This window comes from Vigna unguiculata, chromosome 9 (genome assembly GCF_004118075.2).
Source record: "Vigna unguiculata cultivar IT97K-499-35 chromosome 9, ASM411807v1, whole genome shotgun sequence".
NCBI lineage: Eukaryota > Viridiplantae > Streptophyta > Magnoliopsida > Fabales > Fabaceae > Vigna > Vigna unguiculata.
The window spans coordinates 13,582,257-13,654,345 of NC_040287.1; the positions used below are offsets into that span (position 1 = coordinate 13,582,257).

A 72,089-nucleotide genomic window follows, 5' to 3' on the forward strand; every position below is an offset into this window, starting at 1 on the left:
GGGTCTTGTTGCAATTGTTGTAGCACAAGATTGGTTGAGAAGTTGAATTTGACTTTGTTACCCCATCCCAAACCTTACAAACTTCATTGGCTTAATGAAGATGGGGATCTCAAAGTTGAACATCAAGTAAAAGTCAAGTTCTCCATTGGGAAATTTAAAGATAAAGTTTTATGTGATGTAATCCCAATGGAAGCTTGCCATATTCTCTTGGGGAGGCCTTGACAATTTGATCATAAAACCTTACACAATGGCCACACCAATGAGATCACCCTCCAAAATCATTCAAAAACTTTTGTGTTGCATCCCCTCACTCCTAGCCAAGTTGCTAGTGATCAAGTTCAAATGCGAGCTAGGAGAGAGGAAGAGAGTTCCAAGAACTCTAATGCTTCTAAAGATTCTAAGGACAAGACAAAGGTAGAGGAAGTTTCTTCTTCTAAGGATGTTGCTCATGAAGTTCTTTTAACTCATAAAACTCTTTTGCACACTCTTCATAATGAGCAACCTCCCTTCCTCTTACTTTGTCAAGCAATCCTTACTTGTCTTGAACATCCTTCTCTTAAGGATCTACCTCCTTCCATTCGTGCTCTCCTTCATGAATTTAAAGATATTTTTCCAAAGGATGGCCCTCATGGTCTCCCACCTTTTAGAGGGATTGAGCACCAAATTGATTTTGTCCCAGGGGCAAGTCTTCCTAATAGACCCGCCTATAGGACAAATCCAATTGAGACCAAGGAGATAGAAACTCAAGTGAATGAGTTGCTAGACAAGGGATGGGTTCAAAAAATTTTAAGTCCTTGTGCTGTGCCTGTGTTATTGGTGCCCAAGAAAGATGGAAAGTGGCGTATGTGTTGTGATTGTAGGGCTATCAACAACATCACCATAAAATATAGGCATCCAATCCCAAGACTAGATGATATGTTGGATGAATTACATGGAGCACAAATATTTTCAAAAATAGACCTCAAAAGTGGTTATCACCAAATTCGTATTCAAAAAGGTGATGAGTGGAAAACTGCTTTCAAAACAAAATTTGGTCTATATGAATGGTTAGTCATGCCCTTTGGCCTAACCAATGCTCCTAGTACATTCATGCGCCTAATGAATCATGTCTTGCGAGATTGTATCGGCAAGTTTGTTGTTGTCTATTTTGATGACATATTGGTGTATAGTACAAGCTCTAAGCTTCATGTGGGTCATCTTAGAGTTGTGTTATCTCTTCTCCGAGACCACCAACTCTATGCTAACATTGACAAGTGCACTTTCTGTGTAGAGAGTGTCATCTTTTTGGGATTTGTGGTCAATAAGAGTGGGGTGCATGTTGACCCTGCAAAAATCAAGGCCATCCAAGAATGGCCTGTGCCAATGAATGTTGGGGACATTAGAAGTTTTCATGGATTAGCAAGTTTTTATAGAAGATTTGTCCCCAACTTCTCCACCATTGCTTCACCCCTCAATGAACTTGTTAAGAAAGACATGTCTTTTGAGTGTGGTGAAAGACAACAAAAGGCTTTTGATGATATCAAGACTAGGCTCACCCAAGCTCCCATTCTTGCTCTTCCAAACTTTGAGAAAACTTTTGAGCTAGAATGTGATGCTTCTGGGGTGGGAATAGGTGCGGTTTTGTTACAAGAAGGCCATCCAATTGCCTATTTTAGTGAAAAACTAAATGGTCCTTCTCGTAACTATTCCACCTATGACAAAGAGCTATATGCTCTTGTGCGAGCTCTTCATACTTGGGAACACTATCTTGTGACAAAAGAGTTTATTATCCATAGTGATCATGAAACTCTCAAGTATTTGAAGAGCCAACACAAATTGAATAAAAGGCATGCAAAGTGGGTTGAGTACTTGGAACAATTCCCTTATGTTATCAAGTACAAGAAAGGGAAAGCTAATGTGGTGGCTGATGCACTATCAAGGAGATATACTCTCTTAGCCAAGCTTGGGTCCCAAATTCTTGGATTTGACAACATATGTGAATTGTATATTCATGATCCCTTCCTTGCTACCATTTATCATGATTGTCTCACTAAGTCCCAAGGCGGCTTTTATCTCTCAAATGGATATCTTTTCAAAGAAGGCCGCCTATGTATTCCTCTAGGTTCTCATAGAAAACTTTTGATCAAAGAAATGCATGAGGGGGGACTTATGGGTCACTTTGGGGTCGCCAAAACTTTGGCCATGCTTAAAGAGAAATTCTTTTGGCCCCATATGAAAAGGGAAATACAAAACCATTGCGCTAGTTATTTGAATTGTTTGCATGCTAAGTCTAGCGCAATGCCTGTAGGGATGTATACTCCTTTGCCTGTTGCTTCCACCCCTTGGGAGGATATAAGTATGGATTTTGTCCTAGGGCTTCCAAGGACTTCTAGGGGTGTTGACTCTATATTTGTGGTAGTGGACCGTTTTTCTAAAATGGCACATTTTATACCATGCCACAAAGTAGATGATGCTAGCAACATAGCAAGGTTGTTCTTTAGAGAAGTGGTTCGCCTCCATGGTTTACCCAAAACAATTGTGTCTGATAGGGATGCTAAATTCCTAAGCCATTTTTGGAGGACCTTGTGGTCTAGGCTAGGAACAAAACTTTCTTTCTCTACCTCTTGTTACCCACAAACTGATGGGCAAACCGAGGTAGTCAATAGATCCCTTTCCACATTGCTTAGGGTTTTGCTTAAGGGGAATCATAAATCTTGGGATGAGTATCTTCCCCACATTGAATTTGCTTACAATAGAGTGGTCCATAGCACCACCAAACTCTCACCCTTTGAGGTAGTTTATGGTTTTAACCCTCTCACACCATTGGACTTATTACCTCTTCCAACTTCTTTTGATTTTGTTCATAAAGAAGGGGTTTCTAAGTCCAAGTTCATAAAAGATTTTCATGAGAAGGTTAAACACCAAATTCAAGCCCAAGTTGAAAAGATTGCTCATTCTAAAAACAAGGGCAAGAGAGTTTGGTCTTTTAATGAAGGAGATTTAGTTTGGTTGCACTTAAGGAAGGAAAGATTTCCTAATATAAGAAAATCCAAACTTAGTCCCCGAGGTGATGGTCCATTCCAAATCATCAAGAAGATCAATAATAATGCTTATCAATTGGATCTTCCTCCGGAATATGGTGTGCATCCTACTTTCAACATTACTGATTTGGTTCCTTTTGTAGGTATTTTTGATGAAGAGGGTGACCACCAAGATTTGAGGGCAAATCCTCTTCAAGGGGGAGGGGATGATGTGACCCAACAAGCCCAAGCTCAAGTGCATCAACAAGCCCAAGCCCACATCAAGGCCCAATCACTAGAAGCATGATGAGAAAGATTCACATGGGCCTCTCACAAGATGATCAAGTCAATCATGGGCTTTTTACATTATTCACATGGTCTAAAGAAATCTCTAAAATATGAGATTATGCATGAAGGAAGTAGTATAGATTTAAATTGGGCCATTGTTTAGGCCTTGTTTTTCTAGAATAATAAGTCAAACATTGTGTAGTAAAATTGATAAAATTGGGCTTGACTAAGCCTAACAGGAGATTTGGCCATGAGCTACCAAAGGTCAAAGGTAGACTAAGTGGAAGTCAACATTCCTTCCTACACCTCATGGATCATGCATCCCATGGAGCCAAGTCCACACTCCACCCATGTGCCTCCTTCATCCAAGGGCTAAGAGAGTGTCTTCTTTTCCAAGCCTTCATCCAAAGGCTAGGAAGATGCCTCCTTCTCCAAGCCACCATCCAAGGGTGATGATTAAAGCTTCTCCTCCAAGCTTAATTTAAGGGCCAAGAATTAGTCTAGCTTTTAGGCTCACATATAAAAGCCAAAAGTAGACCATTTGTACATTTTAACTCTTGAAATTTCTAATAGAATGTTTGTGTTGAGATCACTCCACTCTTCTATTATTTTGAGAGCACACATGGCTAATCTTCTCCTTCATCTCCTCTAGCCACCTTCCATACCATAGCTTCACTTCTACTCTTCATCTTCACCAAAAACCTCCATTGCCTAGAGCTCTTCTTGCTCTTATCTTCATTTCTGCTGCATTTCATCTTCTTTTTGGTGTCTTCCATGGATCTCCTTCCTCTCCTACACCAAGGACGTCCATCACATTTGGCCCAATTTCCCTTTTTGGTCCAAAATTACTTCTAAAGCCCAATTTCCTCTAAGGCCCAATACATGGCCCAAAGAAAACCCTATTCTACTAGGCCCAAAATACAAAGCCCAAAAATAAACCCTATTCTAATATTTACAAGCAAAGTGTCCTAGGCTAGGTCTTCACATCTTCCTTGGCCCATGTGAAGTTCATCTTGGGCCTTGCATGCACATTTAAGGCCCATTCCTCTTGTATTCTCCTAGCCATGGCTTTTATTGTTGGTCCCTTGGTTAGAGGCATCTCATCATCCCTTCCCTCTTGAGAAGGATTTGTCCTCAAATCTGAAATTTCTGCCTCATCATTTGTACCACTCAAATATTGGGCTGATTTCAAATATTGGGCTGATTCTCTTTACACGTCCAACTAGCTTAAGCAAGCTGCTGGATACAATGAATCCACACTAAGAACATTAGTAGGCTGCTGGCAGATATTGTAGTCTAGGCCCAAATACACTACATAATAAAGCCCATTTATTAGACTGAAATTAAATCATTCAAAAATATGTATTTATTTAATGACAAAGAAAAAAACTAAATTGGCCAGGCCATTGGCCCAAGCTGAAAAGCCCTGTAGGATGATATTCATCATCCCCTCCCTCTTGAAGAGGATATGTCCTCAGATCTAGAGGATTCTTTAAGGCCCACAACTTTGAAAGCTTGATTCCTCCAAGATCAAAAACACATCTACAAAAATCATCAAATAAATTTTCATTAAAATTATGGACATCATGTAGACTATGTTTTCCGAAGACACATGACAATGGGATTTTATGTTTGGAAATATTTTCAATGAAACCCACTTCACTAAAACATTGATTTTCACTTTGACCTAATTGAGTCCAAAAAGGTAATTCTAAGTTAGAGATTGACTTTTGCAAATCTTTTGAGGAATATGGAATGATTGGTGAAGATGGAAAAACAATTTTAGGGGGAGTTAAGACAAAAGTATTAATGACTAATAAAGAAGAGTTGAAAGATGGAATTACTCCCTTGAAGTCTATGCAAGGAGCCGTAGGATGTTGTATCTCTACTTCCCTAAGCATTATTTCTTTCCTCTCAATCTCTTCCTCTTTTCTTTTAAACTCTGCCTCTTGTCTTACTCTCTTTTCCTCTTCATATTCTATTCTCTTTTGTTCCTCCTTTTGTTTTCTCAACTTTTCCTCTTCTTCTCTCAATTTTTGCTCAAATTTTTCTCTTTCTTTTTGCTCTCTTTTCTGAATTCTTATTTTTTCTTTTTCTTCCAACTCCCTCATCTCTCTTAAGAGTATTGTGAGTTTTTCCTCCTTCCTTCTTGCTATCTCAATTTTCTTTTTCTCTATCTCACGATCAAAATCAAAGGAAGGTGGTATGAATGTTCTTCTTATGCATGCTCTCAACTCACTCCAATTTTGGATGGGAGATTTTCTTCCTTTTTCCACTCTAAACTCCCTATAATCCCACCACTCTCTTGCATGTCCTACAAAACTTGAAATGCACAAAGTAAGAAAGTAGTATTTACTATGTCTATGATGGAATGATTGCACCAAATCATCTATTTCCCTCTCCCAAGATGTGTATGATAATGCACTTATGTCCTCACCAAAGAAAGGGAATGTACTCTCATCTGTATGATGCATTTTATCTTCACTATGACTACTTAAATGCAATCCATTGTACAAATGATAACTCATTTTGGAAAACACTTTTGAAACACTTATCTAAACAACTTTTCACAAAGAAACTTTAGGAATTTTAAAGAGAATATAAAGGAAAAGATTTCTAGAGATGTTCCCAGGAAAGGGAGGTGAGTCTCATGGACATGCTTAGAAACCAAACCTTTCCTAGCCAGAAATCTCTAAATTTCTTTCACAAAAATTCTCAATAAAATTTTCCAACAAGACAGATCTTAATTGTGAAAAACAACTTCCAAAGTGTGTGAAATCTTATGACCAAAGAAAGGTCAACTAAGTGTTTAAAGATTTGCACCTAGATATCACGGTGACCTAAAACATAGAAGCAATCACACAAATTACACAAAACCTGGACATTTAAAACATAAAGGCAGAAAACATAAAAACTGAAAACATAAACTAGACGAAAATCCTAAGTGAAAATTCAAGTGGCCTTTGGAACCCCTTGAACCTCACACTACACCTTAAACTATTACAATTAAATGCTAAGGATGGACTTGCTCTAAAGCATTTTCCCACCTAAGCCAAATAAAAGGAGAAAACTGAAAGAAAGAAAATTCAACAAAATCTGTGACATCAAAACAGCAAAAACCAAAATAAAACTATGGTATGCCAAGCTATGTCTCTCAAGCTCTCGGTCCAGCCTCCAAAGTGTGTCTCCCTCAAGTGTTTGCTTTGAATTTTCTCCTTTGTGAACTTCACTTGTAGCTTGGAGTTCCACTTTGGTTTCCACCTCCTAGGATGCTACCTTGAGTATTTGGTTACCTCCAAAGAAATCTTCTACCAAGAATGTAACACCAAACCAAAGAAGCCAATAAGGAAAAACAAGAAAAGATTAAATGAAAGAAGAGCTAAACTCAAGTGGAATATAGTTGAAACATACTCAAAGATTTAACAAAGAAAGACAAACTAGAAATAAGGCAAAGAAAGAAGTTAAGCACTCAAATGAATTACCTAAAGAATGACACTAGAATGGATTAAAAACAACCAAAAACAAGCTAGAAATCTGCACAGAATTTGAATTTTCAGCCACTGCCAGTCCAAAAACGTGAAATTCAGCCTCTACTTTAGGGATTTATCATTTTTTCATTTCTCAACATTTTTCAATGATTTTTGTTTTCTTTTTTTCGTCTATGTTTTAGCTACAAGAGGCAAAAATCAGATCTAGATTTTCAATAGCCAATTTGTTGTGATAAAACAAATACAGAAAGTGTGCAGACAGACAACACTGGAACAACAGAAAAATGCTCTCAAACTCAAGTGATGGTTGTGATTCTAGTGTACTTCTTTTGCCACTTTCTTTTGATCTTTTCTTTTGATTATTTTTGGCACTTGCTTGTACTCTTTTTGTGCTCTTTTTCTTTCTCTTTTTATAGTTCTTACAGCAGCTAGTTTCCACCACAAATTAGAATCACCACCACACTATGCTTGATCATTTGCATTTTAATAGAAACAAAAGAGAAGGAAACTTAAAGGAATCAAAAGAAGATTGTGAAACTCAAGGAAACACAATGGAAATTAAATCTAAAGAACTTGCCAAGAACTAATTAACAAGTATGAACTCAAATGCAAAAATTAAAAGCACACAAAGCACACTAGAAACGAAAATGAAACTTAGGTGATTAAGCAAGCACAAGGAAAATTTCCACTGGACATTAAGATAACAAAGGTTATCTAGATGTGAAGGTTCATTTCCAAGGCGCCAAGGGAGAAGAGAAGGTGTATTTATGAACCAAAAATAGCAGCAAAACAGTACCAATACAATAGCAAAATGGAAAGCTAAACAAAGGATTTTAAGACATAATTGAACTACACATTACTCTAAACAAAACATATGGATGAGAAAATTAAAATGACTCAAATAGATGAAATAGAAAATGAACAAGACTCAAATGAAAATGTAAAAGGCACACAAATTCACCATGGTTGAGTTCTTAGGCACAATGGCCGAATGGTTCCAAAGGAGCAATGATAAGAACCATATAACCAATGAGGTGAAAAGAAGAAAAACAACAAGAATATCAAAGAAGTAATGAACAACACAGAAATTGAAAGAAAAACCACAAGAAAGATGAACTTATCTCTTGACGTCAAGCTTAATCAACCAAGGCTCTAGATACCACATGATGAGTCCATCTTCAAAGGTAAGGAAGCCAAGGAGAAGCCATGCAGAATTGATGAAGCTTCCATGGAGAAGGATGAAGGTGCGGAAGTTAGAAGATGAGAGGAGAAGTGGTGCGACAATGGTGTTTGGAGAAGCTCTCAAGTGAGGTTGGGCCAACACTCAAGGAAGGGGGCTAGAGGAAACCAAGAAGGAGAACTCTAGCCTAAGTTGATTCACAAAAAGAGAGGAGTCTGGAGTCATCTCAACAAAGTTTCTCTACTATATTCATGAATGAAAATACAAGGGTCCTAAGCTCTCTATTTATAGGCTAAAATAAGACCAAGGAGTCTCCATAAAGTGGAGGGAAAGAAGGAGTCTAGAAAGTTGAATTTTGGAGCCAAAAAGGAGCATGTGGGAGGTGTGACTTGCCACCTAAGCAAGTCACACTTGTCTTGCCATGGGAAGCTAACTCTCATCCTTGGAGAGCAAGTTTGAGAAGCTTCTAGGCTTTTCTAGAGTAGACACATTACTCTTGGCCCATTAGGCCAAATTCCCCTTTTTGGTCCAAAATTACTTCTAAAGCCCAATTTTCTCTAAGGCCCAATACATGGCCCAAAGAAAACCCTATTCTACTAGGTGCAAAATACAAAGCCTAAAAATAAATCCTATTCTAATATTTACAAGCAAAGTGTCCTAGGCTAGGTCTTCACATCTTCCTTGGCCCATGTGAAGTTCATCTTGGGCCTTGCATGCGCATTTAAGGCCCATTCCTCTTGTATTCTCCTAGCCATGGCTCTTGTTGTTGGTCCCTTGGTTAGAGGCATCTCATCAACATTGGCTTGTCGCTCTTCATGGAAAAAAACATATTGATCCTAATGAAGAGAATATGAGTGATCTTAATATTGTTGTCGCCCACCCATTTAGAAGAACGACAACCGTTGATGAAATCCATCTAGTTGATGATGTACATGCAATTCGAGAAGATCACGATGAAGGAATATACATATGACCAATCGACATTGGTGAGCCTAGTGGTCGTTTTGGGGATGTCTTCAAAAGTTATTTAGGAATGTTGGCACGAGAGAGAATATCAATCCTTACGCCATTTTTTGATCATGTCACTGAAGTTGATCAGGAAATGATATGGCAAGATTTATTGGTAACTAATATTAATGTTATTAATGTTATACTTTGATTTTGTTGATAATATGATAAATATTGTTGATGACATTTTCTATAGTGCAGCTAACATTTGATATTCCAAATGTGGCGACGCTTAAACAAAAATGTTTGTCATCGGTGGCTGAGAAATTTCGTGGTTTTAAGACCAAGTTGACGTCTAGGGGTGTCTTTGGACATAAAAAAAATGAAAATTCATTGTTGAAATACACTTGGATTGATGAAGACACATGGCGTCAGTTTCTTGAGCTTTAGACATCTGAGGGATGGTAGGTATGTTTATTTGAAATCATCAATAACACAATTGATAATTATGTAAAATTTTAACTAATTCGTAAAGTGGGTTTTATATGTTACAGGTAAAGAGAAAAAAGGCTCAAAGCATAAGTGCTCAAAATAAAAACCTGCACATATTATCTCGTGGTGGGTATAGAAAACTTGAAGAGAAGATATTGACAAAAAAGAAAAAATCTAGGCCCCCACCTTCTGAGGGTGAAGATACTGAGCCTCCTCCACCACCATCACGTCATCAAAAGTGGAAGTTTGCCCGTTTACGTTCATCGGGCAACTACACTTCTGAATCTGCACGAGAAATCTCTGAGAAAATTGTAAGATACAATTCTTATCTAAATAGCTCGTTCATGTTTTATATTGTATTTTTTTATATAAATTTTTTTGTTACATTGTAGGATTCGTTGGTTGAGCAGACCTCCCAAGGAGGATTCATTCCAGAAGGTCGTCATGACATACTTGCTGCTGCAATTGGACGACCTGAGCACCCTGGACGTGTGCGTGGTGTTGGATCAGGAGTCGGCATATGCCAATTTTTTGGTTCCTCCTCTCTTCAGTCTTCATGCAGTCATGGTGCTGATTATGAACAAAGAATGAAGGAAATGATCACGACGCAGGTGAAAGAAGAACTTATGTGCCAATTTGAGCATTATGGCATTCGTTTGCTAGTGGATCATCCGCCAGAACTAGACCCATTTGTGCCTCCCATGGGTAAATTTGTTTTCTATAAGTTATGAATTGAATAAATGATATTTAATAAAGTAATTGAATAACATTAATAAATCGTTTACTCTAACAAGTAGAAGCGGAAAGGGGAGTTGTTCAGCTCCACCCGGGGATGACATGGATGACACTCATCCATGTTAGCTATATATTTAGGATGGTACAAAGAAGACACTAGTGGCTCGTGGAAAAGTATTTGAGGCAGCCACGGTTCTTCATGGCATAGAGTTATCAGAGGATGAGGTTAAGGTCACGGTAGAAGAGGTTCTCATGTCGTTTGCTTTAGTTCCTGTGCCAACAGATGCAGTGTATACTGTGGCACAAGCATTCCAGTGTTTCCTCACCTGGCCTAGAGATTTGGTTGTTACTGACCCCCCGGTACAGACTCTTAAACCCACAAATATACTACATTTTTAAGTTTACATGTTTATTATATTCAAACTTAAATTATATTCCATTTTAACTGAAATTGCATCAATATAGGAAAAACCTCAATCAAAGAAGATTATTCTCTCTTTGGATGATCCTCTTGGTGCATTGCTCCAACTTGCAGAAATCATAGCTGATAACCCGATGCAGGTTCCTTGGGACGCTAACATTTTTGGGAGAGATCTTGACATCCCACTTTACTTGCATTCCCAAGATGTCTTGGAGCTTGCACGAGGACAAGAGGAACTGAATATTACCATTATTCAGTTATGGATGTTGTAAGTCTTTCAATCATTATATATAGTTATATGATATATTTATCTATTTACTTATATCAAATCAATTTTATGTTTAGGTATTTGTCTGGTGTCACTGAAACTATGGGACTGAATGATGTATATGGGTTTGTAGACCCCCAACTCACTCATGAAGGCAACAAGTTTGATGACATCCAATCATATGTGACTGGATGCTTTCAACGCGAAAAAGAAATTTATTTTGTCCCTTATATTGCTGGGTAAGTCATTTTTGTTAACTTATGAATATAACCTATCATTTTAATGCATAACAATAAATTTATTTTCTTCTCATACATCATTGGCAATTACTTGTGGTTTCCCTAAGGGAGAACCTTGCTATGTGGTTTTGCTCTTTGCACCGCCCTCCCCCTAACCATCTTAGACAAGTGATAGATTGGTAAGAAACCTAATCTCAATCTTATGAAAATGACATGTTATATAAAAGTATCCTAACTTATTCCCTTTATCATAGTTCAATTATTGGACATAACATGTTGTTAGGGAGATCAACGACTAAGGCAAAATGTCTTGCATGGTGTTCCCTCCAGGTTTGATATTTCTATCCATATATTTATAATTGTTTGATTTGATTTTCTTCATTAATTGATTTTAATGTTGTTGATATAATGTAGTGTAATAGGCAAACCGGCTCATATGAGTGCGGTTACTGTATAATGCAATGGATGACAACAATTGTGCGTGCTCGTATTACAACTAATTGAGAAACAATAATATATTTTTGAATTAAAACAATTACTTTGCAATATTCTAAAGTTTGGTATACTAAAGTTGTCTTTCTATATACTAACTTAATGTCTTATTTTGCAGACATTCAAGAGTCCTTTGCCAATTCCCGCGAAGTTCATAAAGTTTGGTAGGATAGCATGTGCAAAATTCATAATTCAAATGTACAATAATATTGATTAGGATATATGTATTTGGATTGTGTATATTTCAATTATCTTTTAAATGTTTTTGGATTGTGGATGTTTGAGAAAATATTCTTTTATGGTTGTACTGCTGTGTGAAAAAAATATGCAGGTTTAAATGTGGGAATCAATATAAAACATAAAATTTATTTAAAAAAAAAGCAGTGGAATATGCCTCGGTTGCTACCAAGACTGAGGCAAAAAGGTCACATATGGCCTCAGTTCTTACCATAACCGAGGCCAAATAGTCTACAAAAATTTTAATTAAAAAAAATATTTTTAACCTATGGCTTCGGTCCTATCTGACCCGAGGCAGAAAATGGGGTATATGGCACCAGTTTTTAAACAACCGAGGCATAAAAGGGGTATATGGCTTTAGGTGATAACTGAGGCCAAAAGGGGTACCTTTTGGCCTCGCCCCAATATGCCTCGGTTCCAGACCCGAGGCAAAATGAGGAAAATAACCGGGACAGAAAGCCCTTACTGCACTGGTGTTTATTCTTTTGTGTTGATATTTGTCTGTAAGAACTGAAGTAAGTTTTTATTTATTTATTTTCAAAATTGAATGTTAACTTTTTGTTTATGACCACATTCATTGGTTTGCTACTTCTCTCAATGACGCCCTTCAATCTTTATGTTCCCAGTTTGTTTAAAAAATGTCACGACATGTATACTTACAATGATTATTTCCCTTACTTCTAAGAAATATATTTTTCAACGATAAGTAAGTATGTATATTTTAAGATTTTTTTATAGAAATACAGGAATTTAGTTATGTTGATCGAATTTTCATTATTGCTTTCACGTAGAACTAGGTCCCGCATGGTACGTGGAAGGCCTAAAAGGGAACACTCATGTGGTCATGTACAATATGGATGTCAAGAAGCCCAAACTAATCGAAGGTTGGCTTCATCTTAGGATTTTCTATAACTTCAAAGGTAACCATGATATTTTGTTCTGATATGTAGGAAATTAGTTTTTTCAGATAACTCTTTTTAAAGGTATTTCAACGGACGTCACTATGGAAAGATATTTGGCCAGAGTAGCCGCACTTGATAGAAAAGTGATCTTTAGGGCAAAATTGACAAAGTGTCAAAACAAAGCAAGTCATCTGCTAAAATTATTTAATTGCTATATATGAATGTGACTGAATAAAAATATGAATTGTTCTGATTGTGAAATATATTTCTTTAGGACTTACTTGCAACTTTTGCTAAATATGTTCAGCAACGTAGATTCACCAGTTTGATACTTCATGGATCTCGTAATAGTATCAAATGCAAGCTACTCATAAGAAATTCAACAAAGAAGTCGATCGAGATAGGCAAAGGCTAGAAAGAGTTTTGTCATTTGAATGAATTGAAGGATGGTGACATTGTTTTGTTTGAAGCTGAGAAACAAATCTGAGATATGAATATTGAAGTAACTATTAATAAGTCATTTCAATTTTAATCTTTAGCATGTACTTTTTTGTGAATTCCCACATGTGGATCATCCATGTTTTGAAGTATAAGGGTAAGCTAGAGTAAAAGATACAAGCAAGCATACAAGCAAGCAAAAGGGTAAGCTAGAGTAAAAGATTCTTATATCATAACACTCAACATGCAATTTCAAAGTCAAGCATAAATATCAGTCATCCACAAATGTGAAAATAAACCATTTAAAACTCCAAGACTAGACTATCCGGATACATATGATGAGGCACCACCACGAAACCTTCGTGGGATTACGTCCTAGTAGTGAGGCACCACCACAAGGCCTTCGTGGAATTACGTCCTTACATGAGGCACCACCAGAAGCCTTCATAGAATTACGTCCTGGCCTTAAGGCATCACCACGAAACCTTCGTGAAATTACATCCTTACATAAGGCCCCAACCTGAACTCTCTCCACGAGATTCATGGGATTACGTCCATCTAATGAGACACCACCATGAACTCCCCCTAGGAGGGTCCATGGGATTACGTCCATTAGATGATGCACCATTATGAGCTCCCACTACAAGAGTCATGTTATTACGTCCTACTCATACCTTGTACATGTTTCACCAACCAATCATGAAGTTTTCATAAATACCAATATCATGTCGATATATATATATATATATATATATATATATATATATATATATATATATATATATATATATATATATATATATATATATATATATATATATATATATATATAAACAACCAACCATACAAACTCATACTTCCCAAATCATACACAAATATAGCAACATCTCGTTCTCATCTTCACCTCATACAATAATCATGACATCATCCATCAAACTTTTATAGTAAAGCAGTTAAGTCAGGCGAGCAAGCAATCACATCAGTGAACCTTTCACACTACAGCACAAAACCTGCCTTAGTCTCGCTCAAGCTAGAAGACCTCTCTCAGGTGAGAGAGGTCCTCTCGCTCAGGCGATCCCCTTCTCGCCTAGGCGAGGGCTAGAGTAGTGGAACAATGGCTTCTGCGATTTCTTGCTCAGGCGAGGGGGTCTCGCTCAAAACGAGACTCGTCGCATGAGCGACAATTCAAGCAGATGATCCTGGGCGACCCTCTATTAGTCTCGCCTAGGCGAGACATGCTTGCTTGGTTGAGAAAACCAATGCTCACCACTGTTCACTCGTGCAAAATGCATAAACAACACCAAAATCACATTCTAACCGATACCAAGCAATCAAATCGCGAGCACACCTCAAGAATATGACTTAAACTCGGAAAAAATATGAAAAACATAAATAACTGTAAACCCTAGCTTTCCTTACCTGGAAGAAGGCTATCAAAGACTCGTACACCCAACCAACTGGGCACAACAAATCTAGGAGCAGATTTGGGAGCTGGAATAAAGTGAAACGGAGAGGAAACAAGGTTATCATGACGAACTTTTGCTGGCTCACGGAAGCAAGCTGGGAAAGAACGAAGATGAGCTAAAAGAACTTACATGGAATAGTGGAATAGGAAAAAGGACGAGTAGTTAGCTTGAGGATGAGGGGAAGTCAAAGCCCTAGCCAAACTTTGTAACGAAGAGAGAGTGTTTAAGAGTGAGCTGTTTGCCAAGTACAAGTAGAATGGGAGCCGAAAGGGCAGCTTAGAGTCCTAAAGCCTCCAAGTGAGCTGATCTTAGGCTTACTTAAAAGGCCAAGCCCTAAACCTTTAAGGTAGTAAGAAAAAGGGGCTTTACAACAACAAAGTATATTTACCAATCTATTACTTTAACATAACACACATATTTTTTATTGTTTTAAGAGTACACATTTTTAATTTGTAATGAAAAAATTACTTTATGAAATAATCAATTGAAATTGTATTATGCAATGAATATGATCAATACAATTCATGAATTTATTCAATCAAACTATGAAAAGCAAACAAACTTAATAATTGACGCAACCTAAATCGCGACGGGATGACGAACTAAAAATAAATAGTTTTGGAAAAAGAGTTTAGAAGTCGCCACCATAGTTTATTCTGGAAAACTATGGAAAACCATAAAAATCAAATAAAGTCTGTGAAAATCAAATTTAGGGTCCGAGAGTTGGTTACGCGTAGGGAAGGTATTAGCACCCTACAACGCCCGCACAAAGGTGGTACCTTTAATTAAATTTGCAAAAGAGATGTGTTTATTTTAAATATTTATTTTTCCCACGAATAAGAAAATATTGAACAAAAATTATTTTTTTGAGTGAAAGGGACCCGACAAGGACTAAAACCTTCGTCCTACGTATTCTCATTACAAATGAGAAATCAGGGCTACGTAGTTCTTTATAAAATTATTTGAAAATGATTTGGAAAACCTTTTATTTTTGGAAAGTGAACCTGACAAGGACTTGTCCTGCTCCTACGTATCTCCATTCACAATGGAGAATCAAGGATCACGTAGTTCTTGACAAAACTTGATTAGAATATTTAATTTTTAAAGTTGTCTTTTGACATTTTTAAAAAATAAGTGTCATGCGACGCGTGCAGCCGGGTTGACACCAAAATCCTTTTTTATACTTTGTATTTATGAAAGGGAGTGTCGTGCGACGCAAGCGGTCGATTAGACACCAAAATATTTTTATAATTTTTATATTTTGAAAAGAAGTGTCGTGTGACGCGAGCGGTCGATCAGACATTGAAATTATTCTTCTAACTTTTGTATTTTAAAAAGAAGTATCGTGCGATGCGAATGGTCGATTAGACATCAAAACTATTTTTATATTTTTTGTATTTTAAAAGGAGTGTCGTGCGATGCGAACGGTCGATTAGACACTAAAAGATAAAATAAAGAAAATAATTTTAAATTTTTATTTATTCTTATTTTTCATCATTTTGAAAACTATTTTAATTTTTATTTCAATTTAAAAAAAAACTTTTATTATTTTACAAAATTATGTGATTTAAATGTGAGATTTAATTAGAAAAAAGGTAAAATTGGAAATAGAAAATGAGAGTGCATAAGTGAGTATGTGGGTGCAATGAGAAAAACTACACACATGGGAATGGGGTGCATATAGAGAAACGCGTGGTGCACAAAGTAAAGGCATCCTAGCCTAAAAAAGGAAAATAAAGGAGTGACGTGTGTGCTTAGTGAAAACGCAAATACAAGAGATAAAATAAAACTAAATATTAGGGGTGTGGATTTATTACATTGGGGGAGTGCATGAAGTAAAACAAAAAACAAATAACCCAATTATTATGCAAATCAGGAAAGGTATGGAAATGAAGTTATGAGGGTGCACGAAGTGATATTGTCTCAGCAGCAAAACCCTAGTCCATTATCTCCATCTTCATTAACATACCAAACTTAATTTTCTCCAATTTCAATCCCACACTCACAGTACACACTAACAACATCACTGTCGTCTCCACTGTTCACCGTGAAGTCGCCGCCGACGGCCCTAGTCGCCCTCAACAGCCTTGCCAGCGCCATTTTAGTTTTGCCTCTGCATGAAATATCACTAAACGGTAACCCTTATGTTTAATGTATCCATCTCGAGTCACCATAACCATTGTCGGAGCCATTGTTCCATCAAAGATACCGTCGTCAGGTTGTCACTGATGCCTCTTCATTCCTCATTTCGTTCGCACGAATCAATCATTAGGAGATAGCACCAAATCCTGTCACGAATCCTCTGCCAGTCAAAGCGGCCAAGGATGCCATTCCCGCGCCAATCAGAGTTGTTTTCGCTTCTGCTTCGAATATGAATTTTTCGACAAGAATCCCGAATGCCGCCACACTTACTCTCCCTTCTCGAAGCCTTTCAATCCTTTTCCCCTTTCTTCACCGTGACTTATTGATTTTCTTCTACATTCTTTGTTTTGATTTTTTTTTAGGTTAAAATACCTTTTTGGTCCTAATTTTCATCAAGTTTTTTCAAATAAGTCTTAATTTTGGTTTTGTGTTCAAATAGGTCCCAATTTTCGTCAATTTTGTTCAATTGAGTATTTTTTGCTAACACCGTTTAAATCATTAATGGCCATGAACAGTAACTGCTACATGTTACTTCGTGGTTTTTGAATTTTTTTATTTTAATTTCTTTTTTTAATTTTTTTAAAATTTTTTAAATTTTTTAAATGTACACGTGTCAACCCAAGAGTGAGTCACGTGTCACTTTGTGGTTTTTAAAATTTTTTTTGATTTTTTTTTTAAATTTTTTAATTTTTTTTAAATTTTTTTCAAACGTCCACATGTCAACCCACTAGCGTGCCACGTGTCAAAGTCAATGTTCTAAATTCAATTTGATCCCTATATTTGTTATTTTTGTTCAATTAGGTCCCAATTTTTGTTAACATTAACTAATTTGGTCCCTCTCCAAATTAAAACCAAATTTAATTTTTATATTAAAATTCACATTTTTTATTAAATATTTTTATATAATATATTAAAATTCACATCATTATAACTTTGATATAAAAATTAAATTTGGTCATATCTTCGATAGGGACCAAATTAATTAATGTTAACAAAAATTGGGACCTAATTGAACAAAAATAACAAATATAGGGACCAAATTGAATATAGGATATTGACTTTGACACGTGACACACTATTGGGTTGACACGTGAACATTTAAAAAAAATTCAAAAATAAATAAAATTAAAAAATAAATAAAACCACGAAGCGACACGTGACACGCTCTTGGGTTGACACGTGTACATTTAAAAAATATTAAAAAAATAAAAATAAAAATAAAAAAATTCAAAAAAACCACGAAGTGACACGTGGCAGTCATGGCCGTTAATGATTTAAACGGTGTTAGCAAAAAAATGACCCAATTGAACAAAATTGACGAAAATTGGGACCTATTTGAACATAAAACCAAAATTAGGACTTATTTGAAAAAACTTGACGAAAATTGGGACAAAAAAAAGTATTTTAACCTTTTTTGTATCTGTACGAAGAATAATTTGGATGAAAGCGCATGAAAATAGCTGTAGAGAATGGTTGATGATGGCTTAAAATATTAGAGAAAAAGATGATAGAGCTTGCACGAATGTAATTCAGTAATGAAAAAATAATCTCTTCCAAAAATCTCTTTTTAAAAAACTTTCTAGCTCTTCGGTGTAAAGAGCATTTGGGGAGTTGAGACCACACGAACTCTGGGCGGCAGTTGGAGGAAGTTGAACACAGTGGTTGGAAAAAGTTGAAACTTGAGTAACCGTTGTTTTCAAAAACTGTTTTTTGTGTTTTTTAATTTTTAATTTTTATTTTTTAGAATTTAATTAATAAATAAAATAAAATAAAATAAAAACGAAAAATAATTAAAGAATAATTTCTTAATTTTTTATTTCTGATTTTTTTATTTTAATTAAACAAAACAAATAATTAATAATTAATAATAATTTTTTTAATCTAAAAAAAAATCTTATTTTACTTAAATTAAACATAAATTAAAGAAACATTTTTTAATCCTGTTTATTATAAAAAAAATTAAAGAAAATTTATTTTTATTTTTTTAAAAACAATTTTATTTAGCGGATGAAATTGAGTGTTAAAAATAATATATATGTAAATAAACAAAAGCATTGAATAAAAAATATTTATAATCTTTTATTTGAAATGTTCATTTATTTGTCTATTATTTTAAAGTAACGATTTAATAAAGTCAAATCCTCAAAAGATGTTAAAGAACTGTCTACTTTCAAGGCTTACTATTATTGAAGCATACTGCAACTAAAACAAAGACCATGCACGAAAAATCTGCAGTGGAGCAGTCAATAATATCTACAAAGCATGATTTGGGAGGTAGATAGGTCAATTTTCAATTAACAATAACGTTATTCAACAAGTGATATGCTATGTTAACGTTTTTTTATTTTCATGTAAAGGATTCTTTTGTTCTTCTGCACATAGAAGTTATTAGTCTACTAAAGAAATTAAGGGTATAATGCATGTAGTTCTTCAACTCTCACCTGTGTAAAAAAGCCTTTTCATACTAGTTAAGAAAAAAAATATTATATCAGTTATGGAATCGGTATAGATACAAACGGTATAAAAAGTCTTAACTTTCTATATCACTTCTATGACAGGTATAAAAAAATCAATTTTTATACCACTTTTTAAAACCAGTATAGAAAGTCCACTTGGGATGGGAAAATTTTGTAATAAAAAGTTTTTTATTATATCAGTTATACTTCTAACCGGTATAAAAAATTTTAACTTTTTAACTGATTGTGGCCTTAACCGATATAAAAAATGATTTTTTGTTTTTTTATGAAAAATTCGTTTATGCTTCTTACCACATACAAAGCAGATCTGCATGTATGTTGACACCATTTTAGTTTCAATGTTTCTATTTCTTTGTTCAATGTGTATCCTTTAAGGTATTACATTACATTATTATTTATATTCAATTCACTTTTCAGTTTTAATTACCTTTATGCTATTTTTGTATTAGTAGTTTAAAACACTTTTTGTTTGTGAACGCAACTTGGATGCTAAACAAAGTCACCACAAATTAAAATGAAACATATTTGGATATCCAAATACACCACAAATTGAACTAGAACTTATTTTCACAAATTTGTAATGTTGTCAAAGAACAATGGTATCTCTCAACAAATAGCATTTTTCTTCAATACACAATTGTATTCAACTTTGAAGATGGATGTGAATGATTCCAAAGCTGAGAAAAAAAAAAGGAAGAGCATCCTTTCAAATAAAACTGCAACTAATATTACCAAGTTCACAAGGAATCAAATCTTTCTTCTATTACATTTTTTGTAAGTAATGAAATGGTAGGTTAAGTCTAGAAAAGGAAAGTGGGTTGAATTGGCTGTATAAATTTTTTCGAAAGCTTAAAACCCCTTTTCTTTGAATCAATTAGACCACAAAATAAGAATACTAGAGTTGCAGGACAATACACTTTCAACTGATTAAAAATAAAAATAATAGGTTAATTTGTCCATACACTATGAATCAACATACTAAAATATGAAATCAATCGGCTAAAATTATGAAAAATTATGCAAAAATGCTTAATTCACGAATCTCACTGAAATAACATGCTTTCTTAAACAATATTCGTTCTAATCAATATATCTAACTAGATTATACTACCAGATAACACAAAAACTCACGCACACTTAACAAAGATTTATTTGCTTGGTTTTCTTGAGATTTAAAGGTGAACAAGATGAGAGAAAGAGAATTGCACAATTGTTTTTTTATACTGGTTCACTCAATCAGAGAATTTCACTATTATCAAAAGTTTTACAAAAATCACACCTAGATTACACTTTTGAACAATAGAAACACCAATACTTTTGAATGACACAAATTTCAACCACACCACTGTAAGAAACACACGTACAGATCTGGAATCATACCAGGAACACAACTAGAGACACAAGAACTACATAACTGGATGGTGGCTCTCCCTAGCCAACCAACTCGAGTTTTCCAAGCTTCTACCAAGCCAAAATGCCTCCAAGATCAACTAAGATCTTCTATCTACCACTTACAGCTGTGTGATTGAGAGAGAGAGAGAGAGAGTTTCCAAAGATAAATGATTATTTTCCGTGCTAAAAAACTCAAAAATCGTGACCTAACTCTCTGAGAACCAACTTATATAGTTTGGTCTTAAGTGAATTCAACAGGTTGATTTGTCTATATAATCTGTTGATTTCACTTGACTTAAGTGAAATACGTCGATTGAAAATAATTCAACTGATTGAATAGATTCATACCAAAAACTATATACAATAAGCCCTTCAACTAGTTAAAACCTATACTAACGTATATAAAAGGACACACTAAGACTAAAAAGACATCTAACCTATGTCATATAGACTACAAATAAAGTACAAGTAAATATCATATTCTACACTTTATTTCCATATTTAACACAATAGAAACATGATCATCAAATGGATCTTCATCAATCTACATCTACCACATGTGATCTCATGCATTTTGCTTTATCAAATCCTTGCACCAAGGTTGCTTATTCTAACAATCTCTCCCTAATTTGATAAAGCAACCATCATCGAGTTGAATTGATGAGCTAAGATCCATTGAGAAACCTGAAAAAGATTTTGCATACAAGATTCCAATATACAAATCCACATACAAGCAAAAATGCACAAGCATGCATACATATCACATATGCATATGCTCACCTATCACTAATGTGATTTAAGGTTCAATGCCTGACATATCCATTTTTTACTCATTTAACTCAATTTTACTCATTTTTCTCCCCGTATAGAATTCTGGAGATTTTCAGCAATTCCTACACCTGCAGATCCCTCGAACTCATTACTCATTTCATTTTCCCTGTCAAATTTTCACTCACTTCAATTTATTCCGCTTACAATTAATTAATTATACAAATTAACCCCATTCCATACACCTTTTCCACTGAAGTTCAACTATCTATTAACCTTATAACATCAAAACCCTAATTTCCAATGTGTCTATACAATTTCCTCAAATGAAATCCCAATCACAATGTAATTATCCAATTTTTGACATCCAAAATCAATCCACATATGCAATTCCCTTTTTTCCCCGATCAAAATCAGTCCAGACACCCTAAAACAACAAAGAAATCAAATCATTGTGCTCACGTTGCCTGACGGGTATTCATCACTACCAGGCCCTTCATCCAAAAACCCAGAAAACTAGGTGGCAGACGTGTGACACCTGACGGGTAGTTCTTACCATCATGCGGTTCCTCGTAGGAACCTAGAAATACACTGAAATTTGCATGCGTCGCCTAATGGCTAAGAATAGCCCGCTAGGCGGTTTCTAGAAAATTTCCATAAACACGAATTTTCATAGAATGGAAAGAGTATATGCATCCAGTTAATCATACATTTCATACAATTAAGCGATACGAATTAAAATGAACGGTTCATGCTCGCCTAACATGGTACTCCTTGCTTCCAATTGCAAAAGCTTGGAACCTTGGTGATAACAAACAATCCACTCCTTTTCCACACGTTAATAAGCTCCTAACTTCCACCCTTGGCTCTCCAAAAACTCCTCCTCAAGTGTACAGAGACTGCTCTTATCTTTTCTCTCTAGTGTCTCTCCTCTCTCCTCCCTTAACTCACTTAATTAATCCTAATTACTACAAAAACGAAAATGACATTAAAATTATGTTTAATTGTCATTCGATGGCTATTCCTTGGTGGTTTTCCAGCCCCCTTGGCTACTCCTTTTGACGGCTAGGGTTCCTTACCTTTCTCATTCATGCCAAAAATGCTTTAGCAAAAAAAAAAAAGCTTAGTTTGTGTATACTAAGCTTCGAACACACACCCATGCAATTACCAAGTCAACACATAACCATTCAACCAATTCATGTTTTGTGATAATTTCTATAAATCTAGGATTTTATTATCACTCATCATAAGCAATTATATTACCAAAATAATGCACAATTGGCATAGATAGGACTTGAACACAAGTCCTTTCAACATGACCAAATACTCTCAACCACTTAAGCTAATAATTTTCCACATCATACAAGCTAACATTAATTGTCATAAAGGCTCCCACTACCTCCATTTATTAATTAATTAATTATTTAATTAATTAAATTTCGCGGGTCTTACATACTTGACTTGAAAAAACAAAGAACTTTGGTGGTGCGTATCTTTCAATAAGACATATTTATAGCTTCAGATCCATTATGGATTTGAGGAATCAATTTGAAAAGGAAAATCACCATATATGTTATGTACTTTGCTATCTGACAAATAAAATATACTGTCAATTATTATAGAAAGTTGCTCGTATGATTTTGAAGACAATTGTTTTAGAAATTAAAATATTTAGTCCCAAGTATAGTTTTGACCATTTCTATGTACCAAGGAAATAAAAAAAATAAAATTAGTTGACAAAGCTAGATGTATTTTAGATGCCTCGTGGTGAACGTATAATTGTACCATTTGATAGACAGTTACGAGCCTAAGGAGAAGCAGCTTCTTTAACGTCTCTATGGGAAATTACTTAATTAAATAAATAAATAAATAAAGAATTGAAATTCAATCGTCATAGTTGTTATTATACCCAAACGCGGGAAAATTTAAAATATTATTCAACGTCCCAAAAACTATTTAATAGTAGTAGTAAACTTATTACAATTTTCCAAAATCCGATACAATAGTAAAAACATAGAAAAAATCCCTAGATCATAGTCTCCCAAGCGAGCCCCTCTCTCTGTCTCTAAACGTCAGCAGCATCACCTGTAGCATCATCTCATCCCGTGTAAAGAATAACACGATCATCGTCAAACACAAACAGAAAGAGTGAGCTTATAAATGAAAATAACATATAGTGTAATAGAGTAAAAGCAATACACCCATCTTATTCATCCTTGATAGTTCTTGGCCAAGACCTTATCCCCAAGGCTTTTCAAACTTCATTTCACACAATTAGTTAGTCTTGGACTCAGGATTTATAATGCTCACACAAACCTGCCCACTCGTGGTCCTGCCTCTACGAACCTCGTCGCTCTTAGTCCTGCTCTATGGACCTGCCCGCCTGTAGTCCAACACACGTGATCCACCAGCTACGTACCTCCCCGCACACAACATCCCTCAAGTGTGAGCACAGAACATACAAACCTACCTTGCTCGTATCCTCACACGAGAGTATTAGGATATGAAACTTCCCACTCATATCGTCAAGTGTTCACCACCATCAATGAACCTACCCGCTCATGGCACAACATCTCCCGATCCAAGTCCGCATCATTGCGTCCAAACAACATACATAAGTCAAACCTTCAACACAATCGCTTGCCGCGGTGTAAACGCCGCCAGGCAAAACCTGTGCATACTACCTGGCGGGACATCCTCGTCACCAAGCGTTGCTCGTTGCAGGAACCTCCCTACTGCTCTTATCGTCTGACGGCCACACCCGTGCTGCTAGGCGTTATACCAGTAGCGCACCAGTTCTAGTTTTAACACCCAAAAATGTATTATACTTAGTCCAATTCATCCCAATACCATGTCATATATCCGTAGTTATTACCTAACCCCTGACACATGAACACCTCTCTTGCATTTCCATCTTATGTCATACAACACATATTTATCAAATTATACCCAAACTGGCCAAACTAACATCACCAAGTCATCACCACTTACCAAATCCAAGGCACCAACTCTGATCACAACCCATATTGACCATTCCATGCATTTAAGCAACATGTACGTATCCCACCTTAAGGGATCTAAATTCTCAACATTTCCTAAATGATATTCTAACTCTATCGCACCTCATCTCCACGGTTAGACCACTAATGCAGAATCAACATTCCTCACCAATTTACTTCTAATAAGCCACAATATCCCACTTCCCACATTGTCTCGATCACAAGGAATTCTAATGCCCTATTCTCTTCCAGTTTTATTTTTCCTAATATTTGTTTCCATCCATTCACAAGAGTCTCCCTCGCGACCAGCCAATTCCAACCACAGACCTTGCCTCTGCTCTCGTATCAGATCCTGGTTCAGAAACTCCCTTTTCTACACTTACGATTACCACAAATTTTCCCTAATTCGATCCAAGTTCCATTTCATCAGTACACAATAACCCCTCACAATTTTATTAACTAAAACCTCGATCCTATTGTACTTTACGCACCATGAAATTATCACTCATATCTCCATACCCTAAAAACCAGAACTTTATGGAGTTCCTTGATTTGAACGTAATTCAGCTTTTTACATCCACAAGTTATAATTCACAGGCACTATAACACTAGCAAGAAAATTTTGCAATGACGTATACATAGGAGTATTTTGGAGATCAGTACATCACAAATTGCTGAATAACGTAATAAAATAGTGACCACTACCATGCATCGCCTGACAGTTCTATTTCACCGTCACGCAATTCAAGGACGAACCCAGAAAGCTGGGCAAAAACGATGCGTTGCCTGGCGGTAGGGGATGAGCCGCCAGGCAGTTTCTAGGTAAAAGCCCAGAAATCTATGAAAAACAGCATAAATGGAAAGGAATTTCATGTAGTTTCGTTTATACATGGCACAATATATTATATTCAAATAAAACCAACGTAAACAACTCCCCATACATGAAATCCTTGCTCCCAAGTGGTCTTCCCAAGCCTTTCTTTCAAGAAGTCCAAGAACCTCCCTCTCCTGTACCAAAATTCTCAGCTTCCACTCTTCCACAAGCACGTTTTGTCTTTGAAACCTCCCCCTTCAGCACCACAAAAATGCAGTCCTAATTCCACTTTTAATTCTCTTCTCTCTCAAAGTTAATGTCTCCCTTAATCACCCTTTACTACTAAAACGAAAAATTAATTAAAATTTGCTTAATGGTTATTTAATAACCATTATCAAAATGTTTCTCAACCCATTAGGCTACCTCTCTTGGCAGCTAGGGTTCCTTTGCCTTTATATCTACATGCCAAATAAAATTTTGGCAAAAAAAAAAGTTAATTTCATTCTTAGCAAAGTTTGAACCCACAACCACTAAATCACAAAATACGTGTACAACCAATTCAACCAATCATGTTTCATGATAATTCTTGTAATTTTAGGATTACATTACACTACTCACATTCAATCATAATCTTAAAATAATATGCATATTAAAATATCATACAATTGACAAACATAGGACTTGAACCTAGGTCCTTTCATAGAATCAAAGTACTTTCAACCACTTAAGCAAGTACGTTTCCACGTCATAATAATCCGCATTAAATACCTTAAAGGCTCCTACTACCCACATTTATTAAATAATTATTTATTTATTTATTTAAATTTCTCGGGTCTTACAACTTCACTTCTTTCTTCAGCATGTGGTTGTATTGCTATAGATTCAAACAATGTTCCCATTAACTTTGATAGTTGGCCAAAGGTTCCAAAGTCATACAAGGATGATTGTTTTAACATTTTAAAGGTACATGTTGAGTATAATGTGTTTAACTTTGCTATTCTTGAATTTGGTTTTAGCCCTAATGCATTTATATGATTGATTTTAGTTCTTCTATGCTTTTTACCAATTAGAATTTTCCTTGAAACAATTTGCACCAATTAGAATGTAGATTGACATTTATTCTTTTTTCATTTCGGTTATTAATTCTTATCATGTTTGTAGATTCATCATTTCTTCTTTTTTCTACAAGATTATATACTAACTTTTTTTTCTTTTTTAGAATTTATTTCATTTCCAGGCATTAGAAAGTCTGCTGAATGTTATTATTCCATTTGCATGTCAAGTAAGTTTAGAAATGAAAAGATGAATTTGTGGAACCGTGTTTATGATAGTTCATTATCAAGAGAACAATTAATTGCTAATGTCCCTGATGGTATTCAAAAAGATTAGCGGTCTTCATTTGTTGATTATCATCTGAGTGAAGAGTATAAGGTAGTTTTCACAAATGATTGTTATGAATAACTATTTTTTTGTCTTTTCTTTTAATTAATAACTTACTTGTCTTAGAAATTAAGCAAGAGAAATATTAAAGTTAGAAAAGCGCAAAAAATTCCTCATACTGGTGGTGCAAAGCTTTTGTCTACAAAACAACATGAGATGGTAATTATTTGTTCATTGTTGAGTTTAATTAAAATTCATAGAGTGTTTTATTGTTCTTATATGCTCATATTTATTAGGAAGTAAACCTTGGACGTGTTATGGGTAGAGGAAAGTTGTATATTAAGACTCATAAGAAAAGAAATGGGTCTTATGTCAATGAAGAAACAAAGTCTATTGCGGTAAGTTTAGTTAAAGTATTTATAAATTCGTATAATTTTGCAATATGTTTTCACTCTGATTTTTATATACTGTTACAATATTATGATTTTTCATCTGTATTCTATGATTGGCAATTAGATAAAGTCGAATGCAACAAACCTATTTATTTGATAAAATATTGGTTAGATCACAAACTGGTTTATACAATTGTTTACTAAATTTCTAAACAAGTTCTAAAATGATTGATGTTGGAAGAACTTACTGCACGAAAAGTCCTAAAATATTGAGTATCTTGGATTACATTATAGAATTGTGGTTTCTTCGTGTACCTTCCTTGGGGTACTCAATATGTTTAAAATGTCCATATTTTCATTGTGAATTCAGTAACCTTTTTTTTACAGAAACAATATTCAAGTTGATTACAATATTCATCTTTTAGTTTTAGTTTCAATATTCATCATCTACTTTTATATTTACAGGAGAAAATGACACAGGAAATGAGTCAAAATGTTAATTCTAATGAAATCTCAATTGATGATTGTGTTAGTAAAGTGTTGGGAAAGAATCATTCTGGTTGTGTATGTTGCTTAGGACTAGGAGGTCTTCATAGTGTTGTATTTCTATACATGACTAGATTTAGTAATCACTACAAGAAATCAACTTATTATCTCCGCTAGTTTTTCGTACGTAATTGACTTTTCTGTTACCCATGAATGTATAAATTATCTACAACTACTCTTCGTAGATAAAATAAAATTATCTACGAAAAATATTTCGTAGATAAATTCTCCTAGATAATAGTCAATTTTCTTGTAGTGAATGTAGGGCACAATTTCTCAAATTCTCAAATTCTCCTAGATAATAGTCAATTTTACTATTTTTCCAAGTGGTTAAATGATCTAGAAACTGTAGAAATTCTATGGGAAACCTGAAAGGTAGTAGTTTAGGTGTAGTAATGGCTATTAAACTTTAAATTTGAATTAATTTCGCTTTTATCATTTTATTTATTTATTTTGGACTGAATTGGTGAGGGAAAAGAGTGAGTGAGAAAGCAAAAGGTTATAGAGTGTGGTAGCAAGGAGAATCATAGAGGGGACTGGAAAACGTGGCATAGAGGGAAAGAGTGAGGGTTGAAAGGGAGTTGGAGAGGATACAAAGAGTGAAGTCTTTGGAGAACAAGCGCGAATCATTATAATTGCATCTGGAACAAGGAAATCGGGTAAGGGGAGCTCACTTTATCTTTATAATTATTTGTGGTACAGTTTGGCTGCTTGTTTAATTTTATTTTTGAGGAAGTTTTCGAAACCAAATTGGTCATTATGGTGCAACCATAGTTTTGAACAAATTGCATTGTTTTTCTTTAGAAGACAATGTTTATTTGTTTTATTGGTGAAGTGTTTTGTAGCAGATGTATAATTTTGTGGATTGAATGCATAGTGGGTGATTTTATCTTGTCCTAAATATTCTATGCAATTTGTTAGATGTGAATAGTACTTTACAAACCAAAATGTCGAGCAATTAACAGAAAGAAAAAATATTATCACAGTTTGGTATTACTAGATGCAAAGTGTTCGTTCTTTATTTAAACAATGATAGGTTGATTTATAAAGTGATGTAGAATTTTGGTAAAAAGTGTGGTGTGATGTTTTTTTTAGAATACTAATAATTGAATTATACGTGAAAGTTTTGAATATATTTTCTGGCATAGATATTAGTATTATAATAATATATATGTGGCGGAAATGTATATATGCGTGTAGAGTATGAATTTAAATTGTTGGAAACAATTCTAATTAGATGGTAAGTGAATTTGGAGATATAGGTAGGACTAGTTTTGCAACAGGTTTGGTAATATATATATATATATATATATATATTTATATATATATATATAAATATTATTAATTGGAGATATTTAAACTAATGAATCGGGGTAGATAAAAGAAAAGAAAATGTATATGATTTTTTTATATAGAAACAAAATATGTTATTAAATTGATTACGTGGGAGTGTTAATATTCCATCTATCATGTATAATAATTTGGAAAGGTGCAGATTTGTTTTATAAATGAAAGGTAATCATTGATTTTTTTGGTAACTGTAGAAATTACATCTATTATAGTATTAATGTTATGTTATGACTGTGGTTGTTTTTTTTTTACGCTAAAAGAATGATTGATAATTATTATTGGGATTTCTTCGTATAACCGCCAGTAGCAACTATAACTAGCTAGGGGTGCTAAAATGATTTTTATAACTTTTTGGCATGAAAAGGAAGTTTTGTGGTTTAAGGGTTGGCAACGTTAAAGAGTGACACTTTTACTAATTTGGTTTAATTAAAATTATGTATAATGGTAAGGAGATGATTTCTGAATTTTCAAGTTTTCTAGTTATGAAATTTTTAGGTTGTAATTAATTTTTTTAAAGGGGTCTTGCTGCAGGATAATTCTATTAGGTGTAGCATATTAGTTATACAAAAATATAATGTTTATATATATATATATATATATATATATATATATATATATATATATATATATACACTTTGTACTATAAATCTAGTAAGTACGATATTGATTTATATTAAATTAATTATGTATATAAAAGGAAATTAATTATGGAGAAAAGAGAACATAATATTTTTTATTATGCATGTAATATTTGTAAAGAGCATGTTGTTCAAGCTTCTTTCATTGATCATACCCACGTGTAAAGACTTTCACATACATTTAATAATTTAATAAATAAGTAAATAAAGAATAATAAAACTTGGCAAAATAGAATATTTTCGATAAAAAAAAGTAAATAAAAAATAATTTTAAATAAAATTGATAAATGAAATATTGGTTAACATATGTTGTATACAAACGTTATTATTTCATTTCAAAAGATGTGAAACGACATTTTAATGTTACGTTGCTGCACTCATAAATATGCATTTTTCAGTTTGGATTTGGCCATAATGTTAAGAACCGTTTTGATTGTGGTTTTAAAAGATTACCGTTGCTTTCTCAGTTGGCCATGGGTTTGCATGCTCCTCCCCCATCTATAAATAAATGTCATTAACCTCTTCCAAAGACACACCACTTGAGCTTTCTTTCTTCTCTTCTATATCTTCTACTATATTTTCTAGTTCTTCTTTTCCTTCCTTATTCTGGGTCTAATTATTTACTCTTTCAAGAGTACTTTCTTGCGAGTTCTGAGATCCTCGAAAGATCTGAGAAGTTCCTGTTGCATCCTGGGGGGCTTGCGCAACACAACGCGGATAAGTCCTTAAGGGCAGTGATTTTACACGCTTCAAGAAGTACCTTTTGTTCGTGATTTGTCAGTTATTTACAACAATCTTAAGGGCTTATGGCTAACAACAACAACAACCCTACTACGCTGGAGAATCAAAATAGTTCTAGAACTCCGACCGTCTTTGTGAAACCATTTACGGATGTATCAAAAACTGAGGTATTCTCTGTGCAGAACTTCTGACGCTGGCAAGAACGTGTGTCTACTCTTCTAGACATGTATGGAGTAGCTATGGCTCTCTCAACTTCAAAACCTGACGAATCCAGTGCCAAACAAGTTGAAGATTGGACTTATGCAAACAAGGTATGCCGACACACCTTACTTAGTGCCTTGTCTAATGATTTATTCGATGTGTATTGCTCATATAAGGAAGCGAAAAAATTTTGGGATTCGTTGATTCTCAAATATAGCGTTGGTAGATGATCGAAGATAAAGACATAAAGATTCAAATCAACAAATATCACATGTTACTTGAAGATATCAAAGTAGAGAACATACTTCTGCTTGATGAGTTTGTTTCAAAACTTTTGATAGAGAAATTGCCGTCATCCTGGACTGACTATAAACAACAGTTGAAACATAGACACAAGCAAATGACGCTTCAAGAGCTCATTACACACATCATAATAGAAGACACCAACAGGAAAGAGAGTGCTACTGCAAGGGCCAAAGCACTATCTACAAAGGCAAACGTGGTAGAAGACAAACCTACTTCAAAAAGGTACGAGAACAAACCTGATCACAAAAGAAAAAATAACTTTCAAAATTCCCGTCCCAATGGATCTAACCCCGTCTTTAAGAAAAAGGGTAATCGCTTTGTATGTGGGAAGCCAGGCCATCATGCACCTTAGTGTAGGCGCAGAGCAAGAAACGACAATCCTCCTAGGGCAAATATAGCCCAAGGGGAAGATACTATAGTTGCGGTCATTTCTCAAGTAAATCTGACGACCAATGTGAGCAAGTGGGTGGTAGACTCTGGTGCTACCAGGCACATCTGTGCAAACAGGAGTGCTTTTACCTCCTACACTAGTGTAGTGGATGGAGAAGAACATGTTTACCTTAGTAATTCTAGGACAACTCCAGTCCTTGGAAAAGGAAAGGTTCTTCTAAAACTCACATCTGGGAAGACTCTGGCCTTGAGTGATGTTCTACATGTACCCTCTATCCGAGTTAATCTAATCTCTGTAGCATTACTGGGAAAAGTGGGGGTTAAAGTGTCATTCAAATCTGACAAGATTGTAATGACAAAAAATAATATTTTTGTGGGGAAGGGATATTGTGATCAAGGTCTTTTTGTACTCAATATTTTAGAAATTATAAATGAATCATGTTCTTCTTCTTATATCGTTGACTCATATGATGTGTGGCATGCTAGATTAGGACATGTGAATTCCTCGTATGTTATGAAATTGCAACGACTAGGATTAATTAATATGCATGATAAACAAAGTGGTAAATGTGATGTATGTGTAGAATCCAAAATAACTAAGAAAACATGTTATCCTGTAGAACGTCAAACATAATTGTTAGGGTTAATTCATACTGATCTAGCTGATTTAAAACAAACCATGTCTAGAGGTGGTAAAAATTATTTTGTAACCTTTATAGATGATTATTCTAGATATACCAAAGTGTACTTAATCAAACGTAAGGATGAAGCCTTTGATGTGTTTTTAACTTATAAAGTAGAAGTAGAAAATCAATTGAATAAGAAAATTAAGAGGATTAGATCAGATAGAGGTGGTGAATATGTTTTATTTAATGACTTTTGTGTGAAAGAAGGTATTATCCATGAAGTAACCCCACCATATTCACCAGAGTCTAATGGAGTAATTGAGAAGAAAAATAGAACTCTTAAGGAAATGATGAATGCCATGCTTATTAGTTCTAATGCACTAGATAACCTTTGGGGAGAAGCCCTTCTTACTGCATGCTTTTTACAAAATAGGATACCTCATAAGAAAACAAGTAAAACTCCCTATGAGTTATGGAGAAGGTATCAACCTAATCTTAAATATTTGAGAGTGTGGGGGCACTACAAAAATTTTATATATTAGCTACAGAAAATTTCGTAGCTGATCCGTAGCTAATCCGTAGCTAAACCATTTTGCGACAGATTAACTATCAAATTGCTAGGAAATTTTCCGTAGCTAAATACATGTAGCTAATTAGAGAGGGATAAAATTCGTAGCTAATCTGTAGCTAATTCATAGTTAATCCCTCTCTATTCCCTCTCTAATTGAAGTAAACAAGTTTTACAATTTCTAGCTAATTTGTAGCTAATTCATAGCTAATCCCTCTCTATTCCATCTTTAATTGAAGTGAAAAAGTTTTAAAATTTCTAGCTAATTCGTAGCTAATTCATAGCTAATCCCTCTCTATTCCATCTTTAATTGAAGTGAAAAAGTTTTAAAATTTCTAGCTAATCCGTAGCGAATCTGTCGCAATTCTATTGTCGCTAATCCGTAGCTAATCTGTCGCAAATCTATTGTCGCTAATCCGTAGCTAATCTGTCGCAATTTTGTTGTCGCTAATCCGTAGCTAATCTGTCGCAATTCTGTTGTCACTAATCTGTAGCTAATCTGTCACAATTTTGTTCTCGCTAATCCGTAGTTAATCTGTCACAATTTTGTTGTCGCTAATCTGTAGCTAATCTGTCGCAATTTTGTTCTCGCTAATCGGTAGCTAATCTGTCGCGATTTTTTCCCCGATAATCCGTAGCTAATCTGTAACTAATTTGTTTCAATTTGTTTCTCGCTAATCCGTAGCTAATTTGTCGCAATTCTTTTATCACTAATTTGTATCACAATTGATTAGTTAATTTATTGCAATTCTATTAATCTCCTATAAATATTATTTTGTTAATTGCAATTACTTAATTGTTATTCACTCTCTATTATGAGTCATGTCCATAAACTTATGCGTATAATAAAAAAAGAAGACAAAGAAAATAAATTATTCACAAAATGTGTCTAAATACCTCCAATATTTGCAATACCTATTTAAAAAGGATAGATAATCAATCCTACAATGATCAAAGTATATCCATCCAACAGTACAAAACAAGATAAAAGTTTCCACCAATGTATAATAGTTTTAGGACACAAAAGCATTGGAGGGTATCAACAAAAAGTAATGCATCAACACAATTAAAACACAAACAAAGTTTTGGATTCTTTAAGACATGTCTTCATTCTTGTTTCTTCAAAGCAGACAATAATTCTCTCTTAAAAGATTGCATTTGCTCTTGCATCTGTTGTTGCATAGTTGCTTGCATTTCTGCTTGTGCCTTCATTTGTGCTTGCATTAAGGCTTGCATATCAGTCTGTGCTTGCAACTGTGTTCTCACCTGCTCTTGCAAATTAGATATTTGTGTAGTCAGTGTAGTGATTTCTTCAGTTGTTGGATTTAGATTTTGGGAAGAGGGACCTTCAACTGTTGAGGATGAAACATGTGGGCCAATGCCAAGATCCAAACTGTGACCAATTCCATAAATTCTACCTTTCCTATTTTCACCACCTGTTTTTATCCAAATACCAGAGTCAACTATAGGATGCTTTGACGTGTCTTCCCCATATTTTTCAGTCATAGCATTTTCATATGATTCCTACATCAAATCAATATGTTAGCAATATTATATAAATAAGTAGTTTAACATTTATAAAATAAACATATTCTTACAATGAAGCTTTTTGCTTTGTTGGACACATATTGACCATCTTTTCGTTTGTGAACTTTGTTGTATAATTCACCATAAGAAATTGGGCGTTTGTATTCTTCTTCCTGTAAAAATAATGCAATTTATGTATAAAAACTTATTACTTTCCTTAATGACAGTAAAATGACATATTCATCTTACTTTCTGCCATATTAGTGTGGAAGTTGGTTTATATCAAAACATGTACAATATAACTCCATCTCTCTGTATCATATCTCCTTTTAGTAAGTTATTAGCTAACCAATTCCAAAATATTTATTTCTTTCTATCAAGTGACCAACTCATTTCTATCTGACAGACAATTGCTATCTGATATTACATTTTGAATGTGACAAATTACAATGCATTATATTTGACTTATAAATTCAAATGTGAAAAGTAAGAGTACCATTTTTTTCAAGTGTTGTCCAAAGCTTCGTGATCCTGCTGTGTGAATCATGGCATCAGGCTTGGCAGCCCTATTGCTCTTACCTGCAGTAGACTTTTTTTTCCATTTTTTTGTTGCCCATATGTCTACTAATCCATCCCACATCTCAGTCCTAATACCTCTTGGTCCAAAACCTTTTAAGTCTTGAATATTGTCTGAATTTGTCCTTTCTTTCGCCTTTTTTCTCGCCTTAGATAAAGAGTCAGAATATCGATCCATGCATGTTAAATTCCAAACCTTTCTTGCTATACAACGATCATAAGTTGATGAAAAACGATACTTCTCCTACATCAATATAATGATTAATTTATAATACAATAATTGATACAAAAATATTTCATTACGTTAACTAAATGATTACTAACCATAAACTCATTGAACAGAATTTCTTTCATATCAACAGAATATTTTTTTCAATTTGGTGCTGGATTAGGCATCCTCATGAGCAACTCAGATATAATATCTCGAGTCACTGAATCTGGAACAAACCTCCTCCTATAATTTCATACACTTAGTTTATATAAATTATGATTTGGTAATAAAAGTTAAAGAATTGATAATTAAGTTTAGTTTAACTTACGGGTTAGTAATTTTTTGCACAGATATAATAGGTCTCCTATGAACTTCATTGTGAGAATTTTCACTTGAAGGCTCCTCCTGAAATTGTGGGTTAGCACATGTTGGGGCAACACAAGATTGGTTAGCATCAATTGGTGGGGTGGTGTCTATTGATTGATCACCATTGGTTGAATGGCCAACATCATCTGATGGTTCATGGATTGAAGTAGCACCTAAGAAAAAAAATAATGAAACAATACCTTGTATTTAAAAAACTTTAAAAAAAGTTAATAAATAAGACATCATTAAAGTATTTGTACTATACCTGGTGAATGCAAACAAGGATTTGGGTCTAAAGAGTTAATGAGAGAGTGAGTAGGATGGAATGGAGTAATAAAACCTCGACCTCTCCCTCTTCCTCTTCCTCGGGGCATTTTGAGATTATCAAGTGAACCAAATGTAACTTAGCTTGTAACAAGGATTGTCAGTTAGTAATGTCATTCAAGCCTTGTGTCCGCAGATGAATTTCTTATAAAAAAGAGAGAGAAAGTTGATTAAACATGTCGAAAGAAGACCAATGAATCATACAGATGCTACACTACTCAAGAAAAAAATTCTATGCTTTGCCTCCTCCTACTATGTTCTACTATACCCTCCTCCTTTCTCTGTTCTACCAACCACACTATAAGTTTGTTATAATATTTCAAACCTGAATATTACAGAAAAAATTAGTTGAATTTTTCTGTGTTCAATTATTATTAATTAACAAATAAAAGCAAAACACAAATGCATACAAAGTTTGTTTATTTATGGCCTTTTCTTGTCCCTCCAGCAACTTACAATTTCTCAATCCAAAACTCAACCCTCTCCCTCACTTCTCTCTCTCTTTCTCTCTCTCTCTCTTATAATATTATCTTCACTGTCCATAACCATATCTCCATGCAGAAAAAATTTAGAAAATAAATAAACTAGTTTTAAGCATGTTTAGTGAAGCTAGGCTTTTCTGAATTGAACATTTTGCAACATTAGCAAGGAAATTTAAATTGATCAACCAATGAGTTACAAAGAGCTAAATTAAAATGTTTGGATTTGTTGCTTCATTTGTAAGGATTTTTTTATTTCAAGAAAACATTTTCCACTTTCACAAAAATAAAGGCTACCAAATTATCACCTCTGAGACATTACGATTGCTTTCATATGACTTCCATGGTTGAGGTTCCACCACAAAAATGCTACCCTGCATAAAAGAAAGAATATATTTTTAACATACAACAAAATATAATTACATCATGTCCATTATTAAATAAAAAAGTAAAGATTAATCCAAGCTGGAACAAAAAGAAAAGTAAAAAGTCTATGGAGTAGAGGGAGGAGATGGAACTTGAGAAAGAGAGTAGAAGAAAACATCCATGACTACAAGGATAAAGAGAAAGGAAGGGGTGGGAGTAGATTTGCAGAAGAGATCATGTGCAACCATATACCTTAATATGATGTTCATCTCACCATAAAAACCTTATCTGACCAAATAGGTCCCAATATATCATATGCCTTTTTTCAGTTTCAGTGGTCAAGACATTTAGTAGAAATAAAAACAATAGGATGATGAAAGGAGATAATACTTACAGGTCGGAGCAGTTTCCAAATCTCTAAAAACAAAATAATTAAGCTGCCATCTCCCCAGTTTAGATGTATCCACTTTGTTACACTCAAACTACAAAGGAAAAGATAACTTACATAATAACATAAGCAGCACATTGAAGACGATTCATCACAAGCGTATTCAGATAATGACGTTAAAGAACAGGGGTTAAGTCAAAACCAACTTGAGAATGTCTTTCTTCATGGAGCTTAATAATTCAAAACGCAAGTGCTTGGTGATTGATGCACATCTACTTACCTTATGAAATGTAAAAGATACTTTCATAAGTAATCACATAAGAAAACACAATATCACTACTATTAAATAAACTTACGTACATTCATTCATAGCCACTCATCGTCTGAGTTATCTAAATCATAATTTGAATCATCCAACTCCTCGTCTAAATCATTTAACTTTATGTCTTCATCCAGAAGCTCATCATTGTCATTGAAAAATTGATCATTATGCACATTGTGTATCGGATAATGAACATCATCCATGTTTACCTCTTCCATTGGGGCATTATCATCAAACAATTGTATTTCCTCGTCATCCAGAACAATATTTGTCATTCCCATTGATCCATCATCTTGAAAATAATCATTAACAACTTTCTCATTTGAAAAATCCTCATCATTTTTTAATGTCTCAACCATAAATAATTTTGGTCTAACCTTGCAAGTTGTCCACCAATCAGCATTATTTCTACCCTTATTATGTGGATACCTTGTATAGTACACTTGTTGAGCTTGTCCAGTTAATACAAATGGCTCATTTGACTGAAGCTTTGACTTATGCTTAATATCAACCAACCCATATTTATCAACTTTAACACCATGGAAAGGATCAAACCAATGACACCGTAGGATAATTATTTTGTTTTGATATCCAGGATATGACAATTCTAATATTTCTTCAATAATTCCATAATAGTCCAAATCATTTTCACCGTATATATTTCCTCTAACACATATCCCATAGTTCATGGTAGATTTATTAGCTCTGTATTCCTTAGTATGAAATCTATATCCATTTACTATTAGACCATTATAGGAAGTTACAATCTTAATCGGACCGTAACTTATCTCTCGAATCAATCGATCCTCAACTTGACCAGCAAGCACCTATAGAGGATTACATAAAGAAAATATATAATTATATCACTTAATAAAACAAATATCAAATTAACATTTAAACTGTAATGAGAAACAACTCACTTGGTGCTTCAACCACCTATTGAAATCTTTATCTCGAGATATCAATATTTCATCGTCAGAGATATTAGGATTTGTTTCCTTTAATGAATCCTCAAATTTCCTAATACAGACAACAATTAATATCATAACTAAGTTAATTATGAATAAATAAATAACAAAAAGAAAAACTTACTATAGGTATGGTCCTACTTCTTTGCAATTTACAATGACGTATGTCTCAGCAATATGGAGTTCCTCCTCTGTTAATAATCTATTATGGCCTTTACCAATAGGACGACATGGGTGTCTAAAAATAGATAACTTTTCTGTATTTTTATCTTCACCACCATCATCGTTACGAGAAACTTGAGTACGCCTTGTTTGAATGGATGGATTAAAATACATAGAAGCAAAATTAGAAATTTCTTCTAAAACATATGCTTCACAAATGGACCCTTCAACCTTTGCTTTATTTCGAACCTTTCTTTTCAAATATAACATGCATCTCTCAAATGGATACATCCATCTATATTGCACAGGTCCTCCGACCTTAACTTCATGTGGGAGATGTATAACCAAATGTTCCATTGAATCAAAGAATGCTGGTGGGAAAATCTTTTCAAGCTTACAAATTGTTTCGATGATAGAAATCTTAGCGTGCTCCATGACAGAAGCATGCACTGCATTTGCACAAATCTCTTTAAAAAACAAGCTGACCTCTGTTAAAACACCCCATATAGGCTTTGGCAACATATCACGAAATGCTAAAGGAATAAGTCTTTGCATAAAAACATGACAATCATGACTTTTCATCCCATATATTTTCCCCTCATCTACATTAATGCAACGTGAAATGTTAGACGCATAGCCATCTGGAAACTTTAGTTGTTTTATCCATTCACACACCATTTTTCTCTGGTCAGAATTCAAGACATATGTTGCCTTTGGTTTTTTATACTTCTCATTCTCCAACACCAACTCTAACTTGGGACGTTTACATATCAACCTCAAATCTTGTCTTGCATTTGCAGTATCTTTTGTCTTGGCCTTTATGTCCATCACAGTGTTGAAGATGTTGTCAAAAACATTTTTTTCAACATGCATGACATCTAAATTGTGACGAATCATATTAGTAGACCAATAAGGCAATTCCCAAAATATGCTCTTCTTAACCCAATTATGTGTTTTACCAAAGTCGGGTTGCTTTTGCTTGCTTGATTTCAAGCCAAACGTAACTTTTTGAAGTTGATTTACTTGATTTATTACATCTATGCCACTAAATTCTTGTGGTAGTAAAGAGTTCTCAACTATTGACTTCTTAAAAGAGCATTGATCACGACGAAATGAATGATTGATAGGTAAAAATCGACGATGACAATCAAACCAACAAGGTTTACCACCATTCTTCAAAGTAAATGAATTAATATCCCCCATACAATAGGGACAAGCAAATTTTCCATGAGTACTCCATCCAGACAACATTCCATAAGCTGGAAAATCACTTATTGTCCACATTAATGCTGCTTTCATAATGAAATTCTGTTTTTTCCATGCATCAAAAGTATTAATCCCAATATCCCATAAGATCTTTAACTCATCGATTAGAGGTTGGAGATAAACATCTAAACTTTTACCAGGTGATTTGGGTCCAGGAATCATAAGAGTAAGAAATATGTATTCCCTTTTCATACACATACTTGGAGGAAGATTGTAAGGTGTTAAAAAAACCGGCCAACATGAGTATGGGCTACTTGAATTACTAAATGGATTAAAACCATCCGTGCAAAGTCCAAGCCTGACATTTCGTGGATCCAAAGCAAACTTAGGATGAGTTGCATTAAATTTTTTCCAAGCCTCTGCATCAGCTGGATGTGTCATCATTAATTCATGTTGGCGTACTCCATCTGCATGCCATCGCATATATTTTGAAGTATTAACAGACATAAAGAGGCGTTGAAGTCTTGGAATAATGGGGAAATATCTTAACACTGAGTAAGGCACATCCTTGTTTTTTGTTGTTGTCTTGGGTTTAAATCGTGGTTCTTTACACACCAAACAAACATTCTTGTCACTGTTTTCTTTGTAATATAGCATACAATGATTAGGACATGCATCTATCTTCTCATATCCTAATCCCAATTCACTCACCATTCTCTTTGATCTGTACAAATTTTCAGGCAACCTTTCTGACTCTGGAAGCATGCTTTTGATTATAGCAATCATTCGATCATAACAACTAACACTCATGTTAAACTCTGACTTCAAGTTTAGGAGTTGTGTTACTGCAGACAATCTTGTATGATTCTTACAACCATCCCATAAAGGTTCATCAGCATTCTTTAATAAGTTAAAAAACTTCTTAGCTGATGGATTTGGATCCTCTTCCACTTCTTGTACTTCTGGATTTGATCTAATGGAAAAGGCATTCATAACCATATCATGATATGGATTTGTATTCTCTTCAACACGATCTTGGCCAGAAGACACAACATCTGCCCATCTTTCTTCACCATGAAGGGTCCAATTTGTGTAACCATCCATAAATCCATGGTGATACAAGTGTTTTTCAACATTAAATGATATATCCCAATAACGATTCCTACATTTTCCACATGGACAAGGAATGCGTCCTGTTACATCAGCAAATTTTGGATCTCTTTTAGCTACTTGAATAAAGCCATCAATGCCATTTCTGAACTCCTCAGTAACACTACCAAATTGATCTTTTCTTCGCAACATCCATCCTCTATCAGGTCTCATTGTCCTTATAGTTGGTCTCAAAATAAAAATCTACTCCAAAGAATTGTATCAAAAAATTCAGTAGAGAGATACAAGTTACTCCAAATTGATGCCACACGTCATAAAATTTAGATAATAGGAGATAAATACAATCAGAGTTAATCAATGTAACATGTTAAAATGATAAAGGATAAAATGAAAGTATATGACTCTTATCACACAAATGATTTTTTTATTAATTACAAATTTCTCATATTAAAACTAAGAGGTAATAATCAAGATATTCTGTAGATGAGAATAGCTTCCATCAATTAAGATTTCAAACATTACAATGACTTCTCTTTTGCAGCTATATGTACAAGGGTATAAAAAAAATCACAAATTTGAATAAAATAATATTTAAAAAATAACTTTACCTAGGAAAATATCAATTGAATGACTGTCACGACATTTCTGTTGTATTGTGCAAGCAAATGTATGGCATCACCCCTAGGCAAAGCTAAAAACTCCTACACTCACAAAATTCGAGCATTAGAACAGACTTTGTATGTCAAATAAGTTGTATGGAAAACTCTCTTCAAAGCTAAAACACTCCAACAATAAGAATCATGATGACTATAAAAACTAAAACCAACATTTTTTACATGCTATTATTTAGTAGCCATAAGAGAAAGAATAAATATCATAGAATTGACGTAGAAGTACCACTCAAGTTCAAAACAAAACGGAAGTTTCCTACAAGTTCAAAATCCCAAAATGTATACTTATGCATTTTATTTAATCTACCTGTAAAAGAATAAATAATATTTGATAACATAGCAATGAGAATGGGTCTCAAAACAAACTAAAATAAAACGGGAATGGGACAAAATAATAGGAAAAAGAAACAAAATAATTCATGTAACTACATTTTTATTGTTTTAAAAAAATGCAAATTTGCATTACAGTGAAACTAAACCTTTCCAATATATTTATTGAAAAATCAAAACCTATCATGGAAAGCTTGAATAGGTGTTTTTTATATTTATTGAAATATTGGGAGTTCTTTCTAATAGTATGGTTTTTAACATTTCTGATATATAAAAGATAAGAATGATGGAGTGACCTATGCAGACATGGAATGTCTATAACTCGTACCATCAAGCATATTTTCAAGTGCCACCAAAGAAAAATGATACATAATAGGTGTAAATTTGCCAATAGTTAATAATCCTATCTTACCAAGTTTGGCAATCTCAATTCTTTATATGAAAAAACCACCACTGCAACAAATAAAAGACTTCAGAAAGCTAGTGATTGAAAGTACATAATGGGAAATGTTCATTGTCGAATCACCTATTATCTCTTAGGTCCAAAACAAATGCATTAACATTATCCGTAATGTATTGATTGCTTATTTGATAGCACCTGCAGGGAGGGACATCCACCAGAAAGTAAGGAAAAAACAAATACAAACAATTATCAATATATTCAATAATGTAAATCATACTTAATCTGAATTGAAAGTGTACAATTCCTATCCAATGATTCCTTTAATGTGTCAAATGATTTGTTGTATATAAATGGAAATTAGAATGTGAACATAGTTTTCTCACTGCTCCTCTCGTTTAATGTATAAAATACACTTTTAAAAATAAAATATAAGATAATAACATTTGATTAAAACTATAGAAAAGAAACCTATACCAAGTGTAAGAGATTTTGACGAACATATATGTGCTACCTTCTTCATTGTGAGCATGGTCACATCTTTAAAGGATGAAATGTGGTTTATATATTTTAACATGAAATAAATAATAGAGTGAAATTAAATAATAAATCTGTAATTCTAATGTCAAATTTTAAAAATAGTTTCATTCAAAACATAGAGGTATTGTTGAAAATTCTTCGACAGCCATATAACATATACTCAAATGAACATGAAATGGATTCCAGAAGCTCATATGCCTAGCTATAGCATGTACACTGTTGACAACATTCTAAGCATTGGTTTTCTTTATACCAACCAAATTAAGCATTGCATATCTTCTTAATAAACTTGTAACATCGAAAGCACTGCATTGAAATATATTTGATGGAAACATCCAATTTGTTCTTGAATGGAATTTGCTATTCAAATCCTAAAACCCTAAAATAGTTTAATCAATCAAAATCCTAAAACTTAAAATACCTTATGTCAGCTTTTTTCACTTTCAATCTCTAAAAATCTAGACCATTTACCGAGAAGAGTGTTATCCTTGGAAGATTGAGACGATGAAAGAGAGTATATGAAACAGGAAAATCGAAAATTGAAAAAAAAATGGAGGAAACCACGTACCTATGAGCACAGCTGAACTAAGAACACAAAGACGAAGGATTCAGAGTATGAGTGAGGAAAAGAACGACCAAAGTGTGAGTGAAGAAGAAAGTGAACATTTGAGGGTTTGTAAATGTGAACGAGAAGCACGGAAACGAGACAAAAGTTGAAGATGTGAAAAAGTAGCCCGTTGGTCTCTTTCAAAAAATTAAAAAAGATAGTTTCTAAATAGAAAAAATCTATAAAAAAAAAAAGGAAAACCGCTTTACTAATTTTCATTTTAAACTATCTTAGTAAATAAAAAATATCACTGTTAAAGTATACATAAGCTATCTCCTTCTTTGATTTATATTTTTATTAAACTTATAATTTTTTTACTAAAATTAAAATTTATATATCTAATTTCCTCTTTTATTTATTATATATTTTAATTAATTTATTAATATCTATATTTATATTTTAATATATACAATTATATTTAAAAATATTTTTTAAATTTTAAAATTAAAAATATTTCAAATTAAAAATATTTAAATTAAAAGTAATTTTAAAATATTTAAAATAAAAGTAATTTTAAAATATTAATGTTAAAAATAAATTTAAAATATTTAAATTTAAGATAATTTTAAAATATTTAAATTAAAAATAAATTAAAAATATTTATATTATAAATATTTTTTAGATATTTAAATTATAAAAAAAATAGAATATCTAAATTAAAACATTATATATTTATACTAAAATTAAAAATAATTTTAGTATGAATTTAATTGAGAAGGATTAGCTACAAATATATTATATTTTCTAGTAAATTTGTAGCTATTTTGCTACAAACTAGCTACATTTTTATTCCTTCGCTATTTCATTGCAAATTAGAGAGGGATTAGCTACATATATATATATTCTAGTAAATTTGTAGTTATTTAGCTACGAAGAAGCTACAAATTTTTTCATTCATTACTCTCTCACAAATTAGTTAGAGATTAGTTACAAATATATGTTCTAATAAATATGTAGCTATTTTGCTACAAACACGCTACAAATTTATTCTTTCGCTATTTCCTCGCAAATTTGTGAGGGATTAGCTACAAAAAAAAATTCTCGCTAATTTTCCTAGCAAAATAGAAATTTTCTTGTAGTGGGGTGCCTAGCTAAAGTAATGTTACCCGATCCTAAGAAAAGGAAAATAGGCTCTAAAACCTCTGATTGTATGTTCTTGGGTTATGCTGAACATACTGCTGCCTATAGGTTTCTTGTTCTTAAAAGTGATGTGATTGAACATAATACTATTGTGGAGACAAAAAATGTTGAGTTTTTTGAACATATATTTCCTTTAAAGGTTAGTGATACATCTGAACAACCTATAGATACTCATAGTAATGCCATGAGTGAGGGTTTCAGATGAAGTAAAAGGCGAAGGAAAGAAACTTCTTTTGGAGATGACTTTTATACTTATCTAGTTGAAAATGATCCAACAAGTTTTTTAGAGGCTACTAGTGCTCTTGATGCAAAACAATGGAATAAGGCTATTAAGACTGAAATTGAATCAATTGAGAAAAATAATACTTGGACCTTAGTAGATTTGCCTAAAGGAGCAAAACTCATTGGTTGTAAGTGGATCTTTAAGAAAAAGTATCACCCTGATGGATCCATAGATAAATATAAGGCAAGATTAGTAGCGAAAAGTTTTACTCAGAAACCCAACATAGATTACTTTGATACCTTTGCCCCTGTGACTAGGATTTCCTCTATTCAAGTTTTTTTAGCTCTAACAGCTACCCATAAGCTAGTGATACATCAGATGGATGTTAAGACTGCTTTTCTGAATGGTGAATTAGAGGAGGAAATTTATATGACTCAACCTGAAGGGTGTGTTATCCCTGGTCAAGAAAATAAAGTGTGCAAACTTTTAAAATCTTTGTATGGGTTAAAACAAGCACCAAAACAATGGCATGAAAAACTAGATAATGTGTTACTTTGTGATGGTTTTTCACCTAATGATGCTGATAAATGTGTGTACTCTAAATCTGAAAATGGTGAATGTGTCATTATATGTTTGTATGTGGATGATATGTTAATTTTTGGTACATGCATTGATATAGTCTCTAAAACTAAATTGTTTCTAGGATCTAAGTTTGAAATGAAAGACATGGGTGAAGCCAATGTGATTTTAGGTGTTAGAATCATAAGGAAGGGAGATAGTATATTACTATCCTAGGAACAATACATTGAGAAACTTCTTAGGAAGTTTGGATATTATGACTTTAAACCTATGAGTACCCCTTATGATGCTAACTCTAAATTAATGAAAAATAGAGGAGAATCTATTTCTCAACCTCAGTATGCCCAGAGAATTGGGAGCTTACTGCATTTAATGAGCTTTTCAAGACCTGATATTGCTTATGCAGTAGGTAGACTGAGTAGATACACTCGATGTCCTAATCAAGAGCATTGGGATGCACTTGGAAGGCTTATGAGATACTTAAGAGGTTTAATGGATTATGCCATTGAATATAGTGGATTTTCCGCTGTGCTAGAAGGGTACAATGATGCTAACTGGATCTCTGATTCAGATGAGACAAAGTACATTAGTTGTTATGTATTCACACTTGGGGGTGGTGCGATTACATGGAAATCAACCAGGAAAATAATTATTGCAAGATCAACAATGGAATCTGAGTTTGTTGCTCTCGAAATGGCTGGTAGTGAGGCTGAGTGGTTGAAAAACTTCTTAGCAAACATTCTTTTAGGAATGAAACCAACCCCATCTGTATCTATACATTGTGATTGCCAATCGGCAATAGCTATAGCTAAAAACAAAAACTATAATGGAAAGAATAGACATATACTATTGAGACATAATCTGGTTAAGCAGCTGCTAAAGAGTGGAACTATTTTCATTGATTATGTGAAGTCAGAACGGAATCTAGCAGATCCTCTGACAAAACCCCTGGGAAGAAATATGATTTTGGAAACATCAAGGGGAATGGGACTTAAGCCACTTGCAAACAAACAAGTGATGGTAACCCAACCTTTGTGATTGGAGATCCCATGAATAAGGTTCATATGGGTAAAAACAAGTCACTTGTTAGTTCTGATAGCACTAAATCGATTTTTAAATCAATTATGTCCATTCCTATGCTGTGCGTGAAAGTGCTAAAGGCTACATTTTTTAGAGGTTAAACTTTGTAAATTAAAATTCTATGTGGTGTAAGAATTTTAGTCTAAACAAAGTTTTAATGTTTTTCATATCCCTTACGAGTGGTGTATGATTTGCATCATACACTTGATGAAATCACCTATATGAGTGTTAAGTGGGGCCGCTTGTATGAGATCTTGGCATGATCTTTAGAGCACTCATGAATACCGAACAAGCACATGGCCTAATAAGCACAACACAGCGTTAACAACAAGGATTGTGGGGGTGTATTGTGATTAATAAACCACTAACACACATCAAGTGTTGTTGGTTCATATAGCTTGCTATACCAGCTCCGATGCATTACATCTTATGAGACCCAGAATTTTCTTCTTTCAATCTTTCTTTTCTTATCTTTTGCAATGTGTAGGGGATTGTTGTATACAAACGTTATTATTCCATTTCAAAAGATGTGAAACAACATTTTAATGTTATGTTACTGCACTCATAAATTTGCATTTTTCAGTTTGGATTTGGCCATAATGTTAAGAACCGTTTTGATTGTGGTTTTAAAAGATTACCGTTGCTTTCTCAACTGGCCATGGGTTTGCATGCTCCTCCCCCATCTATAAATAGATGTCATTTGCCTCTTCCAAAGACACACCACTTGAGCTTTCTTTCTTCTCTTCTATATCTTCTACTATATTTTCTAGTTCTTCTTTTCCCTCCTTATTCTGGATCTAATTATTTACTCTTTCAAGAGTACTTTCTTGCTAGTTCTGAGATCTTCGGAAGATCCGAGAAGTTCCTGTTGTATCTTGGGGGGCTTGCGCTTAAGGGTAGTGATTTTACATGCCTCAGGAAGTACCTTTTGTTCGTGATTTGTCAGTTATTTACAACAACATATGAATGAAATACAATTAATAAATACTTTTAGAATATTTAAAAAATTTAAAAATATTTTAGGCATTTTGTTATGGATTTTAATTGTAAAATTATGATATATTTTTTTATGATTTTTAATTATCAAAATATGATATATTTTGTGGCAGTTTTTAATCGTCAAAATATGATATATTTTGTGGGGGTTTTTAACCATTAAAATATGATATATTTTGTAGCGGTGTTTGACTGTTAAAATATGATACATTTTGTGCTAGTTTTTAATTGTCAAAATATGATAAAATATCATAAAATAAAATAAAAATTTGTAGCGGTTTTTAACCACTAATAATTTCTATTTTCTTTTTTGAAATCAATATCAGCGATTAATTTTTTCTTGTCAAAAATGATTTTTGACACGTGTAATTCTGATGGTTTTTTAAATCATCAAAAATTTTATTTGTGGCTATTTTTAATTTTTAAAACTTGTAATTTTAATAGTCACATATGTTCACTTTTTTTTAGTAATGAGGTGTTTGAATGTAATCATTCTTAAAAAATAATGTAATTTTTATATAATTTTAAGAAAGCACACGAGTTCAAAATAAGGAAGAATATATACATCTTGTCATTGATATTTTTTTTAGTGTATACATTCATTAACTCATGTTTTTTTTCATAAAAAACTTGGTTTTTTTTAAACAAGAGGCGGGAAATGAAAGCACGACTTCATTAAAAAAAAATAGAAGAAAGCTGGCTTAAAAATAAATGCTGGTGCAAAAATATCTTTTTGGTTGAATAATATAACTGTGGGCAGTTAGCAGTTAATTGTGAAGTTTTCTGTGATAACGGTTACAATTAGGTTTGTATAGTCTATATATTAACATTTCTAACCTCACACTCACCATAACCAGTCTTCCTTCAATTCAAAATAGAACCTTCTCAGTATTTTCATGGCGGAAAAGAAAGTCCAAGTCGAGGAAGGAGCTTCGGCGTCGTCTTCCACCCCCTCTTGCACTTCTCCTTCTGATCCGGTACCCGCGTCGTCTTCCACCTCATCTTTTAAGTCGATATTTGCGTCGTCAGCGTTGGCGTTGTTATCAGGATTAGCATCAGCATCCACGTCATCGTCGATGCCACGGACACTCAAAGACGAGTTACCGATAAAACTGGAAGGAGTGAGCAATTTAGTTCCATGGAAAGAACAAGTTGAGTGTGTCTTGATCTTAGAAAATTTAACAATGTTCATCACAAAAACTGTGCCCCCTAGAAAATATGGAAGCGAAGTGGCTCGTTCGGTTGATTTCGTAACGAGGGAGTATTGGCTATGGGCTGATAAAGATCGAACGATACGCATGTGGCTGCTATCTTCTTTATCTGAATTCATGCGTTCTTTTGTGACGGGATGGGAACACGCATGGGAGGTTTGGAGTGGAGTGCACGAAATCTGTCGGAGTGAGTTGGTAGAGAAGATCAAGATTGCCCTTAGGAAAGAGATGAAGAACACAAAGAAAGGAGATCTAAATGTCAGAGATTACATTTGCAGGATCGGTTATTACATTGACACGTTGGTTGAGTTGGGAGATGATGTGCCTGAACGAGAACAAATTGACGCCATCTTGGATGGGATGCCGGAGGAGTATCAGTATTTGCGAAGCATCATTCATTCACGTGAAGATGCCACTGTTTCTGATCTTGAATCGTTGCTGATAATTCAAGAAATATATGGTCCAGACTCCCCTCGGGGCTATAGTTAATCTTGATCCTACCAACGACAATGTTCTTGCACCGGGAAGAGGCAGAGGCGGTGCTCAATGTGGTGGCTGAGGTAGCAACTAGGTTCGCTTCTTCTTGTTTTTCTGTGTACTTTGACTCGTATATTGTTACTGTGTTGACTCATGAGTTCAGTCATGTAGTACTCAAACAGTTTGTTTTGAATTACAAATTATGCTTGTTTTTTTTTCTTACATCTAATTCAGCCACTCGATAATCACTTTTTTTTTTTTATCTACGTTTCTTTCAGACGAATGCTCATTTTCTTTTATTATTTTGAAGTTATCTTTCCTTTTATTCTATTCATACATTTTTTTTTTTGTAAAAAGAATAGTTTCTGTAACAACAAACCCCATTTAACGTGTAAGTCTGATGTTATTTCTAGTTTGAAACAATGAATTGACTTAAACAGAAGAATCAAATGTTCATTTCTTATTTGAATCATATAGAAATATCGTATGTAAGTTTTATCAGAATCCGCAAATACATGAAGGAAAAGATAAAAAACTAAAGGTCATCTAACAACCAAAATTAAGTTAAAGTTGAAATTAAAGAGAGTTAAATGTTATTCCAAGTTGTTCTAAACTTAGATATAATTATCAATTGTTGACTCTAATTGATTTCGAAACTTAATTCTAACGTTGTGTTGTCAATTTTTTGTTTAAACTGCTGCTTAAATTTTATATGTTCGAATAATAGCTTGCCATAGTAATTCTAATTCATTGTTATAAAAAACTGTTTTACCTTTGTCTTTATATAGTTTTGTCATATCTCTATTATTGGCCCAAACTATATTTAGAATATTTAGAAATAGGTGTTGAATATAGATTCCTTACATTATTCTCGTAACAAAGTACAAATGTGACCCGATGATTAATAATAACTTATGACCTTGATTGGAAATTCTTAAGGAAAAAAATTATAGTTTCTTTTATATGAGATTATCATATTAAATAAGAAGTTATTTGTAGTGAGCCAATATATAAATTAACTTATTAAAATTTGACATAAATTTGACATTTGTAGTATCTATAACAATATATCTATCTTTAACAATATATAAAAAAGAAAATATTATGTTTTATATCCACATTTCGTTATTCTAGTTTTGTCTTTAATTATAATTTTAAAATTAATTATTTTATAAATAATTTACCTTTAACCTATTTTGCCTTATCAGTTATTTAAAATCTTATTCTGGTGTACATATCTTATTTTTCTATTACATTTAATAACTATTTTAAAAATTAATTATATATTTTTTATTGATAACAATTCAAATTTCTATAAAAATTAAAAAATATGAAACACATGCATGACAACACCTTTGGACTTGCGGGTCGGCCACTGTGGGTCTGCGGGCTCACTACCCTGACCCGTCCTGCATTTTTTCTTGTAGGCTTGGGGGCCGACCCGACGGGCCAAACCGTAATTGCCACCCCTATATCTATTATAGTTAACTAGTTTTAGACTCGTGCGTCGTGTGATTTTACCATTTGGAATGGTGAGTTTGGATTATATATTTGTTAGAACTATTAAGAATATTGCATCATTAAATTTCAAATAATTTATATAGATTTTGATATTTTAACTAAGTTTTTGGTAACAAGTTATAACAAAGTGTTAAGGAAAATCATTATTTTTTCTTTCTAAACCATAATATTTGGTATTGAAAAAGGAAAATCATACGCTTTCTATTGAAAGAACTGTGAATGATGTTTATATAAATTTGGTATTGGACTAATGGATTTTTATGAATTGGAAACAAATCACATCCTGCATGTTCACTATGTCATATAAGTTTGAGTTTATAGGATTTTCTTTGTCTAGCGAAGAGGTGGACTATAGTAAAGATTTGAGTTATAGTAGTAGTTCACATTTTAATCAGTCTGATGATGAAGAGGCACATGATGAAGAGGACTACTACTTTGCAATGGTGAAGACACTTACTCAGAATGATATTAGTAGTTCAAAACTTGTAAGTATCTGTCAACAATTAAGTGTTGTTTAGTATTTCTATATGACCTTTTTTGTCCTTTGGATATTGACTCTTTTCTCGTTTGATTTGTTGTCCATTGAATTAGTATTTGGAAGCTTTTTTTTGTTGTTGGTGGTTTGGATCATCGTACAAAATATATTTATCTAGTCAATAGTGCTAGAAGTTTTGTTCATCGTGCCAGATCAAATGGGCATGTAGAAGTAGGACATAATGCTATCTCACAAGTGGGTGGAAGAAATTTTGTTTTGATAATGGCTATCAAGTTGGAGATGTTCTAAAATTTTGTATTTCTAGGAAAAGGACTAAGTATATCAATGTAATACGTATTTGAATATCTATGTAGTATTTGCACCTTTTACTTTTGTTGAACATTAGTATTTCTATTTCTGCTATGATGTTAGTGGGAACATCTATTTTGTAACCCACTCATGTAATGTTGATTTGATAAATTATGAATATTATGTATATTTTTTTAATGTTATTATATACGTTGTCAAGGTTAACATATAAAACAATTTATTAATGAGAGTCTTTATCTACATTTACAAACTTCCTCTAGATATTATATAAGTTATAATAATTAATATAATATATAAAAATTGAACTAGCTTAGATATAAATTTGTTTGTGTAATAAATTATTTGATAAAATATTTTAACATTGTCCTTTTCTTCAATATTTATAGAAAACTACGTATATGATATGTCCAGTTTAACAATGAAGTTGGTTTAAAATATATATATATTACATCCCAAAACAGATTAATTACAAAGCTAGTATTTGTTAATTATTAAAAATTATAAGGATTATTTGAATCATTATCTATAATTTGTTGTAGTTATTTTTAATTTTTAATGATGTAACAATAATAATTAGTTTTCATTAACATTTTTAATTTGCTATAATTGTTTTATGGAATTTAGGTAAAATTTGAAAGTAGTGCTCGTTATATATTTGTCAGTTTTATTAAGTCAATACCCGTCTTTTTAAATAATTTTTAAATAACTTAATTCAAGTAATGAAAATATTGAAAGAATTTAAAAAGTTAAAATTTCAAAAAAAGAATTCGACAAAACAAAACGGGCAACTGATATATTTAAGGAATGACAACTAACTTTCTATCTTCATTGTTAAATGTAACATCCCTAAGGAATATTACTTAATTAAATGAATAAATATATAAAATGAAGTTCAAACGTCGCAATATTATTATTCCCAAATGCGGGAAATTTAAATTAATATCCAATGCGACAAAATTCAAATGAAATTAAACCAAAAGTTATTACAAATTCCAAGGTCCAAATAAAATAAATGAAAACATGATCAATCCCCTAGCTCTAATCCCAAGCTAGCCCTCACTCCGTCGTTTGCGCGTCCACATCATCACCTGTATCATCATCTACTCTCGTGTAACGAATCACACGATCATCGCCAATCACAAACAGAAATGGTGAGCTTATAAAATTTAGAAGCAACATATAAAATAACAGAATATAAGCAAGACACCCATTTTATTCATCCTAGTTAGTTCTTAGCCCAAACCTTACTCCCCAAAGCTTTTTAGCCTTCATAACAGGCCAATAGTTAGCCTTGTACTTAGGATTTATAATGCTCACACGAACCTGCCCGCTCGTGGTCTTACCTTTACGAATCTCCCCACTCGTAGTCCTGCTCTACGAAACTCCCCGCTCGTAGTCCTACTCTACGGACCTGCCCGCCCATAGTCCAACACATATGATCAACCAGCTACGTACCTCCCCGCACGTAGCATCTCTCAAGTGTGAGCACGGAACATACGAACCTACCTCATTCGTATCCCCACACGAGAGTAACTGGATATGAACCTCTCCCCTCATATCATCACATGTTCACCACCATCCATGAACCTACCCGTTCATGACACAACATCCCCTGATCCAAGTATAGCATTACCGCTTAAAAGCAACGCACGCAAGTCACAACCACAACGTTATCGCCTGGCGTAGCCTAAGTGTCGCCAGGCAAATCCTGCACAGAATGCCTGGCGGTTCACTCTATGCCGTCGAGCGCAAGTCACTTCCAGAGCCATTGTTGTAGGGTCTGCCGCCTGGCGGAACACGCCTTGCCGCCAGGCGCCACTCATTGTAGAGCACCTCCCTGATTGCCTATCGTCTGGCACATACACATGTGCCGCCAAGCGGAACATCAGTTCATGGGTAAAAAACCCAGGTCATCTACACGTTTATGAATCCTCTTCCACTCCTCACGGGTTCTGTTGTCTCGAATACTATAACTCGACTTCTGAATGCAATATTCCTATAGTCAAACCCTTCTAACAACACTCAAAAGACCACAAATTTTTCCGCCATTAAAGGAATTAATAATTCTAACATGAACCCTTCATGTTCACATTTCCATGGTAATCACCAACACATAACACGAACAACATAATAGCTTAATTTTATGGAACATACAAAAAAAAAACAATAAGGAATACCAACATATTAAGAAATTCACAAAACCAACAAAAATAGCATCAAACCTCATGCATCACCCGGCGGATTCCAACCCACCGTCAGGCAACTCGTGATAGAACCCAGAAATTGGGTTACAGTTGATGTGTCGCTTGGCGGCACCATTCTTATTGTCAGGCGGTTTCTGGGCAAAAACCCAAAAACATCGAAAAATAGTGCGAGAAGTGGTTTTTCAAGCAATTCGATCAAAGCAAGGCATGGTATATTAAATACCATTCAAACACATATAGAAACAACTCCTCTTACTTGGAAATTCGTGCTCCAATTGGTATTTCAATCCTTCCTTGATGATGTCCAAAAGCCTTCCTTCCTTGCTCCACGATTTCAACTTTCCTTCTTTCTTCTCACGTGCACGAATCACTCCTTCCCTCACTCTCAACACCCTTTGCTCAATGATTATTCCAGATTCTTCTAACCAAACTTTTTCCAGCTTGATTCCATGGGTTTAAATAAAAAAACGAATTTATCAATAATGGGAGTTAATGAGCATCAATTCTCATTAACCTGGTGGTTTCACAATCCTTCTGATTTCCCTTGTTGGTGGCTAGGGTTTTCTGACCCTCTCATTCGTGCCCAAAGGAAAATTGGCAAAAAGAATGTTTAATTTGGTACCACGAAGGTTCAAACCCATAACTCTGCCCATGCCAAATTAATACACAACCATTCAACCAATTAATGTTTAGTGATAATTCCTATAATTTTAGGATTATATTATCACTACCCACATCCAAACATATCATTAAAAGAATGCACAAATTTAAAATAACACAAATGGCATACATAGGACTCGAACACAAGTCCTCTCACACAACCAAGTACTCTCAACCACTTGAGCTAGTACTTTCCCACATCATAACACTCTGCATTAAATGTCTTAAAGGCTTCTACTACCTGTATTTATTAAATAATTATTTAATTAACTATTTAATTTTCTCGGGTCTTACATTAAACATAATCTAAGAAGAGGTCTCTTGATATTCTGATATCCTCTCTCAACCATGGTGTCCAGCAATCCTCATTACTTCAAAGATTGGTTCCACACCTCTATTGGAGTTGTTCGTCTTGATGAAATAAGTTTCTATTTTTTTGTTGAAAATGCGTTTTGTCACCATCTTCTTTCATCATCTACTGTGAATGTTTAAATTAGTTGTCTAGGGTTATTGGTCTTTATGTGGTCCTTCACATGTTTTTTTATACTTTGTACTGGTATATATGTTAATCTTTTTAGGGTTTGTTTGGAAACAAAAAAAGTTTTATCAGTGTTGTATATTGATGGGTTAGGGTTTTATACATTTTTATTTGTTGTTTAATTGGATATTGGATGTTCTTTGACATCTGTTGTTTTTCGGAATAACTACATTGGGTGTATCTCTGTTGTTGCCAAAGGTCTTGTCTTTATGATACATCTTTTTTTAATGGAAAATGTAACATGTAAATATGTCTTGTAATATGATGATGTCATTTTCGAGGATAACTTTATTTTGTATTGGGGTACATATCTTAAAATGGGCTGTTATAAATTAATGGATAGATATGGAAACATTGTTACTATCAGAGTGCATGACAATAACGTGGGTAGCAAGTCATTTGCCAGAGGTAAAGATATACTTAAAATGTATAATCTAAGAGGCGATCATTTCATAGTTACTAGATACGTGGGGAGTAGTTTATTTGAGTTTAGAATTTTTAGTGTGATTTTGGAAGGGATACAATGTCCTGCCAGAAAAGGTGTCAGTTTTGGAGTGTCTGTTGCTTTTTCCATAAACTTCTTCAACTGTTTTGGAAGTGCCCTCAAACTAAAGGAGGTAAAAATTTATCGAATATGTTATATATTGCTCATTTCACTGTTATATAGATGATTTGATTAACGTTGATGACTTGTTTACAGGATTTCATTGCTCTGAATGATCTGTTTCTTCATTTTTGGAAAGATGAAGTGGTAGTAGGAGAAGGAAGAATGATAGATCTGACTGTGATGGTAGAAGAAAATGAATTTGGATCCTTACAGATTGGCAGAGGTGTTTTGCAAATGGCTGGTTATTATAAGTTGAAAAATCCTCATATTATTCATTTGAAATATATAGGAGATAATAGTTTTTAGTTTAGAATATATTTTGATGTATACGAAGATATTTTTTACTGCTCTAATCCACCAGGAAGTTCAACGACGTTATTTTAATGAGGAGTACGATCCTGCGGATTTCTTTTATTCAGCAGATAAAACTTTGTCTGCAAATGATGTCAAGTCATCATCATTGGTAAATAATTTTGTGATATCACATATGTTTAGTGTAGTAGTTTTGTAGAACTATAAGTAATATGTAACTATTTTAGTTTTTCATGTCAATATTTGGAAGCAGACTTTGCAAGGCAAGCCCTTAAGAAGAACATGATTAAGATATATTTATACAATGAGAAGGGAGGGGTTTGGTTTTGCAATATAAGGTAGGCTGGTCCATCCAAAACATAATGTTACTTAGGTCCTGGATGGAAACTGTTCTGCATGAGCAATGGTTTTGAAGAAGGAGATACCATCAAGATTGGAGTTTCATCCAAGAAGGATGGTTTCATTACAATAATCAAAGTTAACTGATGGAAATTTACTAGCAGGTCTGTTTTGTAAAATTTAATTTAAAAACATAAGATGTATGTGTACATTTCACTTTACAGACATATATGATGTTGGTTAACTTTTTTCATATTATTCTATTGTTGACTTCTATTTAGTAAAATAGTAAAGTGCTTTTGTATCATAATTGGTCACGTGCTATTATTACATTGTTCGGTTTTTTATTTTGATATTCCTATGTACTAAATTCACAAGAAAAAAGTATAATGTACATAGCCATTTGGATTTTGTGGTTAATATAATGCTTTGTAGTTAGAAAAAATGGTAGTTTATAAGAAGTTATAATTTTTAAGGACCAACGCTTTAATTGTGAATCACGTTTAAGTCTTTACTAATCATATGGTTAAATCTACTGCGAAACAATTAAAATCGGTTTTATGATAAGTAAAGTTATTATATCATTATTATTTTATTTGTACTAAAACATGGAGGTGTATGTAGTACATTAAGGGTTGTCAATAAAAATAGCAAATTGGGTGGTATGTGTATCTCTCTATTGGTATTCAATAAAGGTTTTGAAGGACCTAAAGTAGATATGGAACAGTCTCCCTACCTATACAGAATAGATTCGCTCTACAATCATGAATTGTCATCTCTATGATGTGTTGTGCTTGATTTACAAAAAAATGTTAATACCTGGTACACATGAAGAAGTCATGTATGTTTATCGGTTTTAATACATTAAAATGTTAAACAATTGTTTTTCTTACACCAAGACACAATAGTTAATTCAGTTTATAATTTCTGTCGACGTATTACAAAAAACTATATATATTTTTTAGTACAAATTTGTCTAAAGATTGTCAAAAACTTATTTGAAAACAACATTTGTTGTTATTGACATAGATTTTTGTTCCTTATCATGAATTAAGATCTTTAGAGCACATTTACTCTACACCCTAGACACTGCTACATAAAGTTGACCATGGCTAAAGACAAGTTTTGGTAAGTATAAACCCACAGAAGATAAAGATTGCCCTTAATATTTGTTTATTGTCATTGTATACGACAAAATGATTGGAAAATGTCTTCTTATTAGCTGAAATGGCTAAGGAGACTGGGATGGTGACTAGACATCCTAGGGATATAAATCTCATTGCCATTGTTGTTGCTATTAATCATTCTTGCTCTTATGACATGGTCTGCAAGCTTTGTTACTATTAACCTGCTTACGTTGCACAACCTTTCAGATTGATCTATGTTTCTCAACAACATTATAAGTGCTCCAATTTTCAGTTTAATTGTGTGACTTGGAATTCCTGATGTTGTCAATGAATTGAGAAATTCATAAGTAATAAGATTATAAGAATCAGTTTGACCATCTTCACATTCTTCAATTGACTCTGAACTATGATATTCCTTTGCTTCACCTACAATGAATCCACATTTGTATTAGAACCAAACATAGTTATATGCTGGTAAGGGTTATATTATTATTACTTGGTATTATAGATAGTATGTATTCGTTGATTTCATTTACTGTCTGTATTCTACTGGTCAGTATTACTCTATGTTGTATAAAAGTATCATTGTTGTAATTTGACATTATTGATGGATAGGTCATTGAAATTATTGCCTGTACTGGGTCAATAAAATCTGAAATCAATAATTCTTTAGGAATATTGATTTCAACCAAACCATCATTAGCTTCTCCCAACAACCCATCCCCTAGCTTAACAATCCATTGAGAAAAATGCTCAATTTCTACTACTGGCTTTGTAGTCCCTTTTGTAACAGATGCATATTTTTTGTCAACCTTAAAACTTGACAATAGTCCCATAAGTAGGAAGAATTTATTGTTGAATGTACAATATTAAATCGTGTACCACCAGAAATAACAGGTAAAATTTGTCTAAAATCACCACCAAAGACTATTACCTTTCCTCCAAATACTAATTGGTCATTGGACTGTCCTTTCATTATATCTCTCATTGATCTATTTAAAGCTTCAAAACAATATTTGTGATCCATTGGAGCTTCATCCTAGATAATCAACTATGTTTGTTTTAAAATTTTTGTAGTTTATGAACTTTGTTCAATGTTACAAACAGAGTTCTCAAGTGTTGGGATTGGTATCTTAAATTTTGAATGTGTTGTCCTACCTCCAAGCAAAAGAAGAGATGTTATTCCACTTGATGTTACTGTTAGCACAATTTTTCCCTGAGATCTTATGGCAGATGCTATTGTTTTCCACATGAATGTTTTTCATGTTCCACCGTATCCATAAAGGAAGAATACACCTCCTACTCTTTCTACAACAACATTGTTTATTTTGTTGAATATTTCTTTTTCTTCACCTACATAATTATTATTAAGGAGAGTATACAATGAATAATAGAACTTTGAAAAAATTTACCAACAAAGAAATATGTTATTTACTTGTCATTGAACTGAAATTAGATTTGAATAAACTTCGTTCTTTTTGAATGTCATAGTCAAGGTCTACATATATCAATATGTTTTTATTATACATATCAACAAACGAAATTGGGTAAGGGATGGATGGGAACTTTTTTAATGAGCTCCTGTTTAGTTGCATCAGTTTCTCTATCTCTAGTAAAGTTTAATTTTGCAGGATCTCAGTGCTAAGTTGTAATTCTACATCATTTTAACTTTTTGTTATTGTACAATACCAATATTGAAATTCAATAACAAATAATTTGTGTATAGTACCTAGACGACCAACTATATTTCTTTCATTGTATAGAATTCCATTGGATAACCATTCCCAGGTTTTGTTCCATAGGTCATCTAGTCTGTTGACACTATTAGACAATAAGAATGTTAGAAACAAATTTATTAAAAAATGGCCTGAACCCCAATCCTTGGCTTCTTTGATTGCTACCACATACTCTGTATCATCTGATAGGACTCCAAAAGTTAAACATGCTTCCCTAAAGGTAGGGTACACTATATTTTTCACTATCCTAATGTCTTCAAATATTAAAGGACCCTTTACATGAGTTAGCATTCTCCTCAAATAGTACAGTTCTCCTGAACTTAGAGGAACCCAAATAAGTCTTCCGATAGTGTTTCCCATCTTTCTAGGTTTCCAACATCTTTCTTTTTTTCCATAGACAAATTTGGACACAATTTGTGAATAAGTTAAACATCTTGCTTCTTGGTAATCCTTGTTACACTTCATCCAACTTATAAACATTGATTTTGCAACTATTGTTTTACCCTTAATATCATCAATGCAATCATCATCTTTAAAGTATACACATTGGTCACCAGGGAGATGGAAATATAGTCTTTTAACAGCAGGATTTCTTCCATGGATAAGAAAAGAAAAAAAATTCTCCAACATGCTTCACATGGGGAGATATACCTGCAGTCTAAATATTTCTTAATCTCATCAATAAATTCTTCATTCATATTGGATTCATCAGAATTAGGTGCGATAGTTGCTGTTATTTTGTCTTAACCCTTGTTGATATATTTGAATAAATACTTGATAGATCAAAGAACCACTTTCTTTGTTAAATCTTTTCACCAGATTTATTCTTCTACTTCTCTCATGAAAATCCTCCTCCTCTTTTTGTAACTTAGGCCTTCAAGGCTTGCTCCTCACTAACCTTCTCTGAATTTCTTGATAGAAGTTTAAACTCATGCGCTTCTAACGAGCCTTGCAACTTTTCCACTGACAATTTTCCCGTGTCTTGTGATTCTTCAATGGCTACCACAATGTAGTCAAATTTCTTTGGAAGAGTACGGAGAATCTTCTCCATTATACTCAAATCTATTACTGACTCTCCACAAGCCTTTATCTGATCAACAAGTAACAACAACCTAACGAAATACTCTGCTACACTCTCAGATTCTTCCATGAACAACAGTCCATACTTCCTCCTCAAAGAGTGCAATCTTACCTTCTTAATTTTTTCTACACCTTAGACTACTCGTTACGGTATATCCCATGCCTCCTTTGTTGTTCTTGCTTTTGAAATCTTCTCAAAATTCACTATGCCCCCATATTGATGCAAGAGACATCGGGCCTTACAGTCCGTCTTCTTTTTTGCGGCTTCATCCTTCTCTTTAGCACCTTCTATCATATTTTCCCTTAGTTCTTAATAGCCAAGAATGGCTTCCGTTCTTATAATCTAGTGGTTATTATTTCTTCCATCAAGAATTGGTAGATTTGAGAAGAAATTTCTAGTGCCATTGCTAGCCATTGTAGATACTATAGTAGAGTTTTATAGAGCCTCAACATTGCTCTAGATACCACTTGTTGGTAGAGAAAGGGAGAAGACACTCTTTTAACACAAATAGGTAAGAGAATCTACACACATAAATATGCACATTATATTTTTGTATCAATGCTTCTGAGAGAGTATTATTGATTACTAACACTTTACATCGGAAACATAACTCTTATACAAAGTTGTCTTCTTACAAAAAAGAAACATAATGAAAACTATAAATGTCCTATACTTGAATTAATACAACAATTATTCCTTGGTAAGCTTGAATATAAAGAAGAAAAAAATTGGTGATACATTTCAAAGTTTTTACTAAAAAACATCTTCTTAAGTTAATTAGTTCATTACAAATTTGAATTAATTAAGTTATGTTAAAAAAAATCAAAGTGTTTACTAATTCAATTTATTTCTCAAGTAAAATCAGTATATTTTTCACACTTACACACACACACACGTGTGTGTGTAAAAAGTGAGATCAATTAAATTTCATAATAACATAATTAGTTAGAAATAAATATATTATTGAACCCTTAAAGGTGTGTTGGTTTATGAAGACATAAAATAGAGCAATAAATCGCACAGTTAATTAAACAGTTCCCAATATCCAAAGAACTAAGTGCGCAAGCGTGCCTGGATTGGCCATTGGAAACAATAGATAATAAATTTTTGTATCTGGTCCTCCAACTATTGAGCACCATGGCTAATAAAATATAACGATCCTAACATATGTAATTATTTATCATATATATGCATGACCAAAATTGCTAAAAATCTCCCACTAGTCACAATTATATATCCTTATAAATCCTTGTAAATGTGTTGGACTTTATGAGCTCAAAAATGCTATATATATTATAAGACCCGATAAAATTAAATAAATAAATGTTTATTTAACTAATGCGGGGGCAGGAACCCCCTAAGTTAATAAATGTGGAGATAGAAGACAAGAAATAATACTAGCTCAAATGGTTGAGAGTACTTATTCATCTTGAGAAGACTTGGGTTCAAGTCTTGTGTATGCTAATTATTTGTTAATTGAATAGTTTTATTGTTTTGCATATGTGCTTTAAACTAGAGTATTGTGATAAAATAATATATAAGTATGAATTGTCAAGAAACATGAATTGGATTGTTGGTGGTGCATTGGCTTGGTAATTGGGTGGTGGTGTGTTCAAACCTTGGCTAGAGTAAAATCATAATATCTTCTTCTTCTTCTTTTTTTGCCTTAGGAACGAATTGAGTAGATGAAGAGTTGGTGGTAGGTTCTACGAATCTGGACATAGACAAAGTGGTTAATTGGACTTAATTAGACATTAAAGACCAAATTAAAGTGGATATTTAATTTAATTGCATTTTAAATTTAATTAAATTAGTTTAGGGATAGGAAAAGGGAAAAGTGAAGAGTATTAGCCATCAATCTGCATAGTAGAACGAAATTGAGGGTGAATTGGAAGGAAGAGATAGTGGGAGATCAAAGAGAGGGCAACTTAGAGCAAGGAAAAACTAGACACATATTTTAATGAGCAATCTAGGTTAGGGGAGTTCCACTCTGTTATGTAAATGTTAATTATATGATTGTGTGTTATGCTTGAGGATTGGGATGCCTTTTCCTGCCAATTCATTTTGAGTTTCTTCATGTTTTTGGAAATTTCTAGAAACCACCTGGCGGCATTGAATGCCCGCCAAGCGACTAATGCTTTAGAATCCATTTTCTAGGTTTTCCCTATGAATCGCCTGATGGCTGTGTTGTCCGCCAGGCGACATGAACTGGCTTGTCCAGTTTGCTGGTTTTCCCTGAGTTCTGTGTTGATTGCGATACTTGGAATTGACTATTTGTGTATAACTGTATGATTGACATCATGATTTTATGTTTGGGATTGTATTAAATGATGAAGGGTATGAATCTTGGTATAATTGGGAGTTAGGATTCATGATGGGATGGGGATTAAGATGCATGATTTTGTGTATGAATGACATTCGATGATAATAATCTCAAACTGAATAATCATGAACTCTATAAGCTTGAGTGAACACTGAAGGAGGGCCGAATTGCATGTTAGAACTAACTGATTGGGGTTTTCAGGATTCACGTAGGTGCAAGAAAATCTGGTATTTTCCCAAAATTTGCACGCACCGCTTGGTGGTACGTAATCTGATGCCAAGCGACGCATCAATTTGTGGGTGCATTGTGATTTTGTTATGTGTAGGGTGTTCTGGGTGGATTATCTAGGAAATATTGTGCTTAAAATTGATTAATTTTGTAAAGGGTATGGAAAGGACACAATTGCATGTAAGATAATTAATTATATGTATGAATAGGTGGTAGTTGGGATTAAATGAATGTAAAAGCAATGTTCTACCTTGATTGCGATGTTGTCCAGTACTTATTTGGAGATTGTCCTTATGTGCAAATTGTGATGTTGGTAAAAGTTAAATGTGGTATGTATTATTTGGTAAAATGATGAGTGCATGGTGAATTGCATCATAATTGATTTAGGGCATGACCTCAATTGTAAAACCATGAATGTGTGCATTGTGATTCAGTCATAAGATATGACTGGATAATTGTAATTGTTCTATGAATTGTGTGTTGAGTTATTGGGGTTCATTAGAACCTGCCAAAAGTGCCAAAACTAGTAGCACTTGTGCTACTAGTATGGCACCTGGTGGAAGGGCAGGTCCCGTCAGGCAGAAATGGTCTAGTAGAGGCACTGGAAGGTGTTGGTGCCTGGCGGCATGTGAGTTCCGCCAAGCGGTCTAGAACTAGTTTTTGCCAAGCGATGAGAGCGATGCGCTAGGCAGTTCCATGCGCAGAATTGGATAGTGAGGAGGATTCTACGAGGCTTTGGATTGAGGTCTTGAGGCGATGATTTGTTGGGGATCCAATTACGAGTGTAGCTTGTATTGAGGTAACACATGGTCGTTCGAGGTTGTAACCTGGTGGTTTTGGAAGTCCAGTGGAGTGTGCGAGATTGTGGCTCGTACAAATGGGTTCTGAAAGATTACCCTCATCGGTATTATCCGACGAGTTTGGTAGTCTTGGGACAAATACAGATTGCGATTCGTATTGGGGAACTCGACTTGGTGTTGCGGATTGTGGTCGTGACAAGATCATTCTCACATGTGGACTATAGTTGGTGGCCTGTAGTCGGAGGGGCAAGTAAACACTCGTGGAAGTAAGTATCGGCCAATGTAATCATCAAATAGTGTAGAATTAAGAGGCGTCCAAAGGAAAATGTGAAAGTTTGGGTCTGAGGTTTTAGTGTAGAGAAGTGTTAGGGGTTTCAAATTGTTATTATAATGTACCTTTTAATGCGGTTTTATATTTGTAAGCGTTGAACACATTTATAGATTTTATCTTTTGGCACTTATAAACTAAAGTTTTAATTTTTCCCACATTTTTGGGAAAGTACTTCATTAATAAATGCATTTTGTTAATATTTTTGTTATTTTAATTCTAAATAAGTAATATTCGGTAAGGGCGTTACATATACCTTGAGTATATTCAAAAGATCTCGTCCATTGATTACATCCACATATAGAACCAAAACAGTTTTAATTGCACTAAACATAACTAAACATGACAATGATCACTAATGCTGACAGAACCAAATGACACAGACTCATCATGAAATGTGTAGTGTGAAAAATTACGTGAAGGTGACATGTACACGTCTATTTTTCAACTGATCTTTACTTTATCTCAATGAGATCAATATACTAACCTTAATATACAGAGTATAATTTTTCAATAATAAATCATATATTTATTAAACCAAATGTGTCCAAAACACAATGTATGCATACATACACTTTTCTCATGTTCATATGCGCACCACAAATTTATAACACATATATATTCTATATTTCATAATTAAATAATTAAAATAAATAAAAAAATAACTTCACTCACTCAAATAATTATTCCATATTTCATAGTTCATTAAAATAATTAAATAAACCAATAATATTAATCAAGTCATTATTTTTCTTTCATGTGTTTCTCTTTATTCTAATTATTTTTCTTAGAAATTCACCCAAGCCATTATTCCCTAACTTCAAAAATTTTTGTCCTCGAAAATTGTTCTATTCCGAAAACAATAAGGGTACTCCTTGCAGTCTCACTACCTTACCGATATACAACAATGTTTTGATATCATACAACTTAAATCATGATCATGACGTAATACCTAATTAACCCAACTTATATTACCATGAAAAAACATAACACATACCATTCTCTCATACCCAACCACTTCCTTTCCTACGCACCAATGCCTCTTGAAAAGAACTCCTCATCTATTTTCCCTAAGACTTACAAGCAACAATCCTTACCTGCTGACCAAAGCTTTAGGTAAAAGCACTCTTGGTAAGATTAGGCCAAAGTCTTACAGTAGACCAAAATTCCCCTTTTACCCAACTTACCAAAGTACTGTGTTAGTTTTGAAATGGTTGAAAAGCCAAGAAGGGGGGTTGAATTGGCTAGTTAAAACTTTAGGCTATTTTTACAAGCTAAAAACCTCCTTTAATTGAATCAAATAGATCACCAAGTTAGGATGCAAACAGTACTGAACTATACACTTTCAATCGATCAAAAACAGAGTCAACATATTGATTTTACTAAACAGATTTTGTTCTGGTATAATCAATCGATTGAAACTGAAAAATAGTCGACTGAAATACTGGGAAAAATGCAGAAATGTGAATTTGAATTTTAAACCAGAAACAATGCTCAAGAATGATCAAGATCAATTCCAAATGATTATACAAACATGCTCAATGCTTCAAATGCTATGAAAAATCCAAGAACATGAAAAAGATTATTAAAGCACAAGTTCTTGAAACTTTAAAATGAAAATGCAAGAGAGAAAGGTTAGAGAAGAGAGGACACCACGAATTTTTATACTGGTTCACTCAAACCTAAGCTACATCCAGTTTGTCAAGGCAACCTGAGCTTGACTTTGCACTATTTCAAAAGTTTTACAAAGACTTCACCCTTACACTTCCAAAATATGCAAAAACACCACAAAAGACTCTTGAATCACAGAAGAATCACACCAGCACAGCAAGAACCCTCTTGCAGACCTGGAAAACCACCAGGCACACACACAAAGCTTGAGAAAGATCAAACCTCAGTGATAGCACAACCTTGCCTACCACAAACCACTTTCTCCAAGCTTTAAACCAAGCCAAAAGCTTCAAGAATTGATCCAAGATCAATCTTCAACAGCTGCAACACCTATGATCACGAAGGAAAGAGTTTCCACAAGTTTCCATAACCAATTCGTGCTCTAAAATGATCAACATACCTCTCTTTCGAAAATCATGGCTTTTATAGTCAAACTGTTATGAAATTCAACAGGTTGATTTTCAAATCAATCGGTTGATTTCACTTGACTTAAGTGAAATCAGTCGATTAAAAACTAAATCTACTGATTGAATTTGTTGCAGTTTAAGACTACTGCAGCCAACCTTTTAACCTGTTAAAAAGTCATTCAACAGATTAAAAGAGACATTTTAACCTGTTGAAAAACCATTCAACAGATTAAAAACACACCAAAGACCAAACTACATCTAATTAATGTTTTAAGGTCTACAACATGAATTACAAACTACAAGTACACTTTCTTAATGATGTAACTACATGGAGAGCACATGTTTCAGCCTTGATCACCATGGATATCATCAAATCTCCTTTCCTTCATCAATGTAGGCTTCATCTCAATGTTTATGGCTTCAAGATAGTTCAAAAGAGCTTCATTCAATCTTCATCAAATCTTCAAGAAGCAAACCACCTTGGCTTCTCATGTCAACACTATGGGTAAAAGTTCAACCTGGTTTTACATATATGAGAGAACTAATACTATAATTCCATTCCAACATGCATCATACCAACATCACCAATCATACTTTACCTACCATGTAAATATTACCAAACAAATAAAAAAGTCAAACCAAAGAAAATCAGCAAAACAACAACTCTGTGTGACCCATATTTCCAACTACAAACCTCATAGATCCAACAACTACTACTAACTAAACAAACTATCAAATTTATATTTCATATAATACAACAACAACAACAAATTAGTACAATCATAACATAATTCAAAGTCACACAACATTAACTAAACGACATCACTCCCCACAATCCCAAAGTTTTTTTTCAAAAACCTGACTCTGATACCAAAATGTAACACCCCATATTGGGATATCATGGAAAGTTATAAAACGTACACTTTTAGTAGAAAAAGATTATCAACAAAATGTACTTGAGTGAAAATTTCAAATTTAATTATAAGATTGCGTAGTTCAAAACATGAATTGTCTAAAACTTTCCAAATAACAACATCAAGTAAAAGAAATCACATCATCTTTAGCCCTTATTTTAAAAGAACTTAATAAAAATGAATAAAATCACAAGCTCATCACATCCTCTCGTCTATCTACTCCACGCTAGAGACATCTACATTATCACCTGCTCTCATATAACACACATGTCATACAATCATCTCACACACAACAAACAAACAAATAGGGGTAAGCTAACCATAAATAATGATATAGAAACGAATTTCAACAAAATATAAATTACGTAATACTCAGCATCACATCCAAGTAAAATACTTAAGCACAGCAATCAAACCATGCTTTGATTTTCCTGTCACCTTTTACCCTATCACATCATCTAGTTTCTTATAACCAACAGGTTCGAGTCGTCCTACCATCGCAGCACCGGATATCTCCCTTATTCCTCAAGGACTTATGCGTAACAACTTTGATCCATCGCACACCAGGCACTATATTTAGTAACGAGCCCAAACTAAATCGAAACATTTTTCCCCTCCCCATTATCTCGCACAGGTGAGAGAGTGCAACACTTGAACCTATCCTCTTCCACTACCTCACACAAGTGAAGAGGACCCATTTTCCACTACCTCACACAGGACAAAGAGTCATCTTTGGGTCTCTAGGTACGACAGAAAAACCTTACGTTCACATACCAAACAACCTCTCTCTATATAGGAGTACTATGAAGGCAAAAAGTAACCTCTAATGTTACTCGTGTGCATTTGGTTGAGGTGGCCCCTTGATTCATGTGTTATATTGTAAAACAACCCTTAACCAAATGAGTTTTAGGAACGCAAAGAATAGCTAAAGCCATAAAAAAGGCGACACAACTACATGGGTGGGCAAGGTTTCAAAGAATAATCACACGTACACACACCAAAACTATTTTGGGTTATTCCTCATTCGTCAAGGAAGAATAAAAGCCTTCATATAACAAAGATACACCTTGCGGAACTTTTGAAGATCCCTACGCATTGCATGGAACCAAGTTATTCAACACCAATGAAGAACAACATTTAGAAACCAACCAATAACATGATAACATCCATCATAGTTTCATTCATCAATCAACCAAAGGATAAGAAAACCAACAAAAGACAAGGTCAAGCTTCCCCTACACATGCATGATTTTCAAGTTTCATCCATCAAACAAAAATAAAGAAACTAGCCGTAGCGGGTAACTAGCCGTTGTAAGAAACTAGCCGTTGTGAGTAGTTAATGTACTGGCCGTTGGAATCTAGGTAGTTAATGAGTTAGCCATTTATAGCCATTTTGAGCACAACGGTAAAAAAATTGTGAGCTTATAAATTATATTGTTGATGGCATGAATAGTACAACAACACAAGAGTTGAATAAAGTTTTTTCATAAGTGAGGTTTATTGTCTACAAAGTGGTATTAAGAGCCAATTAGCTTGAGTGCTTGAGTGAAAAAGTGAAAAAAAAAAGATCTTGAATATTTGAGTGTTTGGAAAAAGAGAGGGATGGTCAGTCTTACAAAAAATGTGTCTTTGCTGAAGTTGGCAAAGGCGATTAACTATGACAATTGGAGTCTCAAGATGAAGGTTCTTCTTGCCTTCCAAGAAAATTGGGTGGTGGTTAAAGATGGTTTTGATGAACTCGCTAACGCCACAAATTGGTCAAATGCCTAAAGGAAAGCATTGAAAGAAGCGCGAGTGAAGGAGAATGCAACTTTGTACATCCTGTACCAAGTTATGGATGAGTCTAGCTTTTAGAAAATTGCAAGTGTCAAATCTTCAAAAGAAGATTGGGATATTTGCACGAAAGTGTATATAAGTGGGATGCAGAAGAAGATGAAGGAGACAAAAGGAGTAGTCCAGTACATAACTCGAGTTGAAACTATGGCGAATCAACTTAATAGAAACAGAGAGACGTTGCTTCTAGTCGAGTTGTTGAAAAGATTTTGAGGTCTCTAACGGATGACTTTGAGAACATGGTGTGTTCGATTGAAGAGTCCAAGGACTTGTCAAGACTCACAGATGAAGAGCTTGTCGGATCTCTCGAGGTAGACGAGCAACGAAAGAAGAAGAAGAAGGTATTTAATACTCAGAACACTCAACGCAGAGGAAGAGGTCAAGGAGGTAGAGGAAAAGGTCGTAGTGGTCGAGGTCGGGGAGGACAGGAAGTAGAGAGAGAACATACCGACAACCAAAATTGGAGTGGAAGAGGACACAGTTCGTGGAAAGAAGTTCGGTTAAGTAACTCAAACATTGAGTGTTACAAATGTGGCAAATACGGTCACTATGCAAAGGATTGTAACTCGAATAGGTGTTACAATTATGGTAAGGTTGGCCATTTTTCAAAAGAGTGTCAATCTGAAAATAAGAGGGAAGTGACGACCAATTTTCTCACAGAAGATGTTGAAGAGAAAGGGGGGTTGTTGATGATGTCAAGAGCCGAAGATATGCAATTGAACAACTCGGCAGGACAACGAAGTAGTTCAACCAACTCAATGTAGTACCTTGACACAAGTGCAAGCAACCACGTGTGCAATGATGAGCACTTTTTCAAAGACCTAACTAAAGTGGAAGCTAGAGATGTGTCTTTTGGAGATGATTTAAAGGTTGCGGTAAAAGGTCGAGGAACAATTTGGTACTTATAGAAGCATGGCCAAGTTGGAGAAATTCGAGACGTGTACTATGTACCTTATATCAAAAGTAACATTTTGAGCATGGGACAGTTAATGGAAAAGGGTTACTTGGTCAATAACTTAACTCACTCAAATAATTATTCTATATTTCATAGTTTAATAAAATAATTAAATAAATCAATAAGCTTAATCGAGCCATTAATTTGTTTTCCATGTGTTTCTCTTTATTATAATTAATTTTCTTGGGTCTTAAAATGCATATCTTGAGAAATTGTCTATGAATAATATAAAATATTATTGACCATTCCATGAAGGTGTAGGGAATGGCCTGCAAATGTCTATATGTATCAATTCTATAATGTTTGTAGCTCCTATATGCACCTAATCTTGAAGTCATGGTTTGTTTATCTTTAATGTATTCAACACAAGCATCAAATTTTGTGTCCAATATCTCATTTGACACAAGTCGTCCAATTCTATTTTTAGATATGTGACCTAGACGCTTGTACCATGATGAAGGATTGACCCCAACCAAGAATGAAGGCACATGCTTAAGAAGACTAAGCATGTTTAGAAAGGAAGTTCACTAATCCTTCATCCATTTCATTTGTGTTTGTTATTTTTTATTCCCTAAGTTGACTTAGTTTAATCAACTTTAGTTGACTTGTTGACCTTTGACTAGGTTTGACTTGTTGACTATAGTTGACTTGACTTAAGCCAACATGCTAATCTATGTTTATTTGCTTTTTAGGTTAATCAGGAGTAAGAAAGCAATGCTAGGTGGCGCATGGTGATTGGGGAGCATAAATGATGTGGATGAGAGAGTAAAGCAAAGGCATAAAGCATAAAGTAAAAGGCATGAAGCAAGTGTACCTATGTACCTTTGGTCTCCTTTGTTTTTAGCACACTTTGGCCACTTTTTGGAGACATATGAGACACATTCTTTGTCTCCTTTTGTGCTAGAACGAAATTAGCCTTGCACACACCATAGTTGGCTCTTTTGTCTCTCATTTTTGTAACCTTATTTGACCTAGTTTCTAGAAGCTAGGGTTAGGTTTTTGTAGAGACATCCTTAGGTATCTTTTATTTGCTTAGAGGCCCCTACACTCTTCTATATAAGGGGTGCTCCTAGACATGTAAAAGGGTTGAACATTTTGAAGTAAAAACACTCTTGTGTCTCAACCATTTGTGAGAGTTTCCTGCCTAGGGAGTGAATACTTTTAAGCCTTATCTTGCATAGCAAGTGGCGGCACACATCCACTCATCTTCAAGGTTGCCATGGCTTCTAGCCTAGCCTTGTAGTGGCGTGGTAGGAAACCATCGTATCAAGCATATACAAATTATCATTAGGCAAAAGTGAGTCGGCTCCAACAATATGTGATAGACGGTCTAAATTATTGTTTCCGAATGAACACAAATAACCTACTTTGTCCAAATAGGAAACTGAAACCAGATTGCGTCTAAATGACGGCATAACAAAAGTGTCTTTCAAATCCAAATAAAATCTGGTGCACAATAATAATCCAAATATATTTTTTAAATATCTATTGATATCTACATATACTCGCGGGCTTTAAAATATCTACGAGTATTTTTTAAGTAGGTATCCAACAAATAATGAGTTTTTTTTTTTGCGGATCGAAAGGTTGCTAGTAGGCACTACACATATCTAACCTATTGTCATTAATAGGTATCAGTAAAAAACTAGTTCTAATAGGCACTACCCACACACTCATGCATGCTTTGATTTTGATTGAGGTGCGCGTGAATTGGAAGCCTTGTGCTTAAGGGACGAATTTGGTTTAAAGGGAGTCGTTATCCATGCACAATGACCATTTTCAATTTTAAAAACAAAATCATGAAAAGAGAGCACGACTTTTACATAATTGTACAAAGTAGCTAAGTAGGTTGGGATGTACATAGAAGCTATGTAGGCTGGGAACATGGAGGCATAGTGGGTTGAGTATATCACAGCCCATTCTAATATTGGAGGAGCAGGAGTGGTTGAGAAGGGTACAGAGGAGCTAGGGGGTCGAGTATATCTCGGCACATTCCAATTGCTGAGGAGCATGATGGCTTAGGAGGGAGGGTCGCAATGGTCACCATTGAGGGTCGTATATATATCTTGGCCCAGTTAGGCAAAGAGAAGGTTGGGTATATCTCGGCCAAGTCAAGGGGCGTGAGTGTTCTGGCCCAATACGGGCAACGTACGGGCGTACTAGTAGAGGTAGTTCCAAATGAAATAAGGAAGGGTAACGGGGCACTCGACAATATTGACAGTTACAATACGCTATTGATAAAAGTTATTGACATTTATGAAAGGATATAAATAGAATGGAAGATAATAAAGAAGTAATAAAGTCAGAATTAGTGATAGTTAATATAAATGTAAGGGTCCATATTTACAGAAGGTATGCTTTTCTAAGTTCAATTATCATTTCGATATTTTATCAAAGTATTCCTAACTTGAGCGTCAGAGTGCCTATAGGTACCCACCCTCCGGGAATGTCGTCGAGGAAGCAATTTAGAAACAGGTTACGAGGAGCATAAGTCAAAGAAGAAAACTCTTAAGATCACTTGACTCTATGTGCAAGAACAATAATTAATATCGTTATGTTTATGCAAGATTACAGAATTTCATTTAACCAAAATCGTCTTTTGTTCTAACGACTTTCCAAACATAGTGAGTTGAACGCGATTTTTCGTATAAAAACGTCGTTCCGAGCACGACTTATCCACAAAAGGCGTAATTTTTTTACAAGTGCAAAATTGCACCAATTTAGTAAAAAAAATCGTAATAGATCTTATTATGAATATGCATGTGAATTTTATATATATATATATATATATATATATATATATATATATATATATATATATATATACCTAAAATCATTTAAGATGTAAAGTTGAATTCTATTTAAAATCTACACTAAATTTATGTGTATATATACATTTATACCTAAAATCATTTAAGACCTATGATGCACTGATACTTAGGTCACGTATCCGTGTCCGACACGTATTTGTATCCGATATTTTAGGATACTTTATCGATACTTATTAATGAAGTTTCTAATTTATAAAGTCGTAATACACTACAAGAAAATAAGAAAATATTTGAATAATAACTCATTTTAGTGACAAAAAATAATTAGTTACTATAGTGACCCATTT

The 72,089-nt window shown here is 33.9% G+C and overlaps 2 protein-coding genes across 3 annotated transcripts; both read right to left on the reverse strand.

Annotated features, from left to right (window-relative positions):
* Nucleotides 1-33,226: 33,226 nt before the first annotated feature.
* Nucleotides 33,227-42,993, reverse strand: LOC114162826. 2 transcript variants are annotated; one of them, XM_028046804.1, is made up of 11 exons: nt 42,838-42,993; nt 41,856-41,927; nt 41,742-41,782; nt 40,937-41,029; nt 36,567-36,654; nt 35,269-36,180; nt 34,966-35,176; nt 34,751-34,880; nt 34,347-34,670; nt 33,922-34,023; nt 33,227-33,847 (listed from the first exon to the last, which is right to left on the reverse strand). In XM_028046804.1, exons 8-11 carry the CDS (start codon nt 34,778-34,780, stop codon nt 33,431-33,433), a joined length of 873 nt encoding a protein of 290 aa, XP_027902605.1. In that variant the 5' UTR covers nt 34,781-34,880; nt 34,966-35,176; nt 35,269-36,180; nt 36,567-36,654; nt 40,937-41,029; nt 41,742-41,782; nt 41,856-41,927; nt 42,838-42,993; the 3' UTR covers nt 33,227-33,430. The 2 variants fall into 2 exon arrangements, with proteins under 2 accessions (XP_027902605.1, XP_027902606.1); XM_028046805.1 differs by lacking the exon at nt 41,742-41,782.
* On the reverse strand, nt 36,927-40,541 carry LOC114163475. The gene is made up of 3 exons (XM_028047785.1): nt 38,104-40,541; nt 37,803-37,902; nt 36,927-37,709 (listed from the first exon to the last, which is right to left on the reverse strand). Exons 1-3 carry the CDS (start codon nt 40,539-40,541, stop codon nt 36,927-36,929), a joined length of 3,321 nt encoding a protein of 1,106 aa, XP_027903586.1.
* Nucleotides 42,994-72,089: the final 29,096 nt, after the last annotated feature.

Bases quoted from the DNA above. Each gene is read 5' to 3' on its own strand.
- LOC114162826 (XM_028046805.1), bottom strand. From the start codon at position 34,780: ATGAAAGAAATTCTGTTCAATGAGTTTATG. The intron at 34,671-34,750 runs GTTAGTAATCAT...ATATTGATGTAG, and splicing joins TTCTGTTCAATGAGTTTATG to GAGAAGTATCGTTTTTCATC. The intron at 33,848-33,921 runs GTAAGAATATGT...GATTTGATGTAG, and splicing joins ACAAAGCAAAAAGCTTCATT to GAATCATATGAAAATGCTAT.
- LOC114163475 (XM_028047785.1), bottom strand. From the start codon at position 40,541: ATGAGACCTGATAGAGGATGGATGTTGCGAAGAAAAGATCAATTTGGT. The intron at 37,903-38,103 runs GTTATCTATTTT...TGTCTGTATTAG, and splicing joins GAAGATAAAAATACAGAAAA to GAAATTTGAGGATTCATTAA. The intron at 37,710-37,802 runs GTGAGTTGTTTC...AATCCTCTATAG, and splicing joins ATAGGTGGTTGAAGCACCAA to GTGCTTGCTGGTCAAGTTGA.